The sequence below is a fragment of the Seriola dumerili genome, unplaced genomic scaffold (assembly GCF_002260705.1).
Source record: "Seriola dumerili isolate Sdu_G_001 unplaced genomic scaffold, Sdu_1.0 BDQW01000003.1, whole genome shotgun sequence".
In the NCBI taxonomy this organism is placed as follows: domain Eukaryota; kingdom Metazoa; phylum Chordata; class Actinopteri; order Carangiformes; family Carangidae; genus Seriola; species Seriola dumerili.
This window is the reverse complement of record NW_019174258.1, coordinates 5,272,174-5,344,262: the sequence shown is the minus strand read 5'-3', so window position 1 is coordinate 5,344,262 and position 72,089 is coordinate 5,272,174. Positions and strand designations below refer to the sequence as shown.

At 40.7% G+C, this 72,089-nt stretch overlaps 1 protein-coding gene across 1 annotated transcript; it reads right to left on the bottom strand.

The window, feature by feature from the left end:
• Positions 1–21,145: 21,145 nt before the first annotated feature.
• On the bottom strand, positions 21,146–64,305 carry spata17 (spermatogenesis associated 17). Its single transcript, XM_022744672.1, has 10 exons — positions 64,217–64,305; positions 63,633–63,722; positions 62,384–62,465; positions 60,867–60,917; positions 57,971–58,074; positions 50,192–50,315; positions 45,627–45,866; positions 37,550–37,671; positions 36,563–36,670; positions 21,146–22,059 (listed from the first exon to the last, which is right to left on the bottom strand). Exons 1-9 carry the CDS (start codon positions 64,282–64,284, stop codon positions 36,607–36,609), a joined length of 945 nt encoding a protein of 314 aa, XP_022600393.1. The 5' UTR covers positions 64,285–64,305; the 3' UTR covers positions 21,146–22,059; positions 36,563–36,606.
• Positions 64,306–72,089: the final 7,784 nt, after the last annotated feature.

Below are 72,089 nucleotides of genomic sequence, written 5' to 3'. Positions count from 1 at the left end.
TTGTATAACATTAGCTCTCTTTTAGCAGAAAACAAAAAAAATTACAAGGTGCATATTGGAAAAAAAAAGAAACTGCACTGCTTCCCTACACACACACACACACACACACACACACACACACACACATATTTGCTCTCCCCTTCCCTATTCACCTCCACCCTCCCCTCAGATGTCTTGGGGTTTGGGGTGTGTGTCTGCTGAAATCAGTTGGCTTACAGTATGTTGCACCCTTACCTACCATGTGCAACCAACAGTATGTAGCTGTGTGAGTGTGTGAGTGTGTGAGTGTGTGTGTGTGTGTGTGTGTGTGACAGCACACATAGACAGTTCAAAATTGATATCCCTGCCCGTGTCTTTGTGTCTCAGGCAATATGTTGCCTGTTCAGGGACTTATCAAACTGATGGATGGGAGGGGGGCAGAGCCCTTGGGACCCCTGCCTTAATCAACACACACACACACACACACACATTAACAATTTGAACACTAACAACTTAAGACGAGACAGTGCTATGTGCATGTGATTACCTGAGTATGTTTAGAATCAAAAAGTTTGAATAATGGTCATTAAAGCTTGTGTGCATTTTTCAAAAGCACAGAAACCCACAGCCTGAGACATACGGTACACACACATCCTTAGGCACCCAGAAATAGAGGCATATAGAGTTCTCCGCACACATGCATACAACCTCCGTGTGTGTAGACGTTCTCCTTGGAAGAACCTTTGAGAACCGAGGTCTCGTGTAAGATGAGAGGCACCGATGGACCGAGACAAAAGATGGCAGCAAGGGAACGGGAGAGTGAGAGACGCAGGAACAGTAGGCATATAATAAATAAATAATAAATCATAATACAGGTTTTATTAATGTAGAATTTAGAAAAATAAAATAAAATTAAACCTTGGAAATGATTTTGAATTACATTCAAAGATTTTTCTTTTTACTCGATTTTCCAGCAAATCTATCAACTGTAATGTGTTTAAATCAGCCATCAGCATTAAGATTTAAAATATGTTGTTGGCATTAATATAATAACAGCACACAATTTTTATTTGTAAAGGATTTAAGATTTAAAGAGGTAGTTTTATTAACCAAAATGTCCCAATATCATTTCTGATTAAACCAGTTTTCATGAGCATATTTCTCACAGGATAAAGACTCTTAAGATCCTTAAGTGTGTAGTGTTTTTCATATTCATCTACTAACCCAAAGTGTTCAATAATAGTCATTTAATACCGTCATCATTTCAATATCTGAATAAATCCATTCCTTACTTTAACTTGATATAGAAAATTGAATTTCCACTGTACATTAGGCTGTGATTAAATTTCTATTTGAAACATTTGTCTTTGGTCTTGTGCAGTTTCACCTCTTTGTGTCTGTGTGTGTCCGTGTGTGTCCGTGTGTGTCTGTGTGTGTGCATGCAGGCCTATGTATGCACACACTAACTCTGTTTTAATGACTATGGAAGCTGTTTATCAGTGAAGGGTATACAATGCTCTGTTGTCAGTCTGTCCAAAAAAAAAAAACAAAAACACTGGGACAAAGAACACACACACATACACACTCACATATAGATGATGACGCTCTCTAAATTGTCCTTCACACAGCTCTCCCTGTATATCGACTGTGTGTCTTTTTTCTCAAGCTGACGTTATTGTCAAATTGTTTCTCAAACGGGACACAATTGAAAAGGCGGACAGTTGTTCAATGGCTCGAGTTTTACCATTGATTCCCAATAGGGCCGTCTATTCGTCTGTCGGCTGGAGGAACGGAGGGAAACTCTGCTCTGCACTCGTCCCACGACCGCTCTCTTTTTATTTCAACACACACACACACACACACACACACACACACACACACACACAGGGGCACACATAGACACACGCACAGACACCGGTAGATGTTTGTGTCTATGGATGTGCACACACATCCCCTTTCATTTAAATATTGCCCCTGACTCAATGCATTCTATTACTTGATACAGTATGATACCCACAGATCAATGGAAGCCAAGGAGATACCACACACACACAAACACACACAAACACACACCCACACACACACACACACACACACACACACACACACACACACACACCGTACACAGAGAGACACCAGGCTGTGTGTAGCCTGCAGGCAGATGGTATCTACAGTAGACGCTTGTTATTCTCAACAACTCTGATATGGAGATCATTAGCACAAGGAAAACACTAAAATACGTGAAACACCTGAAGCGTATACACGAGATAAAACTTTAAACTTGGAAATCACCATATTAAAGCAGACGTGTGTGGGATTTTTAACTGTAATATATCACTGTTAAATCATTGAACACACATGCCTCAGCTAAAAACAACACATATGGAGATTATTAGGATGTGAGGAAGATTTTAAAATGGATGGGGATACAGACATGTGGTACTTAGAAAATGTCATTCAAAATGTAGAATGCTGTCATAAATACAAAGAGAAAATGGCCGAGATAGAGCAGCCCCCTTCATGTCCCCCTTGAGACACATATCACTGGTGTTCAGTGCTAAATATATTGCTGTATCCACAAACTTGTAGATTAAGTTGATGTATCATATTTTAGTGAAATTTCTCTCAAAAATAAATTACTAAAATGTGCTAGGATGTCATTGGAGTAGTATAACTCATATGCACCAGTGTATTGTACACTTTCAAAGCAGCAGGAAAACAGCAAGCGTTCAGTTTTGAGTATTTTTAACAACCAATAACATGCTTCACTTTCATTATTGCAGAGATGTGTAAGAAGTAAACAGGCAAGTTAGTGGTTAAATAGTGACAGATTTAGAGCAGTATGTGTTTTTTTTCTAGTTTGAATTACCTGGATTGAAGCTTACCAGCACTTAGACTCATGTCTTTAGATCTTATTGTATTACTGTATTTTTATTGTGTTCACCTTTCAGGTTTTAAGCTGCCGTACTGCGAGAAGTTCCTCTTGTTGGACCATAAAGATTTGAACTGTTGTAGTAGCAGACTAGTTGGACTAGTGTGAATATGTATGAATATTCTTCAGTGCTTTAGAATCAGTCTTTTCCAACAATTATTGTTTGTACAATGTGTGATGTCCAACATAAATATTTACTGAATGATTGCATTTACTGTACAAGAATTTGTACACAAATGTATCAATCAGTGGCACTCAGTAGAAGTTCTTTCAAAGACAGTAAAGCATAACGAGACGAGAAGAGAAGAGGAAAAAAGAGAATGAAAGAAAAGACAACAACAGGGACGATGAAGAGGATGAACATTATTTTTCTCCTTCTCTGTCCCTTTCTCCTTGGTGGCACTTTCCAACAGTAAATAAATTAGATAAAGTAAGTGTGTGTGCGTGTTTGTGTGTGTGAGTGAGAGAAAAACACAAAGCGAGGGAGATAGCGGCAGACACGTTACAAGGCCCATGGTGTGTGTGTGTGTGTGTGTGTGTGTATGTTTGTACTTGTAGAGAAACCTTCACTGCTCTCCTCTATTCCTTCCTCTCTCTCTGTTTGTGTGTGTGTGCGTGAAAGAGACAGTATCTGAGGGAGCGTGCGGTGCTAGATTGATGTGTACCGCCGGCGTGGCCGTTTCTGCTGAGAACGGCCACACTCCTCTGCCTAATGATGCCACATCCATCCTGGAGCGCCGAGTGCTACGCGGGTAGGTGTGTGTGTGTTGTGTGTGTGTCCACAAGGCGTCTATCCTGGGGGCTACAACACAGCACCTTACACAGCCTCTGATCACTCTTTATTTGGCACTGAGCATGTGTGTGTCCATATGTGTGTGTGAGTGTGAGAGTGAAGGGTCCTATGCGCCCATTAATATTAAATATAGATACCCTTGTCAGTGAATTACATCCTCTGATCCCATATCCTCCTCTCAGGGAGGAGAGGTGAGGAGAGAAGAGACACAGGAGGTGAAGGAAGGGAGAGATAAAGTGAGGACGGGAGAGGAGGAGGACAGGAGGTGAAAAGGAGAGAGAGCCAGAGAGAGAGAGAGACAGAGAGAGGAAGGTGGGAAAGGGGTGAGGAATGTTAGGGCATGGGAAGAGAGGGGGAGTAAGGAGAGAGGACAGAAGATGAGGATGGAGAACGTAGGGGCAAGGCAGGAAAGGACGTGATCAGGAAATGAAGAGATGAGTTAGAAAGGAAAGGAAAGGAAAAGGAGGAAGAGAGGACACAGAGAGGATTATGCCAGATGTGTCTTGTTAAAAGTGGCTCATAAATATTTAACTTGACCAAAGAAAAGGGAGAGGAAAGGAAGATCAAGAGAGCGGGGGAAGGAATGATGGTAGAAGAAGAAGAAAAAAAGGTGGAAAATAAGTGCTTAGATGGAGTTGAACCATACAGAAGAAGTGCAGGGAGCTACAGATTAGAAGAGAATAAAGGGGAGGAAGGGGAGGACTGGAAGAAATCTGGGGAAAGAGGGACTACAGAGGGGACTGAGGGGTTTAGGGATGGATGGAGGGAGGAGGGGCCAGCTGATTGATTGTTCGGAGTATTGGAGACTTGAGGAAAGAGGGATGATGAGAAGGGGAAAGGGAAAATAAACCAGAGGACTGAATCCATCACTTGAAGGCAGGAAGAGAGAGGCACGCAAAGACAGAGAAAAGATAGCAGCAGAGAAGATATGAAGATACAGAGGGAAAAGTAAAATACAGAAGAAAAAGAGCAGACGATAGAGATGAAGAAAGGCATCAACAGAAAAAGCGATTTGTTGGATGAAGATGTAGGAGAGCAAGATGTGATTGAGCTATGACGGATGGTGGAAAAACAACGGAGTGAACGGGAGCAGCTTTGACCTGTCATCTGTCTGTAATGAAGGAGAGAAGGGAGGAAGCGAGGAAAGGAGGAGTGACAGTTTGATTTTCCTAGCCAGGCGTTCATTCCCATATTCCCTGGCAAGCTCTCACCTGATGGAAAGATGGCAGAAAATCAATAGTCCATGTGCGTAATGGAGTAATGACTCTGAGTGTATGTGTGTGTGTGGATAATGATAAGTGTGTGTGTATCTGCCCGATCCCTAAGCAATCACACACAGCTTAAGCCAGTCCCAGGGGGTGGGGGCCACTTTAACTAACAACTTCATTACTGTAGCCACACACACAAGCTCACACTCACACACCAAACCATGCCCTAACTCAAACACTATAGATTTGTTTTACTACAAATATCATTGAGTCAGAAAGTTTTACAATGTGACTTATCTAATTTCACTTTTATTTTGAAAAGACCTCACAAGCTCTTAATATTCAAACATTTGATTTAGAGTTTACTCCCCCAGCAGTCAACAGGGATTCACAGCCAGAGACGGCTTGATATCCACTGGTGATATGGACGTACCCACATACGTTGGTGATAACAAAATTACATTAGAGCAATTTAATTTTCTTTAAAGGGCTACAAAAACAAGCTCAGGTGTATCAGCATGAAGTCCCTTTGTGTGTGTGTGTGTGTGTGTGTGTGGTGTGTGTGTTTATCCACACAGCTCTCAAAGTGTTTCCACTCTCTGCCAAGTTTTTCTGAGGCTGTGAAAACATTCCCAGCTCTGGGAATGCTGAGGCCCTGGTGCGCGCGCGCACACACACACACACACACACACACACACACACACACACACACACACACACACACACATGCAGAGATGCACCTCAATCAACCAATTAGGTCATCAAGGGGATCTCTCATCACAAAAACAGGCTCACTGCCATGTCCAAATGATGGGGTGCTGACGTGTACACACACACACACACACACACACACACACAAAACGCCATCCTCCTCTGGCTCCGAACTCAAGAGACACTGATCCACAGAATACACACACATTTGCATACACACACAGTTACATACACACCACTCCCCTGGAAACACACGCACTCACACACACACACACACACACACACACACACACACACACACACACACACACACACAACTCAAACATGCACGTGACCCCTACTCATTATGGGTGCACTGATCAAAATGAATGATGCTGCCTGTAACTATCTACCAGAGGAGGACGGAGAGAAAAGAGGAATTTGGACAAAAGGCGGCCCGTTGCGACTCGGCGGCAGCACAGACCGGCAGCTCATGGCGGCAGCCCCCTCTGTTTACTAGCGGCTAATTAATTCGCCACATATGCTGAGAACATCTGTCGCTAGTGACCTGCCGGGAGAGCAGAGGACGCACTGCTGCGACGGCCCGCTCCCCCCTACTCTCATTAGCACACACACATACAGTTTCACGCACACACAACGAGTGACACACACGTACACACAGACACGGATGGTAATATATGCACTTGTGTGTGCAGAGAAACATAGCTTCACATACGGAGATGTAACTAGACGTATGTTAAGATACAAACTTTGATCTTTCTTTAGTTTAGGATTTGTCTTATTTGTTTTCTGCAAAAACATTAGAGATTCAGAGATGGACAATTAAAGATGTATGCTGATTGTACTGGTACACACAGCAGTCACCATGGATTTGCAGTAGTTTGGTGCAATCATTTACATCAATGTTGACTAAAAATGCAAAAATCTGTACTTTATTTTATATGTAATAACTTTATAATTATTCTATACAAAATCACAGATAATGTGTAAAAGCTCAGTAGCTCAGCTCAACAAGCTGCTCGTTGTTTTTCAGAAATGCTGTTTTTTATGGATGTTTACCTAGAAGGCATAATGGTGCTGAACAGAATATATGAAACATTAACTTTACCCTCCAAAACAAAAGAGTTCTTAGATGACCAGACCAAAATATAATCATGGTACTCTGCATCGGCGCTCATTGAGGTGTAGTCAGTTGAAGGGCAGCCAACTTTAAAAGTTGTCAAAAATCTACCACATGTGGGCAGATGTTAGCATAAAGACCAATCCAAGAACTTGATGCCCAGAATTTTCACTGGTTTTATTTAAATATGTAAGAAAAATATAAATAAAGACAGTGAGAGGTAAAAAGCCACATGCACATTCAAACTGCGTGTGTGTGTGTGTGTGTGTGTGTGTGTGTGTGTGTGTGTGTCAACTTGTAAAACTGTGTTTTATTGCTTTATCAATCCACCCTAAAGACACAGACGAATAGAAAATACCAATCAACATCAGAGACGGATTAAGTCTTACAAAAATGGAGGAGAAAGCAATCTAAAGTGAAAATTACTACTTAAAAAATACCACTCTCATGTCAAAGGTTAAGCAAATGTGTATTTTTTAGTGGTAAAATAAAGCAAATAGTCAAAGCTTCTAACACCATTCTGTTCTTTGCCTTGTATCACTGCAGGTGTTAGTGAATTTGTGTTTATTAGTGTCCACATACATATAAACTGTATCTATTAACATCTGTAACTCAGTGCCCGGACAGTGTTGAATCAAAAGTTTCAGTCTATTTCACACTTAGTAAAATTTAGCACACATTTTTTCTCTGCTATTCCGTCCTTCATGCAGCAGTGTGTCGAAGCCAAACTTGGCAAAATAAAAAAAGTGAAGCTCTGTGAGTGTGCAAACCGCAGCACCAGCAGAAAAACTCCCACCAACCAATCAGATTCATTAACCTCCACTACCCCACAATCCCCTGGGGGGACCTACAGAGACGAAGACAAACTCTCTCCCCCTTGTGTCCTGTATTCCCCCCACCCCCCACGCCCATGTCCTCCTCCCATAACAACCCACCCAGTCCACCTGCCCTCCCTCACACACCACCCAGCAACCAGGTTTCCATACAGAATTTAACTAACAGGAATACAATTAACAAAGTACGCCATAAGAGCTTCTTGCATCAAAATAGAAAAGCCTAAGAACTATGACAACAGGACACTTTTTTAAGGACTTTCCCACTACTAAATTACTGTGACTCTGAGGGTTTGCCTTGTTCTTACAATCAAATATGTATTGTATGGAGATTGACTTGAGTTGGGCTCATATGGAATTTTGATTGTTTTATGCAATTTTTCACCCATATTATAATAGTTACATTTCATAAAATGCATATAAAACCATAAATAAATTAACGCATTTGAATTTACATTAATCAGTAATTACAGAATAATGCAAAATGAAATCAAATGTGTTTTTGTGAATACAAGTTTTGGAAGGGTGGGTAAAAAATACGTTTATAATATGTTAAACTTAAGTTTTCAATCAAAATTCAGGATAATAATGATTATAATAATAAGAATGAACATGCCATACCTACACTGACTGACGGCTATTCATTTTTGGCTGGACCAGAGGGCCCAGCCCTGTAATTGCAAATGGTGAGTGACCGATTGACTGACTGAGTGATCATAGTTGAGTGATCATATTTCCACCATTGGTCAGCTGAATGCCACATGACCATTGGCCATTGCTCTTTAAAATTAATTCGCACAAACAGGTTCTATTAGGGAGCATTTATGGTGTTTCCAACTTAGCACATTTGACGCTAGACTTTTTTTTTCCAAACAAGACTAGGTATATACCTAGTATACAGCTGGACCATGTATGGATGCCAACTACCTGCTTAGGGCTACACTTTTTGTTAAAGGCAGTCACCCAGTCGCCCTGGTTTCCCAGGCTGCTCAGAGCTGCAGGAAAGCGAAGGAGCGTTTTCAATTCACTGAGCCTCACCTCAATTACACCAAATAAAATTTCATTATATGTATCATTATTACTTAAGGAGCCCGGGAAATAACTAAACATAAGACACACCAAGGAGAGGGAGCAGGAGAGAGGGAGGGAGAGAGAGAAGTCATCGGTAAATGCTAAGTTAAAGACACTAACAGATCTGAATAGCATGTAAACAACAGAAACACCACCAACCAGCAATGAGACAATACACTTACTGTTGCATGTCAGCACAGCAATAAAAGCCCTTTTCAGAAATAAAGGATTTCTGTCCACTGAAAAGCTGAAGGGCATTTAATTTGAAATGTTGTGTTGAGTTTGTATTAACACATAACAGTTACTTTAACATGGGCAGCTTTGTACTAAAATACATATCAAACAGAGGGAATTAGAAATAAAGACCTGCCTCTAATACAAGCCTGCCTCAAATAAAGGCCTGTTAGCTTCTGTAGTTCAGGTAAATAAAGGCCTGATCACTTTTTGAGGAAATGCAGTAGTTGAAAACTACGACTCAAGTAAATATAGCTGAAATCACAGCAGTCCTTGTCTTTAATTTATGTGTTTCGTGATATTGTCAGACTACGTTGTGGTTATAAAAATCAGGATTTTAGCAGTACAGAGCAGCAACTTGGAAATGGCATGGAAGCTATAACATGTAGCCTTAATGGGCCACGTTTCATTCACTATTTCATACTTGTTCCATTGTCCGACAACAGGAACAGAAAAACATGTAAATGAGAACAGCTTTATTGGGAATTCAGCTGTTTTAAATACTGTATATGTGACCACAGAGAGTAGGAGAGAACAGATAAACGGCTGTAACCAGCTGCCACAAAATGCAAATACAAAGCACTGATATCAGTAGTTTACAATGGTTCCACAACAGTTTTTAACTATGTCCTCAGTTATATTGACGTAGTATGTGGTGCAGCCACATGCTAGGTTTTGACCTGGTCTTGTTTTTCCAAAAAATTTTGATGTAAGCCAGATACAAGGCTACGTTGTTACTAAACCACCACTTAGTAAAACATGACTAAGTCAGTTTCTCAGTCAGCCATCATGTCAGTCAACTAGCCACCCATCCAACAACCACTCAGTCAGTAGGTCATTAAGGTTGTCACCTCACCTGTCCCTGTTAATGTGATGAGGAATCAATTAAAGCTGTAAAGTTTGCTGAGTTCCCACCTTTAACTCCACTAAAGGCCTCTAATGCAGCCAGCCAGTCAGTAAACAGTCAACTCAGTCAACCGACCGCTGAACAAGTCAACAAGTCAGCCACTCAGTGAAGCACCCGACTAAGCATCCAGTCAGTCAAGCAGCCACCCAGCCAGTGAGCCCCCCACCTGTCCCTGCTAATTTGGTGAGGAATCAATTAAGGCTGTGTTTGCTGAGTTCTCCTTGCCTTCAGCTCATCTGCTCCTCTCTAATGCAATTGTCCTGTGTGCTGCGTGCAGAGCGGCATAATAAAGTGATAAGGCTAATCAGGTTGGCTGCTCCGCTCCTCTCCCCATACGCACACTACACTTATTCTATTAGATGTGTAATGAGATTCTGCACTCCATCAACATGATGCCGCCGTGTGTGTATGTGTGCATGTGAAAGAGTGTGTGTCTTTATGTGAGTGTGTGTGTGAAAGTATGAAAGTGTGTGTGTGTGTGTGTGTGTGTGTGTGTGTGTGTGTGTGTGTGTTGAACGAGAGCGCTTCTGTTCTTGCAGAGGAAATTTGCTCCATTTACATTCTATCATTAGCTTGAAACAAATGTGCCCTTGAGCTTAGCGCCCCTGTCTCTCTCGGCTGCAAACACTTTACTTTGGCAGGCGATCATAGTAACATGCGCGTGCACGCACAGATGCACGCAGACACACACACTCTTGAGAAAGACACTTCAGCATATAATCGAATACAGAAATGCACAAACACACTTAAATGAAACTAACAGCACAAAGTATTAGTCAGATGAGTGTGTAATGCTGCTTGTGCGGGTGTGAGATCATTAGCTTAGGAATCATCTAACTTTTCATTATGTAAACATGCATGTAAGCTAATATGCATGCACACATGTACACATCTCCACTTCTATCCATCTATCCATCCATCCATCCATCCATCTACCACATCTTACCTCTCACATACACACGAACCAGTCCATTCAACCAACCACCAACTGACACACACATACACACACATTGCAGCCCCCATCCAGACAAGTAGAGAGAGTGATGGTCGAGTAGATGTAGAGGACACGGGACTCTATGATGTGTAGAACAGTTCTGGTCAATGGGCCAGATAATGAGTTGCCATAAACAGCAGCAGTCTTCCACTGTCCAGCTCAGCTCATTACCGTAGCTAGCATATGTAATCAGTGTGTTGCTGGGGCGTGTCTTAATGTACTCTACTCTGCTGTTTCTCAAAGACAGGGTTGGGCCCAGAGGGTGGGTCACGAGAAGGTAAGAATGGATCAGTGGATCATCCTAGGGAAACATTGGTGATTGGTATTCAAAGCTGCAAACGCGGTCCGAGTTATGAGTCTTCTCAGCTCCAATGAATGTAATTAAGGCTAAATAGGCCACTAAAGAGGACATTATGTGGTGCAAAATACCCTATTTTAGTATTATTTTTATAAAATTATTTTTATGAAACTGAGCACAATGCTGAAGTGTGAAATCAATATGGCTGCAATATTTTATTTATTTATTTCTATCTCAAGCAATATATAAAGCACAAGCTTATATATTTCCACGTTTGTGATGTACTTCATTAACATAAATCAGTGGGAAGACAAAACAACAGAGGGTATGCAGTATATGGGTATTTTGGAGGCCAGAAAGCTGTCACAGAGACATAATTAGAAAACACGCACACACCCTCACACACATACAAACACAATATCAAGCTGTGCACATCCTCATTAACTCCTCGAGTATGATAAAACACGATTCTCTCTCATCCCACCCAAGATTCCATAAAGAGAAGATAGTATTTCAAGCTGCCGACACTAAATCTCTAATTATAACTTTATTTGAAGAAAACAAGGGCGCACTTAATAAGCAAATGAGAGTGATAATAACTTGGAATATGGATTGGACCTAACAGACTAGATTATAGGGGTGAATGAACCCCTGCCGAGAGAGAGAGAGAGAGAGAGAGAGAGAGACAGAGAGAGAGCGAGAGTTGTAAATAATGTGACAGAACGAGTAAATTATGAGGCTAAATACTCAAAGCTGTAATTATGTCTTTCTTTGAATAGACAGAGATGAGTGGGTCTGAGGATGATCGGATAAAAAAAAGTTAACTACCTCCCTGGTTTTTCCCTTTCTTTCTCATTTGCTCACATTCACTTGCTGTTCTGCCTCTCTTTCTGTAGTGGTCTGAGTTTTCCATTGTCAAGTCCATTAAAATGAGAAGGTGAAGAGTGTAGAATATTCTCCTGCATTATTCAAGCCCATTTAAGGGGCTGTCCATTGATTTTACACATAAGATTTGTTTGTTTAAGTCAACTTTGCCTGTATAATGTCTTCTATAGCTGTTAATAAAGTTAATAAACCCAGTGCCATGAGAGTTATGTTTGCTTGGGATTTGAGACTCAAAATATCTCAAAGAAAGCCTGTGTAAAAATGGTAGGTGTAGAGTTTGACAGATGTGGGTCTAAGGAACGATGCTATTGAGCTGAATAATGGGAAATGTAGGATCCAATATTTTTAGAGATTGGCAGGAAATCTCACCTTCTTCACTTTTTCTTTTTAAAATCTATTTCCAGTAAATATTCCAACTTGGATGTGCAGTAAAATTGCTATTTATTCAGTATTTATTGAAAGGAATAGTTAAGACATTTTTAGAATTACATTTATTCGCTCTCTTTCTGAGAGTTATATGAGAAGAAACTACCCCTCTCATATTCGTAACATAAATATGTAGCTGAAGCTAGCAGATGGTTAGCTGAGCTGAGAAGAAAGACTGAAAACTGGAAGAAACAGCTGGCCTGGCTTGACCAAAAGTAATCAATTCCACTAAGAGCACCTCTAAAGCTGACTAAGTAACATGAATTAAACAAATGAGATATAATGTTTTAGTTAATGTGCTTCTGAGGTGCTGGCAGGTAGATTTTGTTACCTTTGGACAAACCCCTGGCTAGCTGTCTCTCCCTGTTTCCAGTCTTCATACTAAGCTAAGTTAAGGGACGACTGGCTCCAGCTTCATATTAACTGTACAGACATAAGTCTTCTCATTTAATTCCACAAGAAAGCTAATTAGTGCATGTCCAAATATGTCAAACTATGTATTTAAAAATGGTGCGATAATACAGTACTGATACATAAAACAGAAGGTATTTTATTACAATAGCTAATAAGATGTCAATAAAAAATAGACAAAATCTAAAAAAAAATATCTACTTCTTTGCCAATATAAGCAACTTAAGCAATAACAATTTTATATTGATTATATCATATCAAATTGTTGTTGTGTTGAGGCTCAAAATAAGAAGTCAGTGTTGTCTGTCTCTAAATACCACAGGCCGTTTTAAGCCAAATTGTTACTCATTTTGACAGCCTGACAAAAAGGCAAAGACCTCAAACGCACAACATCATTAAGTAATGCCATGTGTTTTAGCCCACTGAGCTGTCGGAAAGAATAACAATCCTATCTAATCTTGTGGTACAACTCCGTGTAGTTGTAGTTATGAATCGATGGTTCTGTTATGACTTTTCAACCCCAATTTAACACACAATACCACCGAGGTCTCCGTTCCCTCTCTGTCTATCACACTCTCTTTCATTTTCTACATTTCTCTCCCTGTAACCCTTTTTATTCCTTTCCCTCTTCCGTCTGCTTCTACATCGCTCCCAAATCTCTTTAGATTTGTCTTGAGCTACAGGATATGAAATTGACTTGTAAAGAGACAAGTACTCACAGAGGGTTTTGCTATTCAAGGTTGATTTCATTTTATTCGCTATCAGGGCTGTCTGTCTGTTTGCATGTTAAAGATATGAGTTGGGTGTGCACGTGTGTCTGCATGTCTGTGTGTGTGTGTGTGTGTGTATGTGTGTTGTTCTGTGCTTTGTGTCTCTGCCATTCAGCCAGCTGTACATATGTCACACAATCTCAATTTCTATACATGGTTATATTTGACATATGCTTAACGGGGCCGGGGGGATAGCTCGCAGCGTTGTGTGCTAGTGTAGGTTTCAGTATGTGTGTGTGTGTGTGTGTGTCCCCCTGAGCAGCAGTCTGTGCTCCTGTACCAATCCAATGAAGTTGTCTGAGAATGACAGCTTCATTATCTTGTATGAAAGTGGGACAAATGGAGGCTTGTCTCTCTATCACTGTGAGTGTAAGTATGGAGAGCTGAAAAGACAAGAACCTTAACACACACACACACACACACACACACACACACACACACACACACACACACACACACACCGGGACAAACAGCAACACTTCCTTTCTCTTTCTTTCTTTCTCCAACTTGTCTCTGGTCTGTGGCTCCGATCCCCCACCTCTCTCATTCTCTTTCTCCTGATGAGTGTGTGTTGGCAGCTGGGACCAGTAAGTGATGACTGTGTCTAAATGTTGATCACTGGGAGATGCTCTGTTGTTCTGAAAAGAGGTGGTAGGGGAGATATGTATATGTATGTGTGTGTGTGTGTGTTTTGGGGGGTTGCTGGCAGATGTCAAACAGTTGAAGCCTCACACAGACGTGCTGACAACTCTCTTAGTAACTGGGCACCTCAGGGGGGCAAGACAGGTGTATGTGTGCATGTGTGTGTGAGAGAGAGAGAGAGAGAGAGAGAAAGAGAGAGAGAGAGAGGCAAACAGACGTGACCTACCCCCCTCCATCCCATCCCATCTGCATCCTGACATCTGACAGGGGCATCACACCAGGCCAATCCACCAATCTGTGTGTGTGTGTGTGCGCTGTGTCTCATATCCATTACAAAAGTAATAGTATGTAAATGACTCCACATATGTCATCCATGAGAAGCTGGGGATGGACACACACACCTTTTTTTCCTCTCTCTCTTTTATACACACTCACACTTCATGCCCTCAGGGTTGGGGGGTCTCGGCCCCTGTCTGATTTCTTTGGGTCAGTTTCTCACACTTCTGACAGGGTCACACACCTCTCCTCTCATTATTAACCTGCAGTAAAACGCAGCACAGCCAAACACTGAGAGTACGTATATTGGTGTGTGACCGTGATTTAGAGAGAGAGGCAGAGTGTGTGTGAGGAGGGAAAATGACAAAGTGTTCATGTGTGTGTGGGAAGGAGATTGAGACAGAGAGAGATGGAGAAAACTGAGGTGTGCGTGGGAGTGTACAGAGAGACAGATAGAAAGAGAGTCACTCTGTTGTCTGTGTGTGTGTGTGTGTGTGTGTGTGTGTGTGTGTGTGTGTGTGTGTGTGTCCTCAGGGCATTACCTATCACATTAGCAATATGACAGACTGCCCAGCCTCCTCTCTCATTTCCTGTCAATCAAGCACAGTACATCACTTTCAGCCAACAATACCTCACTCTAAAGAGCAAAACCACCCAATTACAGTTTTAACATGCTGCTCCTGTGCTTTAGGACAGTTTAATGTGTGTCTGTGAACATTCAGCACGATTTAGTAGCCCTTACCCTCACAGCTCCCATCAACAGCCATTTCCCTGCAGCCATTTCCAGTCCCATATAGGCAGCTTTCATTTTAATTTGGATCTAATATTATGCTAAATTGCCACGAGGGAGTCAAAGAATCATAAATATTTTTGTAAAAACTTATGGAAGCAGTGTATATAGAAATTGTCACCTGTTATAGAGACTTTTGAACAGACTGCAAATGGATTTACTGCAATAGCAGAATAACAGACACAAGAGGGATCAAAGTGACATAAGAAAGAATAGAAAGGAGAAGTGTGTGCGTATATATACGCATGTACAGAACCTTACTTTTTGCTCCCATGATTCACAGTGTGCTGTTAGATTTATAAAAAATTAAATCCCCTCTAAATTCCATCACAGTTACTGACAGGATTATAGTGTGTGTACGTGTGCGTGCATGCGTGAGGTGACAGGTGATGAGCCAGCCCTGTACTGTGGTCACTGCTGATACACAATAGGATTATGACCAACACCTGCCTCTGTGTGTCTGAGTGTGTGTGTGTAAGCAGAGCAGTGACCATCAGGGGAGGTTCCTGAATGATAAACAGCGACTGCAACTGTGTTTGTTTCCTGTTTCTTTCTTTGTTTTTATCTATTACTCCATCTATTTCTACTATCATCAGGACCCTCTGTCCTCACATTCCCTCAGACCTAACACATACATAAGTATACACCAGGGATGTCACCATACCAGAATTTTGGTAGTCAGTACCAATACCATTGAAATTCCATGATTCTCAATACCAAATTCAATACCAAAGCAAACACAGACAACAACACAGAAAACGAGAGAGAGGCTGTTGTACACAGTGTGCTAAAACACATGCATGCATGCATGCACACATACGCACACACCTCCATATAGTCAGTGTGCAACCAGCAATTTACATGGTGACAGACCCATGGCGTGAAAATATTCATTTAAAAAAGTCACTTTTATACCCTGACAGAAAGAACTGTAATGACTATAGCCTGCTCGTGTTGTGAGCACCTAGTTCATGTTGCGAGCTTTTGTTACTTTAGCCTAAACAAGCTAAAGTTAGCCAGTGTGAATTGTGTGTGGAGCGTTTCTACAACAGATGTCAGCTGTCGCAAATCACAAACAATAGCAGTAACATTTCAGGAGTGAACAGTTTGAGGACATGTTGTTGATATAAAGTTAACAGCTGAAACTCACTCACCCTGAATCTTGTGTGCAGATGCGGATGCCTGTCTTTGAGCTGCTTAGATAAGTTTGGCCTTTTCGCTGTCCATGATGATCTGCGTCAAATGCACAATATCTCCATACAACAGTCATGCTGTGTTTTTTTTCCACAAGTTGCCGCCGACCTGTTGCTGCAACTATATTTGCTGCTGTAATTCCACCTGTTGTTAATATTGTTTACTGTGCCTGCCCTCTTCTTTTTCTTCTTCTTCTTTTTCCTTTTCTTCCTCTCTCCAAGTTTGGTGTGACACTAGGACGCTACTGCCCACGTCAGTCCTGGAAGAATCGCATCACATAAAGTGAGCCATCGATATTTCATCCTTCAAGTCACTTTTCTCTTTCTCAATATTTGACCAACCCCACTCTCCATCTCCCAGTTCCTTAATCAAGACTGTGAGTGTCTAAACATGCCTAAACACTAGATATGAACATATATCACACATTTTGCAATGTGGCAGAAACATTCATAAAACTTTTCATAGAATTTGGGTGTAGCTGTACAATAGTGCACATACAGTATAAACATCATCCCCATCATTCCCCCCCTGTTTGTGTGTGGGTGTGTGTCTGTGACCCCCCAGGCTCACTCCATCAACCTCCCTTCACCACCAGCTGTCTCCCCTCATTTACATACTCTCTCCTCCCACTAATGGAATTAGCCACAAGTTTCCTGAGGTGAGGCAACACACACACACACACACACACACACACACACACACACACACACACACACACACACACCTATAGTGTGTGTACTGTATGTGTGTGTATATACAAAATATTATGGTGGTGAGGTGTGTGTGTGTTTTTTAAGGATGGGCTGCGAAGGTCAATAAAAAGACACAAAGATGTCAGCTCAGTCCAAAACTACTCTGCCAGAACAATGAGAAACAACAACAACAAAAGCTTATTAGTCCTTTCCCTCTCAGCAGAGCTATGATGTCTTTTAGATTAAAAACAAAACACAAGCCAATCAGTAAGCAGGAAGTCAGCCAATCAGTGAGTAGAAAGTTTTGTACTCAGACAGGCTCGAAAAAAAAATGTTATATAGCACCTTCCATGCATATACAGTATATGCACAAAAACTACAATTAGAAATAATTAAGTTTTGACTGCATTGGCTTCTAAATGCAGCTCACATGCATTTTCTAACTCCAATCCATGGTCAAATCCTCTGGACAACTGGCCATCCCATCACGCCTCTGCAGTCGCCTATGTTGATTTATGACTGCCCATCTACTGCAACAGGATGAAAAGCCACTTTTTCAGACAACATCTAATCATGCCAGGAAAAAAGAATACATCAAAAAAACAAAAAAACAAAACAAAACATTTGTACCGTAGCACTGAACACACTCTTGGTTATTTGTTTGGAAAGGATGCTCTTACTGTAGGTGGAGAGGCCTTTTTCACTGAAGACCTTTTGGTATGTCACAGTAAGAAAAGTGCAGGTGTAAATAAAAAAGATTAATGATAACTGAATTTGGTTTAGCTGTTTCAGTTTCAGGTGCATGGTATTAGCAACACTAACACTTTCCCTATACTATGACAAGTCAAAAAGCCTAAAGGCCAAAGTCAAAATGATTTTTATTTCAATGATATTAATATAGTATTTCCCACAGTTGACATTAACATGGTCTGTATGGTTTTGATTCAGTGAAAAAAATGTCTTTACTTCGCAGTATGAATCTATATGGCATAAACAGTCTTCGCTATAGAGCATCACCATTACTATAATATATACGTATATATACAGTATATATGCTGCATAAGTGAATCCTTGGTAGACAAACAATTTTCAATGTTGGACTTCATAAAAAAATCGACACCCTCATGATAGAGCAGATAGTAGACTGACCCGGGTTAGACATTTCCCTTCCCACCCCTCTTCTCTGTTCTCTCCTTACCATGACCTTGAGAAACTTTAATAGGTCCCAGTCAGTGTTGTGTTCTGCGCCAGCCTCTTTTCTTCCTCTCCTCCACCAACCCTCCACCAATGGTGTTCTGTTTCCTCTTGTTTTGTCCTCCATCTCTCTGTCAGCAGGTCCCGTCCATCAATACAGAACTGTCAGTCATTGAAGTGACAATTGGCAGCTGTCGATATGGTGTTGTGGGCCACCAGTCTGTATGTAGGCTTCAACTCCTAAAATACTATCAGCTGCCAATACATAAACACACACAAACACATGCACATACACGGTTTGGTATTCTCTCTCTCTCACACACACACACACACACACACACACACACACACACACACACACACACACACACACACACACCTTTTTCTCTTTGCATCCTCATCACACTTGATCATCGCTGACGCAGGAAAATTTGGTAGCAACGAGATCAGATCAGATGGGGAAACAAAGAACCACCTTCTGACTATTCAGTCTTTGGCAGCGCTCTCTCACACACACACACACACACACACACACACACACACACACACACACACACACACACACACACACACACACACACACTATTGTACTGATGAAGGTCTTTGACACAGACTGGAGTCACTGACACATGGCTCCCCCTACTGGAGACCTATAAGACCTTTGGCAATGACATCCCAGTCCCCGGTTACACTGTAGCACATTAACATTCATTAATTGATTCAATCATCCATCTATTCATTTAATCACTCCTCCCTCTCTCTATCTTCATTTTCCCCTTACTTTATCATACTCCTTTATCACATTTCCTTCTTTCCTTCCTGCATCGGTTTATTATGCAAGATTAAAGCATCTTTCTAATTTAGTTGTACCAGCTGAAAAATGTTCAACGAGTCTCTTCTGGACATATACATAGAACTTTTAATAACCAAGAATCTGATCGAAAATCAACTTAAAGAATGATTCTGTATGATTAACAACTTATTTTCATAGTTTAATTTATGTCTGTGTTACATTACAGTAACCAAAGTAATTGCTATTTGGGAAAACATTCACAATGCTACAATGAAGTCAGAGAGAACAGAAAGCCTGGTCAGACAGGTTGTAAACAAAACAGCTGTTTAGCCAGAAAATCTAAAACAATTCATGTGAAAGTAAAACCTAAAGTAAACACATGATGTTGGTTAAAACTATTAAATGTCCCCCTCAGTACACATCTTGGTCATGATTCTTATAAGTAAACTAAATTTAACGGATCCTCATCAAAAATGTTTGTTTATATGTGAAGACATGTTGCTCATGATTCTCAAATATTGATATCATATTGGTCTAAAAAAAAAAATCCAGAATCGGTTGAGCTATAGCAAGTTCAGTAGGTCAGCTGAACCAGGTAGTCGGCTGATAAATTATGTTGTGGATGAAATAATTGTACTATTTGCCAATGTTGTATCTTCAGGAACAAGTCTAACCCTTGGAATTTGTTTCAAACCTGTACATGCCTCGGATGGCTTGTGTTTCTTGCCCTGAGATACATCTTTTTAGCTGGTTTTTCAGATCTTGTGATCACAGTTTAGCTATGGATTTTCATACCACTACATCACTGTAAAAAACAGAAACTAACAAAAGGGACAAAACACAGACCAGAGCAGATGAAAAGAATATACTGACAGGAACTGGGAGGGGACATGCCTGTCTGTCTGCTTTCTCTCCGTTACGCACATGGCGTCCATCCGTATGAGAGATGTGATTACAAATGAGAGCATGAGTGAGAGAGCGGAGTGCCACAGCTGGCATGGCATCTGGCTTGGCATATCGTTGCCCGGCCTCGCCCGCTGTCTGTGCGCTCTAATGTGGCTGTCGACAAGCCCATTAAGAAGCCATTACTAAATGCTCTGTCTCTGCTCCTCTTCCACGCCTTACAGCACAGGCCCAGGGGAATGCCAGCAACATGGAAGAGAGGGAGAGGAGAAGAGTGCAGAGACAGACAGAGAGGGAAGAACGGAAGAACAGGTGTAGGGAAGAGTGAAGACGACGAAGAGGCAGAGAAAGGGTGGAGTTTTTGTAAGAGAATTAAAAAGAAGATTTAATGGTAAAACCCTCGTGTCTGTGCCAGGGACAGAGAATTATAAAGAGCACATACTTTGAACTCACTTAATACTTTGCCATCAAAACAGACAACTTCATGAGGAAGTTCTGCCTCGGGGCCCAGGGGCAGGAGTTGTCATCTGAAGTCTACACTTCCAGACAAAAGTTGAGCGTTAGTCTCAATAATTTACTCTTGAATTTTAAATAAGTTACAAAAAAGATAAAGAAAGAAAGAAGAAAAAAGATGTGGAACAGTTGTGGAAGATATTTTTAGATCTGAAACAATTGACAATCAAATAACTGTTTTTAAACAATAAATGGCAAATTTTCACTGGTTTCAACCTATCAAATGTGAATATTTACTTCTGTGATATTAAACAGAATATATTTGGGTTTTGGACTGTTGGTCAGACAAAGCAAGAAAATTGTCAGCATAGTTCTCTGGAAACTCTTGATGGCTATTTTTCACAGTTTGCATATATTTCATAGACCAATCAAATAATTGTGAAATTAACAGACGGATTAATCAATAATGAAAATTATCATTAATCTCAGGCCTAATTATTTTTACTGTTTGCTATATGAAAACTCCAAATCACAAGACAATGAAAAACAATATCAGTTCACACTTTCTTGATAAATAAAGGTAGAAAAAAGTAGAAAGTAATTCAACTCATCACTCAGTGTTGATCCCATTTTATTTATTATATTACCCAATGTAATTAGACAGTTAAGCTGTTGCTAAATCCCATTTTTTAAAGTTAATTATGGTCATAAATGACCCCCACCAAGCCATCCTTATAATCTAGCACGGGGTAGCTATTCTACAGTTCAACAGTACATTACTAATAACAGATTCATCATAAAATCGTAACATAGACAGTATCATCATTTTCAGCTATGGCGTGATCTAGCATCAATAACCAATAGCATCCCATATTCTATCATTAAAATACTAGACCCCCTCATTAAAGCAATTAAAAATGTTTATAAACTATTTTGGTGACTGCATTGACAAACAACAGTTAACAGCTGTGAAATCATCAAATGTGTCCTCTGAGTACCAGCACTGCTTTGTGTTGACCTGTGACCTACGACACAACAAGCTGTCAGCAATTCAATTTCTGATTCTATGCTGTGCATTGTGATATGGTGATATGTGTATGTTAATATGCAGTATGCAGTGGCCCCAGAAATACATTCTTAACTGTGCAGGCCTGTTGGTATAGTGGTATAATAGTATGAGAGAATTTCTCCTTTGCTGGCACTATCACTACTTGCAGGCACACATGCTATATCTCAGAAACCAGGTTAGATCTGCTTGAGTCGCATATTCCCACTCAGTGACTAACACACACATTCTGGACAATAAAATTAACATAATAGGCAGCAGAACACTGTGAAGTTTGTTTTCTTTAACAAAAAGGCTACATGAGGTGCACATGAACACATCAGGCACTGTAATAAATACAAAATAATAAGGAAAACCTTTCTTTATTTGTACTTCTCTTCATTTTCGCAGGCCAGGGGGAGGTGTATCACACAATGCTGACTGCCTTGGAGTACAGACAAGTGAACTTATCAAAAACGTAGGTGGTGAATGCTGTCTTGAACGGCTGGAGGGGAGGCAAGGCAAGGCAGAGAGGACAAGAGGAGGAGGGATGGAGAGAAAAATGAAAAAATTGGATAAATCAGCATCAATTAAACTGAAATATCAATGTTCTGAATCCACTAAACAGGCAAACAGATTATTAAAACTGAACACCAGTGGTCACCCACTTCAATTTTGTAAACCAATCATAAGTTAAAGACAACTAGGGGATGAACTGTGCAATAGGGAAAGCAGACTGTGTCTTTCAATTTACATGAATACATTTTTTGTGGCTCTGTGCCTCACCTGCTGGATTTGCATCATATATGCTGGATACGTACTGAATCATTGTGAAAATCTAACAGGTGAGTTTGAATTAGTTAGAATTAGTAGAGCTGTCACGATGTAATGTGGTGTAGTTTACGTTTTCTGCATTTGGTAATGGGGATTAAGGTGTACATTCATCCATTATGGTTTCCAAATACACTGACCAAGACTGTGTGCAACTTCCTGCATCTTGTGTGTGTGTGTGTGTGTGTGTGTGTGTGTGTGTGTGTGTGTGTGTGTGTGTGTGTGTGTGTGTGTGTGTGTGTGTGTGAATTGCTCTTTTCATGAGTGACTGTGACAGGTTTCTCATCAGGCCCTGAAGCCTGCTCCCAGTTAGAGACCATGTACAGTACAGCCCCCAAACAACAAACCCACACACACTCGCATGAACGCATGCTGACCTGGGTGATGGTGTAAAAGAGATTTTTTTTTTTATAAAAGTACCAAAGCTGGTAGTTGGTACCACACATATGCGTGTGTTTGTGCGTCTGCACCGGCTGCTGGAACTAAGCGGGGCTCTTAATCACGGCTGTAACGGGCAACATTACCGGCAGCGGCAGCAGGCTAATGATGAATGCCTGAGTCTCCGTGCAAACCCTGACCTCCTTTTCTGCTGTGATGCACAAAAAGCTGTAGCTCTCACCAAAATGCACACATATACACGCATTTATGTATAGCTACACACACACAGGCTTGCATCAACATACATCTTGACAAAAAAAAAAAAAAAAAAACACTGCCTGGATGCTTGGGGAATGCACTGTGCATGTGACTGTGTGTGTCTGAATATAGGTGTAAAATGATATGACCTGTTCTTCAATTTGCCCTATCCACTGATCATTTAGATTACCTGGAAAGTTGTGCGATAACCACAAAAAACCCCCAAAAAATATATCTTAAACTTGGCACTGTAGGTAGACAGTGAGAGAGAGAGAGAGATTAAGAAGTAAATGAGAGAGGGAGAGAGAGCGAGAGAGAGAGTGACAGAGGGAGAGAGAGCAAGCGAGGGAGAGAGAAAGAGAGAGATGAGGAGGGAAAGATGAGTGGAAATACAACAATATTAAATGAAATGTAAATGAGAGAGAAGAGCAGGAGAAACAGAAATAAAAGAGGAAAAGAGAGATCAGAACATGAGAGAGACAGATGGTAAAAAAACCAAGTAAACGAGAGACATTTTGCAGCAGAGGGAGTGAGTAGTTATAAACGAGTGTAAAGTTTTGATGAAGGACAAACTAATGTCAGGGACTGGGGCGGTTCGGGCTTCCTGCTCCCCGGCTACCACATGTGATCCCGCCTGTCACTCACACTCCATCGCCATGACAATCATCGTAATGCCGATGCCTGGGGGCGGGGACAAGCCTGTCCTTGTAACAAACAGAACCCCTCCGCGATCTGACGCCAACAACTGCCGAGAAGATCTCTCACTCTGACACACACACACAGACACACACAGACACACACACACGCACACACTAGAACACAATAGAAGCTCTTGCAAACAAATAAAACAAAAAAACAAATGAAGCAAATCCTGGTTTAAATTGAAAATGAAAGCTCCAATTTTCAATAACAATGATGTGATTTGATGTGTTACTGTCACTGTCCAGCGCAGACTGCATGTTTTGTCACACACATTCACCGTGTAATATGCAGCACATACTTGTCTGTGCATCTGAATAAGCGTGTGTTCTCATGAATTTATTCATTTTATGCATTTAAACAATACATGTGAGTTTGCGATTGGTGCGTTCACATATGATATGTGTGTGTGAGAGAGGAGTAAGACAGTGACAGAGACATAATGTCTGCATGTGTGTGTGCGTGTGTGTTAGCCACAGGGTAGGGAGCAGGGACTTGTCAAGCTGAGGAAGAGATGGCAAACTGGATGGTGATGCCAGCCCTGTGTGACAGCTTCTTCACACACATATGCACAAACTCGCATGCACACACATACACACATGCTGTAGCCCCCCAAACCTACCCTAGCCCGCACTCTAGAGCTGTGAAAGCTGGGACGCAGAAAGAAAACGAGACTGGTGGAACCTCCCTTCAACTGGAGGCTGATTGGTGTGTGTGTGTTTTGAGAGGTGGTGGGCTGGTGGGGTGGGGGTTCAAAGTGTCACATCATTTTGTGGCTGTGCTGCTTCTGAAAGAGGCTAACCCCACTGCCACTTAAGCTTAGCCTAACACTGAAAACCCTATTGACAGACAGGACACATACATACAGTACAAACACACATGCATGCACACACACTTATACACGTATATACCTGCAGAAACACAGAAGTGCAAAAATGCAGTTATACAGTGTCTATAGAAGTCAAATTCATAACCGCTCAAAACAGTTATTTATTTAGAGAAATATGTGTTAATTATGGGTAAACAATTCAGTAGCACATGTCATAATATAACAACACATACTGACAATATTTGTGATAATTTTACAAATCAGATGACGTCAGTGCAGCAAGACACACACACACAACAAAACACAATGTAATCAGTCGCTACAGAGGCCTTTATGCATTTGAAAACTTATTTCAACTTCGCCACATATCTGCACACACACACACACACACACACACACACACACACACACACAGAGTTGAGTTAAATGTCATTTTCTACAAATCTGTCAAAGCGTTTGTCTGAAATTGTATTTCGGTGGGATGCTCCATTGTGCCTCTGAGCCCAGAGCGCAAGCAGCCAACTGAGTGGAGTTGCTGGTTAGAAACCCCCAAGGGTGACCTGGCCAGGGCCCCAGACCACTTTAACCACTCGTCTCCATTAACAGGCTCCTAGATATCATTATGCTCCCTGGGGACCAGGCGTGCTCTAACCAACCATTTACCCTCTCCCTCTCCCCTCTATTTCTCTCTCTCATCTCTCCCTCTCTCTGCCATGATGTTACTCAATGAAAAAAGACAGCGGGGAGAAAAAATATGAGATTGATTTATTTGCTTCAGTGTTCTTTGGGATGGAGTCCTCTCCCTCTCTCTCTCTTTCTCTGCAAACTGAAACCAATTAGTGAGCAGAGCACTTGTAGCGGGGAATGTAGGGCAAGCGAGGAGTAATAAAAAAGTATTGACTTTTCTGTGACTGTACGCGGCGTGAAAGGGGTGCCGCGGCCTTGTCCGACATGAAAGGAGCTCCATTAATTTCACTTATTTCACCCAGGCCGCTGTCAGGAGGCCCTAATGCGTCCCAGGCGCACTTCTCACATGCAGGCACTCAGACGGCGCTACGCAGCTCCAGCCTGGTTACCAAATTAGTTTACATTATATATCAGAGTGAGGGAGAGAGAGGGGAGCAGAAGAGAAAAGAGTAATTTCTAATTCCCTGGTTGAGACACAAAGCGAGGCCTTTCATACGTAGCTAATTTTGCTCCAGCCTCACCTCCTTATCCTCCTCTTGTCTCACTTTCTCTCTCTCTCTCTCTCTCTCTTGTTCTGCATCATGTAAAGGCCACAGAAAAAACTAAGAAAAAGTAGACGACATATATGTTGGTATAAATTTCAGCTGCAAAGGTATAAAAGGCCTATTGTGCATGCTTCTCCTTTTTTGAAAGAACCTTAATTTAAGATATGAAATATTGGTCTTTTTTTATGGTGGATTGTTACTCAGTTTCCTGCATACTGGAATCATGAAATAAAAAATGAGCATTGGAATATTTGGCAGAAATAGCAGAAAATTTCCTGGAACATGGTACACCACACCACAAATGAGCCATTTCAAAATCTTATTTGGTGCCTTTTTCCCAACAGTGTGGCGGCATGAGAACTTTTTTTTTTTCAGCTTGACTGCCTTCTTCTTAAATTGCTTGCAAAACATACTTGATTGTCATTTGTGCTATTCTAAACCTCTAATGTACATTTTTGGGAGAAGTGTTCAGTTCTCCAAGATCCAAGAAGACTCCTGATTAAGTAAAACCAGTTAGCAATGAGAGGAACAGTGAACTTTTCTCATCTGGCTTGGGGTTGGCCCACTGCCACCAATTTACCGATGATTTTAACAGTATTATGGCTATGCATTTGTGAGTGTGTGTGTGTGCATGCTTGTGTTTGCATGTATGTGTATGCCAGAGCTAGACATGAGTGCCTGTGTGTGCGTGTGAGAGAGAAAGAGCGAGGAGTGAGAGGCTATCTGCAGACAGAAACTAATCAGTGTGTGTGAGATAAGAAAGCAGCCTTTATGGTGTATGGTAATCAGCCCCCCCTCGGCCTGCCACCGCCATGCATAATCACCACGACTTATTCACATGATTGATGAAATATGCGTCTGTGAAATCCGAGCTGCTTTTGTTATCATCCTGTTTTTCCCATCTCCCCCCTCTCTTTCCTTTTCTCTCAATCTTTTCCTGTCTTGTTCAACCTCTCTGTCTTTCTCTATATCTCTCCCCTGATCTGCAGTGGCCAAAGATGTTTGGAACCATGTACAAACAAGAAATTACACACACAGCATGGGGTCCCTCTTACATGCACACATACACCTAAACACACACACCTAAACACACACACCTACACACACACAGACACACAGACACACACACACACACACACACACACACACACACACACACACACACACACACACACACACACACACAAACACAAACACATGCTCTATACATAGTTTTCTCCCATAAGGTAGTAATATGATGCACAAGCGATGCAAGACAAGCAACATTGTTTGAAGAGGAATATGAAGGGAAAAAAGAAAACATAAGGGTAAGAGAGCAAGTAAATGAGAGGGCACATTAATTGTTCTGTCCTGCAGAGAGAAGTGTTGGCTGGATTAGAAGGGGATGAGAGGGAAGAGAGAGTGAGATGGAGTGATAGATGGAATTAGACAGATAGATGCTTCAGAGAGCTCTTGTCATTGACACTCAATCGCATTAATCAGGGAACGGATGCAGAATTCACAACTAATGCAACATGAAGAAACAAAGACAGAAACCATTTAAACAAAAAGCGGCAGCAGCAACTCGAGACAAGGACACAAATACCGAAGGAATGAGTGGCTACAGTGGGCAAGTGTCTGGCTAGAGTGACAGGAAAACAGTCATCCATCACCATTCCAAAAACGCAGCCACCATGTGAATCTATTAACATAACTTAACATCTTTATTGACCTCACCTTTCCACAGCACCATGAATGAAGTGGGTCCAAAAACAAGTCCATTTTTACCTACCAAACCCCACTGCTGCTTCATGAATTTTATCCACTGTCTTCCAACATATGCCAGTTTCTGAAGTAGTAGGATATATTGTAAAGCCCCAGCAGTAATGGCACTGCAGGTGCAACAGGGGGAGGATTTGGTTGACAAAATAGAGCTAGTATGCAATGGCAAGGGTGTATGGATGATTGTGATTGTTTGCAAAAGATTGGATTTTCATTTTGTCTTCTTTTTATAAACAATGTCATGCACGGATCGAGTCAGTTTTTGTTTGGGATACACTTCGGGATACATTTTCAGGCCTGAGTTAAGCTTGACATACTAGAGGGTTTTTCAGTTAGTGCTCATACCATTTGCAGTGTAATACATAAAAAACTTGTCCATACACAGCTACTCTGTTCTGTATGATATAAATGTAGATGACTGGTTTGGGAGAAGGTAACTAGAAGCTGACCACTAGAGCTCAGACCTTAACCCTGAGCTCAAACTCTAACCCTGCATGAAAAAACACAACCCTGTCGTTTAGAAAAGAGCCAGTCCATCAACTTTGGCAAACAAACACAGTGTCCTCTGTCAAAAAGGTGAACCAGGTTCAACTGCTACTGCAACTTCATGTGATGTCATCCAATACATTCCTGGTATATGACTGTAATGTGAATGCATTTTTACTGTTTACCTCACAAACTGTTGTGCAGTGTTTTGGTGTCTGTTAAGCCTTCAAACGATTAACGTGTTATTCAGATTCGACTTTCTGCCTCATATTTCTTAGGCTAGGCTGAAGGCTGGGGTATTCTGGAAACAAACACATTTGGAGGCGACAGCGTAGATAGCAGTTCCAAATGGCCATGCTTTAAGACGGGACAAAAAACCATCACTTTGCAAAATATTTCCTTCGAGTGTTGTACAAGTTTTTTACACATGAACAAGTGACACAAATGTGAGGCCAATTTATGTGTAAAGTGGTCATGCTTGTTGGGTTATCGGTTCCGCAAACTTAGATAAATTTGTTAGACCCATCCCTCAGTTCTGACGTCAGAAGTGGAGAGGGGGTTACGAACACTATTTGACCATCTGATAAGCACTTTGGTTGAAGCATACTGGCACCTTAAGGCATACAGTAGGAAAGGACTAGGAGAGACAAAGCTTGGGAAGAGAGCTGAGACTAGGACTTTGATTTGGGTTGACAGTAGACTCTGGGGGAAGGTGGGGGCTGAGACTGAGGGTAAGATTAAGACTGGGGCTAGGGCTGGTGAATTAAGGCCCCTCCCGCCTCAGGGTGCTATTACACATCTATAATGAGAAAGGGAGAAGAGGGGGGCTTGTCTTTGCACCTCAGAACACCTTAGATTAAATATGCACAATTCCCATGCAAAATGGGCCAGGAACAGACGGGACCAGCGTTGCTGTCTAATCCCCTGTGCTGGAGTTGTTTCAGCCAGGGTTAACAGGCTCATCAGTCAACACAGGCTGCTTAGCACAGGACATCAAGGCCATTTGCAGGTTTAAGTGTTTGTGATTGCTTCCCTTTCCAGATCCCATTGCCACCCCAACCACCCACACACACACACACTCCCTGTGCTGACCATATGAGCCTGCAATAAGACACACACAGACATACACACACGCCTATATATCAACCATTTAATAGCATAGGTAAAGGAGTGGCTTTCACATAAACACCAGGCTGCGTACCAAGTGCACAAAACAAAGTATACAAAACACAAACGCACACATTGGAAAGACAAGGTTCCCACACACAGTTGTCTCTTTTAAACAGAGATCCCGCTATATTGCCGTTAAGAAGACCCCATCATTCCATTCCAGTGTGTTATTTTAGACAGTATGCTGGTATTCCAGAATCAGAGGTGTGACATGTAACACAACAGTGTTTGCATCTGTCCTACCATGTCACCTCTCCCATTTACACCAATGTCGATCTGGCTTTGTCCACCACTGCTGCCAGCTTATTGCTGAAAAAACCAACCCCCCCCAATTCAGTTTGTACCTTTCATACAGAACAGCGAGGCAGAATACTGGTGCAATATTCGCGACTTGAACAGGCTGTATAAAAGGGTACAGTGTCAAAATAGATAGACAAATAAAAGAATGAGGTAAAATCCTATTATCAATAATTATAAAATGAGTTCAAAGTAAAACAAGACAGACAAAAATTCCTCAGGACATTCTCACAGGCAACGTAAGAGAATAACCCTACCACATGGACCAGCAATTTGAAAATGTATTCCTTTGCTTTTCTGATGGCAAAACACACATGTAAGCCTATGTATCCTGTCTCCTGTACTCTTTCTTTGTGTCCGTCTGCGCAGAAGCTTCATCACATCCATTTGCATTTCACAGCAAGTGTTGACTTCTATCACCAACACACTGCTGTATGAGAGGGCTGTCATGTTCCTCAAGTAAGTCTGTGTGTGTCTCTGTATGAGTATTGTGCACTCAGCTATTTGATAGCACACACACACACACACACACACACACACACACACACACACACACACACACACACACACACACACACACACACACACACACAATACATAGTTTGAAAAAAACAGGGTGGGGGTCGGGGGGCTGAAAAAAGTTGCAGCTAGGTACTGCAGGTGAAGACAGGGAAAAAGAGAACAAGTGTGCAAATAAACAAGACAGTGAGAGAAAGAAAGAGTGATGGCAGGAGATAGATAGAGATAGAGATAGGCAGTGATTATACCACACTACATACAGTATGGTTCAGTGGAGCATATCCGCACAGGGACAGGCGGTCCATTAAAGCATAGACATCCTTATCCTGCTTGTCTGCCTGCTTTCTCTTACATCCATGTGCACATGGAGAGGAAACTATCTAAATATCTAAATCTTGAATTCACCTCAGAATAACCATGATGACTAAGCATTTTATACAGTATTACCTTAAATCTTGTCTGGGCTTATTGTTGTTTCCCGAAATAAAGCTTTTTCTCAAATGACCGTACATATATGCTAATAATAAAATTAATTTCTGTTTGGAATAGAGAATTCATGTATCAGGCAAGATGCTTTGAGCAATGCAAATATTATGGATCACTACTAACATGCTATCTCTGTATTTTAATGCAACACACTTATATTATATATATTTCCCAGCTGAATTTTAGTAGTTAAGTCTGCCGTACTTCATGTTATAGTTAACGAATTATTACATTTCTCTGGCTAAAATAATTTACTTGTCTAGCTCTACCTCTTAGCTGTGTTCTATCAATGTTCACAACAACATTAAAGACAATTAGAATAAACACTTAAAGATTACATAAAAATTGCTTTAAAAAACACCAGACCTCTTGTGTGTAAAAATAGTTACTTAATTCTCAATTCATTTTTTGTTTGCTTTGTTATTAGTTTATTTTGTTTTCCATCTTATAAATTTGTGTCAGACTTGGAGTGGAGAGGCCTTGACTTTGGCCTTAAGGTGCATTCAAGCCTAAAATCACAAATCTAGACCTTCTACTCAGGGCAGAAGTTGTGAATATTTTTAATGATAATTTGGCATCACCGTTTTTTTATTTATTAGTTTTAAACAGGCACTTGACACAAATTCATACAATTAAGTAAAAAAATTGGTCTGAAGTGACCCAAGTTAATCTGGTCAAGTCGGGTCCAACAGCTTTGAACATAAATAATAAAGTCTAATGTCATTCATTCTCTTAAGTCACACCAAAATATGACTGCTAATCATTTAATTGCGACTGTCCATTTAATATCACACTGTGTGCACTCAGCCCTCATCGTTACTCTGTATGCAGGCCTCACAGTGCAAAATGCCACCGTAATGGAAGCGAAGTGTTGGGTTAATTGATAAATCCGAGGTCCTGAGTAGGAAGGAGTGTGGCAGGGGGAATGTTTTACGGCTGTGCAAATGAAGGGGCTGCAGAGTTTTACACACGCCGTAAAATGGTTATGGAGAATTAGCGTTCTTTCTCTCTCACTGCAGTAACCTGGACACTAATGCAGCAGAGCTGGATAGATGGATGGACATGATAACATATGAAATACATACACAGACACACACATAAAAGGTGGAGACATACGGGTTCACACATTTGCTGCCCCTGCCCCACCTAATTCCATTGTCTCTACTTGTGGCCTATTTCAGTTTAGGTATTAATTGCTAATGAACACTGTTCCCATTAAAAAGATCCCTAATACATCAGTTGTATGCATCACGGTGATACATTACGGCTGAGGCCATTAAGAGTGAGCCAGTATGTGTGTATGTGTGTAGACACACTTTTCCTGTCCCTGTTGCCTGAAGCTTTGTACCCACAACACAATAATGACAATCATAAAGCCACACCAGAGTAGCTGGGAGGAGACTGTGGTGTGAGAAGGGGTGTGTGTTTGAGTGTGTGTTGTGGCGAGAGGAGGTAACAAGGACAATACTGGGGTAACATTAAAGAGTCTATGTGGGTGGGCCATCGTGGTGGTTTGTGTTATATGCATGAATTAATGTGTATGCGTGTGATTGTATGTCTATGTGCATGTGTTCAGGAGAACAGGGATGCCTGTGCAAACGTGCGTTTTGGTGTGTATTCATGTGCGTTAGTTCTGCTCAGATGCTAGCTTTTGAAAGTTGTGATGGGTGTCAGTCTAATACGAGGGGAAGGAAAGGCTTGGAGCATAGACAGACACAGACGTGACCACTCACTGTAGTGTACTTGATTAGCACGTAGCCTCCTAATTAGCTATCCTCTTTGGTTACAGGCAGTACCGCTGGTGACATGGCTAATAACACAACCACAAAATTAGCATGGACAGAGAGGGCTTTCCCATATCTGCATTTGAAATTTGTCATTGCTGGTGCATTTAGCTGGTGCAGAAGCTAAAAACCTTTGAGTATTTTCTCTTACAATGAACATTACAGTTTGGCTGCATTAATTAAACTTTCCAACTTCAAGAGGTTCACACACTGTTCGCTCACAAAACCATTTCATAGCCTTTCCTAAAAACAAACAATTCATATAGTATTTCATATTCTGGCTATTGTTCAGTGAGAAGTTTGATTACCTTAATATAACACTGTCATTTTAGCCATTCAGTACGATTTAAGACAATAACAAAATGATATTGTATAAAGTGGCATAAAGCACACATGATTAGTTTGACCTTGAGAACACAGTTGTTCCAGTGTTTCCTGTTACAATGGTTAATTGATCCTAAAACATAAAAAACAAAGTCTGTGTTTATAAGGAATTGAACATGTTCACTTTGTTTCAACATTTTTGACCTATATATGAGATTGCTGTCATAAGGTTAATCTCTGGTTGTCAGTGGTATCCATTCTACAACAGAAGATCCATATGCATAACCATTATTGTTGAACCATAGAATTACACAGATTAACAGTCAATTATATCAATTCAAGACTGAATGAAGATAATTTTCTCTCTTATACATATTCACTCTCTCTTCCTCACCCACTCCCTCATAATTTCTCTCTATCGCTCCCTAAATTTCACTTTTTTTAAACTAGTCAGTTACATGTCAGTTAACTGTCATAACTTTAAATTGATTTCTCATCCCAGATAGAAACACCCGCTAACAAGAGCTGTGTAGAGTGACACCCACATTACACCCTGGTCCAGAGGATGATTGCAAAGCCAGCTTTGATGACACATGTTCACCCATTTAGGTCAACCACATGCGTAAGCTTAACTAGCATCACTTTGTTGGTATGACAAAAACAGTAAATTTGAGAGGTAAAATTCTTGACGAGAGATTTTAATTTTCAAACTGGTGATGATGAATGTGAATGACTAAAGGAGAGAGCTGCAGAGGAGGTCTGAGGTCTATGAAGCTGATCTTTTGTGGGGAACCTGGGAAGCCAAGGCAAGGCCACATTTGAGCTAGAGAAAGGGCAATAATTACACAGCCTCTCATGGCCTAGGCTGGCGCAACTGGGTTTCTGGAGAGATGGGGAATGTCATGTGATTATGTGTGGATATGTGTGTGTCCTGTCAGGCTGGGCCACATTTGAATTGATAGCCTTTCTTACTGTGACACAGATGGCTAAGGTAAATAAAGGTCCAGGAGTCATGGTTTATTTCTAGGGCTTGGTTTGGACTGGGGATGCTGTGTACATACTGCCAAGAGCTGTGATGGTCAAGCCAGAGAGCTATGGTCTACAACTACAAAAAAACTGGGCTATGTTAATGATGAGGCTTCGGGCTGTGTAGAGGGCTGAAGCACGCTTACGGTGATGATTACAAGCAGGGCTAGGTAATGTGGCAGAGGCTGGGTGAGAGGGCTGTGGCTGGGCTTGAAAATAATTAGGAGCATGGCTGGATAACATAGCTAGATAATGTGGCTGGGGGGAGGCTGGCTGGGCACGGTATGAAGATGATGAGTACCAGGGTTGAGCTGTCCACTCCATTGGCCCTGTGAGCTGTGACAAGAAGCTCTGCTGGCTGCTGCTGTAGCTGGGGGTGATGCCAACGATAGGACTAATGCACTAATTACCACAGCGAGAGAAGAGAGAGAGTAAATAGAGGTAGAGAGGGCTACAGAAAGATGGTGAAACTAACAGAGACGAGAGGGGGGAAATCTGAAGTCTGATGAGCTCTGAGTGACAGCAGCATGACATGACTGAGCTGAGAGCAGGCACCACTATCTTTATTATCTTCTTCAATAACTTCCTACACAGCAGCCGAGTTACCATAGAGAAAAGAAAGGTCACATTAAGCCAGCATAGGGGAGTGAGGCATGGTGGCGTTGTCCGTACATTCATTTGCGATGAGGTGATGCAGAAGAATATTTTGAGAAGCGGATTCCAGTATTGTTTGTATCTGATGCTCTACCAACAAGCATATGCACACCACAAGGGTGAGGGGATGATGTGATGACATAAAACAGTATTTCAAAATCTCCACCGGTAGAAAAAGTCAGATTATCTTATAAAGTACATCATCATACTTTCCAGCAATGACATACTGCGAAGTATATGTTTTGTCTGCTTATTTGTTTAGTTAAAAACAGGGTTCACTGATGGCTGATGCTTTGACTTGCGGCCTGCAATACAATGCAAATGTCTGAACGTAAGTTGAAATGTAGTCTCACCCAACAAGTCCTAAAAGTCTGGACCAGACCAGACTGGACCTTTGTTGTCATAGATACAATAATAAATACACAGAGTGTATTGTCGGCAGCATACCAGGCTTTCATCATCATCATTACAATATAAACATGCAGTTAAATTTATGGATTGTCACAATGTGGTTAGGTTCAGACGCAAAAATTACTTGATTAGGTTTCAGGAAAGATAAGTTCTTCCCTACTTTCATCAATAGACAAAAACAATAAAACTTTGGGTTGTAATGAGCTGCTTGCACAGACGACCTATGGGCTGATTTTTTTACAGGACACTCTCACTCACTCTACATGCAAAATTAAAAAGTGATTTCTAATTTTAATGGAGAGCCAAATTATCCCTGCTGGCTTCAATTTCAGTGGCATAAGTGAAAATTTGAATTTACCACACATGGTCAAACACAAAGACATTACAAGCATTCCATCAATACTGTGTTAAACAAATACAGCATAGATGCATCGAGCAAAACTGATCCTACTCCCCCAACCCCTGTTGTCAGCTGCAGGAGACCCCATTCACCCGCCCACTCACTCCCCATACTTATTTATCTCCAGTTCCTGGGGCCGTGTTAGTTCATTCCCCTGTCGCTGCTCTCTCCTCCTTCCCTTGCTCCTCTCTCTCTCTTGTTTCACTCCTCGTTTCCGGGCAATTGGGTCTGGGTGCTGGTGGTGGGGGGGTAAGAGGTTGGGGTGGAGCTGCTGGGAACTTCGTGTGTGTGTGCGTGCGCATATATGTGTGTATGTGTGTGCTGGGAAGTGAGCTAATAAAGGACGGTGATCCATGAAAGGCCTTGAGCAAAGACACAGTCAATTACCTAATGCCTGGACCAGACTGCAGGGCCCACGCACACACATTCTCTCTCTTACATACGCTCACACACACACCCATGCATATACCTCATTTACGTATACATGGAGAGGGGGCAGTGGAGGGCATAACTGGGAATTGTGTGTATGTGTGTAGGTGGGTGTGCATATGCGTGTGATGGAGAGCGGCGATTTATTAAATTGCTGTCACTTTTGACAAATTTGTGCAACTCAAGTTGAAAGGGTTAGGCTGCACTGCTTCTCCATTTCCTCTTTTCTTTTAGAGGAGAATTATACCTTTCAGACCGAAACCCAGGCTACCCCAGGATAAACCCTTGACTGCCATCAGTCTGCCTTTGGTTGAAAGGTGATGTCTGAGGTGGCCTCATGACCAAGCTCCTGGGTTTAATGTAGGTCTGACATTGAAACAGTGAAACGGTGAGAACGATATCTACAATTTAACAGTATGATCATAATAAATTACACAATAAAGTAGTTACTAGACAGAAGTTCTTTCCCTTTCAACCATTAATTTTGCTTCTCAGTCTCAAAGACTTTTGACTCTTAGTTTAGGGTTTAGGTATAGTTTGGGTTGTTACTGTAACATGAGGTGACCAGTAAAGAAAAAAAACTCTTTTTCCATGCAGTCACATGGAATTCCCAGTAAAAATATTGCAGTAACTCATTTAAATGAAGTGATATACAATAGCTTCGTTATGCAGAAACCAGTCTGTATATGGTCCTGTGTAATTGTGTGTTTTACCTATAATATGTTTTCTTCACTAGGTCTTTGGTTAACAATGTCAACCATATGTGACAGCACTCAGGTATAAATGGGTCTTATGCAGGTTTACATCTATGTTTTTTCACCTTGATGGATTGTGTGTGTGGAGGCCAGGCAGGAAAGGAAGCGTTCATCAGCTATGCATCTCTGCACAGCGTGATGGCTAGTTGGGAGTGTGATTACTAATGATGACTTCACTTAGGTACATATACATATACCCGATAATTAAATGTATAATAATAATAATAATAATAATAATAATAACAAGAATGATGTTTGTGTTTGTAGTTTTCAACCTACCTCCTTTGGAGTCAGTGTGGAATCTACTGTCTGAAGCTCTTGACCTAGGCTAGCTGTGTAAAGGAATTGCTGCTGTGGCTCACATGGTGGAACACACTTCCTGTTCCTCTGGTTGGCAAATGGCAAGACACAACAAAAAAAAGTTGAATGTCATAAAGGTTGAAGTGCAGCTCAGGCTAACTGTTTATTAAAATACCAAATAGTCATTGGATTGAGCATGAATCAAGAATGCAGAAAATGCAGCAAACACAAAAACAACACAAAAGACACTGACAAGACACAGGGTTAAAAGACAGATGTGCAAGGTTCTTTATAAAATGTCTATTTAGTCATTTGATTTTAGTGGGACAAAGGACTGAAAAAGGCTAGAGTGGCAAGAAAACTGGGTGGTCTTTTGCACTGTAATCAGGGAAATTATTGTGTGAGACAGATCAAACAGAGGGTTAGTAACAGTTAATAACAGTACCTCACACACACACATGACTGAGTAGATTATCCTGAATGGTAATGAGATTATAGTGTTTTAGTGAAGATAAACACACCCTACACATGCACAATCATTAATTAAAACTGATACAAGCCTTGAATAAAGCAGGGAGATACTGTGGCACTGTTTATTAAGAAAAATAAAACACAGTATGAAGTGGTCTTAAAACAATCCAATGGCATACACTCATTAGTTTTCATAATAAGGATATGTCCATTAGCTACTTAATGTTGCATGAATTTGCCAGTGACTGTGTTGAGTTCATACAATATACATGTACTCACTTGTGTATGTGTTCACAAGCATGTCACTGCATGCCTTGCTATATATGAAAGAAAAAAAATCTAATAATTACAGAAAAGCTTTTATGAAACACTTATAGTTTATGTTCATGTATGTGTGGGTGTATATGAGAATGCTTTTATAGTCTAATTTTCTGTGTGGGTATTTTTTGTGTGTCTATTTGTGTGTGTACATGTCCACTGTTGAGTTTTACTTACTTGTGCTGTTGTAGCTGATTCTGGGTCTCCTCCAGGTGTGTGTAAGAGTTCTGCAGATGCAATGTCAGGTCAGGACAACGTACACGCTGCTCCCACACTTCGCCTGGCTCTCTGAACAGACCCTGGAATAAACACAACCACCACAACACACACAGAGACAGACAGGAGAATCAGGTAATGATCACTGTATCCTTCTGTTTCAGACCCCACCTCTTTCTCTGTCTTTTTTTTCTCTGTTTCCTCTCTCACAGGTAGTTATGTCTTAGTGCTAAAACCAGAGGCCAATCCATTTCATCTCTCCTCCTGTGACACAGAGGCCAAGAGAGAAGCAGAGAAACAGAGAGAAAATCAGAGTGAAGAAAATTACATCTGAAAAATAAAACCAAACAAGTCAGAGTAAAGGGGAGGGATGAAGAGAGGGAAGAGGAGGAAGAAAGAGAGAGAGAGATGGATAAAATAGCTGCTAATCTATTACCTTGTCTGATTAGCCTCAAAGACAAGTGGCTTAATCAGGCGTTATTCTCCCCTGTTCCCCCTTTTTATGGTTTCGTTTTATTTATCATTTCTTTGGATTTGTCTCATGTGCCAAAGCAACATCATCACAGTATTGATCTCTTGGAAAAGGCACTTTAAAAATAGAAGAAAATTTCACTGTGCCTGCCATCTAACTTTGTGATCACTGTGTGAAACCAGTAATTTGGAACAAAGAAAAATTTTATTAGTATAAAATGAGAATAAGAAAAAGAAAATCATTTTCAAGTATTTCACTTAATGCTCCAAAGATTACAAGCAAGACGACTATCTTTTTATGTGTTTTAACAATTTCTGACAACAATGAAGTGCTATAAAAGGAATGCATAAGTTATAATAGACTCTAAGAGATTTAATATTAATTTCAGGTGATTTGTTAATAGTAAAAATACAAAGATAAAAGACCATCATCATTATCAGTAATTCTTCCTTTGAGTGCTTGAATTGTATTTGCATGAAATGTACAGCCTGTTTCCTCTCTAACTTCCCACTGATGTGCAACTTCCATGTATATTTTTGGGAGCAATCTCAAAAAAGTCAGTTAAACTTGAAAAAGCTGTCTGTCATTTTATTCCTTGTACATCTACTTGACATTGTGGCTCCTTCCCTGGAGTGATATGTTTCTGATGTCTACTGATACATCAAAGTTGCAAAGACAAAGACAAGTCGTTTTTAGGAAGAAGTTTTTGTACCATTCCATACCTAACTTTACTCCCCCCTGCGTCCCCTGAAGACTTCATCGTGATTGTCACACAATTGCATGAAAGACATTGGATACATGTTGAAACATTTTCAATAAAATGGTTACTGCCTTTTAAAAGTAAAGGCAAACATTTTCCAGCTCAATGCTAAATTATGTTTATACTTTCTAGTTTTGGACAAATAGCAGGAATGCTGTTTTCACTATCCACTAGTTGTGTGAAATGCTAATAATCCAACATGCAAGACATTTTTCAGTTAATACCAAATGCATATTGAAACTTTTAGGTGTCTGGAGAAGAACAAGAAACTGCTTCATCTAAACATGCATTACTCTAACTTGTGGTTGTATGTACGCTCTTTTCTGAGAATGATGTATAAACTTTGTGTAGTGCAGATTAACTTAAATGTTGTTGCCTTGTTTGAGGTGACCTTCAGTTGTTGTTTGGTGTTAAAAAAGGAGGGAGGATGAGGGGGGAGAGATAGAGGGAAGGACAGGGACCCTGTCCTTGCTCCTATCGCCATGGGATCGGTGGCCTGGCCTGACCATTTCCACAGCCAGCACCTCAACCTTATCCATCACCACTAGATAGTTATCACACCAGGGAAAGAGGCGGGGGGCTTCCTACACTAATCACACATACACAACAAAGAAACACAGGGAGGCAGAGACAGAGAGAGACAGACATGTATAAATATAGATAAATAATGTATTCTTCTCCATGTCAGGACAAGGAGACTTTCCTGACACCATTAATGAACTCACCCTAACTACAGCCAGCTGTCTGTGTGCATGTGTGTGAAGTACAGCTAATAAAATGAGACAAATCCACGCCTCATTTCTGCTCACTTATGTTTTACATTACTAGAAACTAATAATAGGGAAAGCACTTTGCCATAAAGAGCTACAGAGCGTAAATAACACAAATGCTGAAATGGCTCCTCATCAAATCATTAACATACACACACATATGCATGCACAAAATCACAGACCTACATTGACACATGTGCTATGCAACATGGCGGCGCACGTATGTCCAGCGAGTCAGCACTCCTGGCGCTTTTTCATTAGTATTCTTTTAGTTTATTTATTATTGAGTGCTATGTATGTATCAGTTCACATATCATACACTCGACATGAACTATTAAACATAAGTTCGGTGTGCAGTGGTTGTGGTTTTTAACACTGATAATTTAAACTACTACAACATCCCGACAGAGCTTGTCAGATCGCCGGGATCTCTGTGGATTAACTTCCCACCCTGAAAGCAACTAAGGCAGCGAAGGAAGCAAAAGCAGGGTTGCCAAGAAGAATACATTCTGGGTTAAGGAAACACTCGCAAAAACCTCCACAAACTGCCAAGTGTTTTCATCACAAATGCAAAATCACTGGCCAACAAAATGGAAGAGCTGGAACTTATCATATCTATAGAGAAGAACATACAGGACTGCTGTGTTATTACAGAAACGTGGCTCAACCCAACAATTCGAGAGGAGGACAACCTATCCCTGTTTTGAAGTCCAGTATACAAACCTCTTATCCACATGGTCAAACCCCCTGCCAGGGATATACAAGTATGGCCTGAGGGAGTTTCTGAGCAGCTACAGTACTGTTTTAAGTGCATTGGGACCTCTTTGCAGATGAAGACACTAAGACCTACACTTCCAATATTTTGTTTTACATAGAAAGCTGTGTAGATTGTGTCAGCACTACAAAATGCATCAGTATTTTTTCCAACAACAAACCATGGACCAAAGATGTCCAACTGATGCTAAAGCTGGCAAAATGGCTTTCCAGTCTGACAACATAGAGCTGTACAATGCAGCCAGGTGTGACATGAAAGGTGCATCAGAGATGCCAAAGCAGCCTACAAGCTAAAGACTTAGAGCCAGTTTGACACCTCAGATCCCCGTTGTGCATGGCAAAGTATATGGCCCACTGTTCCAGCTCCAGCTTACAAAAGACAGACACTTATCATACAGACTGCAGAACAGGTCACACACATACTTTGTAATACCAACACACTGAAAGCAGCTACTCTGGAGTTCAGAGACTGTGCTGCTGAGTTAGCTGGAGTCTTCCCAAAACTTTTCAATTCATCCCTGGCACAGTGCATTGTTCCTACATGCCTAAAGTCTTCTACAACAGTGCAAGTCCCGAAGCAGACAGTCATAACCTGCCTCAGTGACTACAGGCCAGTTGCTTTAACACCAATAATCATGAAGTGCCTGCCAAGACTGCTCCTTAAGCACATCAAGACGGCTCTCCCACCCACCCTGGATTCACATCAATATGCATACAGAGCAACAGATCATCAGATGATGCCATTGACATTGCCCTCCACACTGTATTGCAACACCTAGAACAATGGGTAGCACATGCATGGCTGTTGTTTGTGGATTACAGTTCTGCATTCAACACCATCCTACCCAGCAGACTGGTCTCCAAGCTGTGTGACCCAGGCTTTGAACAAAACATCCAGCTTGAACACAACATATCAGTCAGGATGGGTCCCCGCCAGTCCTCCACCTTGTTACTAAACACAAGAGCTCCACAAGGCTGTGTGCTGAGCCCCCTCCTCTACTCTTCATACACCTATGACAGCATACAAAATCACAAACACAATACTTAAATTTGCAGACAACACAACAATGGTGGATCACTGAAGGCGAACAGTCAGGGAGGAGGAACAGAAGCTAACAAGCCGGTGCTCAGAAAACAACTTGGTACTCTACACCAAAAATACAAAGGAGCTTGTCATTGACTTCAGGAGACAAAAAAGATGACCATCCCCCACTGTGCATAGACAGAGAAAGAGTACACAGACAAGAGTCTCCAGTTTCAGGTTCCTAGGCACCCACAGAAAGGCAAACTAGCAAATTTACTTTCTAAGGACACTTAAGAAAGTTAACATGCCACAACGGCTGAGTCCTCCCACTGCTGCTCCATTGAGTGTGTCCTGACACATGGGATGCTTGTGTGGTATGGCAACATTTCCAAGGCTGAAAAGAAGGCTTTGCAGAGAGTCATCAACACAGCCCAGAAGATCACCGACAGACATCTACCAGCGTTGGAAAACATCTACAGCTCCTGTTGCCTGCGGAAAACATCCTGCATTTTAAAAGATCCATCTCAAACTGCCCATCATTTGTTTACCCTTCTACCCTCAGGAAAGTGCTACAGGTCCATCAAACCCCTCACCACAAGATTAATGAACAGTTTCTACCCCAAGGCCATTACCACACTAAACCTTGTGTGGAAAAACCACCCCCCCATAAACAACACTTATCCTGTGCAATAACAACCTCTGTGCAATACATATCCTGTGCAATACCGATGTGCAATATCTATTATATCTAATGTATCTAATATACGCATACGTAAGCATGTGTGTGTATCCATGGTGTGTGTGTGTGTGTGTGTGTGTGTAGGAGTCTTGTATATAAGTTGTATGTATAGTTTAATTTTTTTAAATAATTCTTATTCCTTTTTACTTATTCTTGTACTTTTATGTATTCTTTATAATTCTAAGAGTTCCACTCAGGTATTGCACCTGAATTTCGTTGCATATACCAGGTACAATGACAATAAAGAAATTAAAAGTATTCAAATTCAACACATAGCCACAGACACATGCCTGGACTATGATAGATTGTACGTAGATGAATACTCAGTTGACAGCAACTGAAAGAACTCTTCAATCAGCTCCATTTCAACTGCTGCACTGCTTTACAGCTCCATTAAAAATAAAGCAGATTTGATATAAAGACTGAATTAACAGGTGTTTTTCACAGCAGACATCTTGGCTGGTTATTGTTGGAAAAACACAGATGTTACAAATAATATTAACGATTGCTTGGTTCTATTCAAGAGTCCCAATGAGCTATGACAGTGTGACAGTGAGCCAGCAGGACCCTGAAACTGAAGCAGCTAAACTGAATTCAGTCATCATTAATTTCATTATTTACACCCTTTTTTCACAGTGACAGGTCAAAATGTTCTCCATTAAAAAGGCCTATTCACTCTTCAGCTTTATCTGTCTTTCAGACCCATCCAGTTCACTGCTTTGGTTTTTACATTCATTTTGTTAAATCTCAACAGCACTTTCCAACCACTCACTGTTTTAAAACAAGACTAGCTCAAAACCTAGTATATGACTGGACTGCGCATGGTCAATGTAATTGAGGACGTAGTTAAAAACCGTTGTAGAACCGTCGTAAACAAATGACAACATTGCATTATATTTGTATTCTGCCTGGTGTCAGCTGGTTTCAGTCCTTTACCTGTTTGCTTCTCTCCAACTCTCTGTGCTCACATAGACAGTGTTTTAACATATCCGAATTCCCAATAAAGCTGTTCTCACTTACATGTTTTTCTGTTTCTTTTGTCAGACAATGGAACAAGTATGAAATAGTGAGTGTTACATGGCCCATTAAAATTACATGTTAACTAGCAGTCACACAACTGACTGCTAGCCATTTTCAGCTACTGCTCTGCCCTGCTAAGATCCTGATTTTATAATGACAACGCCATCAGACAAAATCACCATTCACACAAGTTAAAGACAACAGCTTTGCTGTGATTCTCACTCATGGGCTAGTACTGGTGACTGTCTACGTAGCTACGGTTTGTCCAAAAAGTTGCTCGATTTGTCGCTAAGGAAATGACTCTAAATATAGCAACAAATGCACTACACTGGCAACACTGCCGGCTATATATGCCCCCCAATAGAAACTGTTTGTGCCAATACATTTTGAAAGTGCATCGGCTAATCGATAAACTCCAACACTCAGCCAGACGACCAATGGTGCAACTTGATCACACAACTCAACTCATCAATCAGTCAGTCAGTTAGTCAGTCAGTCATAGACATTCGCATTTACAGGGCTGGCCCCACTGTTGCGGTCCAGCCAAAAAGGTGAGTTAATATTGGACTAACATCCAACAGGTAGCAAGAAAGAATACTTCAGTGGGATTCCCATGTTGCTTTTTTCTGTTAAAAGTTGCTTAATGTACCGTAGCTTTAATATAGTAACATGGAGGCCCTTACAAAAGGTTACAAAATAACATAGCTTTCACTTTTTCTTCCATCTATCTCTCTGATGTATATTATACATTGGCTATTCTCTTCCAGTGGTCCAATGCAAACAAAAATGAATTATCCAATACAATCAACTTTCAGAATTCCAGTGAATTTACAAATAAATCCTCGTGTGCCTGTCACAGCACAGATCATACTGGTTGGATAAGTCACATTGAATTGATGAGGAACACAAACAAGAGCTGTGCATGGGACCTAGGACTGGGCAATTAACCAAAAAAGTATGAACACAGACATTTAAATCATCTCACCAACTTAATCATGTTCAAGTCGGTTAATTTAGTTAACACTTTCCCCAATGTATGCGTTCATGAACTGTCCCTTTAAAAAAGTAATACCTTGTGTTCAGTCACCCTAGGCTACATCCACACTAATATTTAATTTAAATAAAGTTTTAATTTTAAAATGCATCACTTTTGCTACTTTTATGAGTTTTTGAGCCCCTAAAACTGAGACTTTTGGAAATGCTGCTGGTCCCATTTTAGTTTGAAATCTACAGGGTTGGGTTGTAGTCTGGATGGGCAGAAACTAAGATTTTGGAAACAATGGCGCAGACACCTATGTGGCTTCCTGATTGGGTCTGATCAGTCATGACTACCAGTAGTGAATGCAACATGGATAGTGACCAAAGGTAACACCACCAACTTGTTAAATCACTTGGAACACAATCACATTGCCAAATAGGAGGCTCAGGTCCTCTGATGTTTGCAGTGAAATGATGCACATGTTTTATCAGTCAGTGGTGGCCGGTGTACTTTTTTATGCTGCAGTCTGCTGGGGCAGCAACATGTCAGACATGAACACAAGGAGACTGGACAAGCTGGTCAAAAAGGCTGGGTCTGTGCTTGGCAGGAGTCTGGACTCACTCAGTACTGTTGTGGAGAGATGCATGCAATGTAAGATGGAGGCTATCTTGGACAATACCAACCATCCTCTCCCCAACATTCTGGCAGGACACAGAAGCAACTACAGCAGCAAACCTCTCATCTTACTGCCCTGCAGAACAGAGAGGTTCAGGAGATCCTTTGTTCCCACTGCCATCAGGCTATACAAAAACTCAGCCAAAGGAAGTGGACTAATTTAATTATTATTGTTTATTTATTATTAACTGTTTTTATTATTATCAACAGTGAGGTAATGGACACATGAAATTCCCCTAGGGGATAAATAAAGTATCTATCTATCTATCTATCTATCTATCTATATGAAGAGTGCATGGTTCAAAAAGAGAGAGACCGATAAGTGCCAAAATAATGGTTCATTAATCATAAACGAGGTAAAAGTTTGAAATAATCGTGATATTGATTTGAAGTCATGTCATTCGGCCCTAATGGGACTCACTAAAACACTGTGGTCCACCAACATTTGATAGCAACCCATAGCCACACAGTCACACGGACTGTACTCACTGAAATATAGACATTAAACGGCTCTGTGCTGTATCCCCCGAGAGAGCTGTCTGCCATGTTTTAATGATGTCATTCTTCTTTGAAAGGAGTTTTAAAGGATCTCTGCTTTCATCAAGAACTATCCCCCCTGGGGAAAGACGGGGTTGTTGTGGGGCTCTAATAATTAGTATGACACTTTGTAAAACTAATACTCTCTTTCACCTCTTGCATGCTCTATTCCTGTCTTTTCTCATTCTCCCCCCTTACATTATGTGTCACTGTAGTTTTTCATTTATATCATTCCCACCTGTCTCTACCTGTTTATGTCTTACATGATCCTAGCTTTGACCATCTCACCTGCTGTTTCTTGCTGACAATGGGGGGCAATATGGGCTTGGAGGAGCGGCAGGTTCTAGTGGTTTTGATCCATGGGGATCCAAGACTCCCAGGGAAACTCGGGGCTGAGTCAGGCATGCCCAAGAGACAAGCCCTGCCCCTGGGGGCCAGTCTGGTAGGGGCCTGGTACTTGACCTGCCTCAGCAGCAGCTCTGTCTCATGGGGGGTTGGCCTGAATGGAGAGTTGAAGACCCCTGGGCACTGAAGTAAGAAAGAGAGCAAGAGAGAGAGAGAGAGTGGGGTTAACCCTGTATAATAGAGAAAGTAAAATTGAGCGAGACACAGAGTATCAGCATGACTTAGATGATATGATTAGGTCAGTACATGTATTTCTGATTGGCTATGAAGATATTACTCTTATTCAATACTTTTTAAAATAACAATGCATTGCAACTGAAATATCAGGGGAAAAGGAAGAGGGCTGAGGGGGTGACATGCTACAGAGGTTCCAGATTTCAACCAAGGATACTGCAGTTATGTGACATGGATTTCGAGGCACCAAGAAGTCCTCCTGGGTGTTTTACTCCCTAGTCACTAAAACGTATTAAAATCCATTTGAAGTTTGGGAAAACCAAACAGTAATTTTGTTTATCAGGGGGACCATCAAATTGTAGAATGGCCACCTCCTGGGACAACTTAAAATGAAACTGTTAGTCATTTAAACTATAACAGACAATATTCAGAGGTAATTTGAAACATAAGTTTTGTTAACAACTTTTTAATACAGTTTTTCATCAAAGTTTTGCCAGTTTTTGCCCTTTTTATTATCATATCATTAACATCATCATATTAACCCAAACTTTGTGAAATTAAACATTATGTGTTCATACTGACATCAGTTATTGATCTTCACTACCTCTAATGCATACACCATGGCTCTTGGCCAACCAAATGCTTTTGCCAGGATAATTATTTGGCTGGAGCAATTCAGTGTATGCACTTCACACAGGACAATGGATAGATAACAAAAAATACTACAGAGATAACTGCTGTCTCAAATGTGGCATCATACATGACTTGAATGTAGTTGTTCAAAAGGACAAATGCAGACATGTACCCACATACAAAACTTTGCCTCCCCTGTTCCGAAGTGAGGTAGAGATTTGCCACAGACAGCTTCAGTAATAATTATTCAAATCACAGTGATCCTTTTGCCTGTGTGTTAATTACCAGACCAAAGCTTTGAGTTGGAGTACTCTGTATCTACTCTATATGCTAATAACACTACTTGCTATTTAGGCCACTCTAAAAGACTGGGACAGCAGAGAGAGAGGAGAGAGAAAGGGCATAAGTGGGAAATTGCTCCAACTGTATCGACCCAAACCTCACTCTTTTTAAAATAACATATTAACAGACTGGTTAATTAGTAAATGTTTCATTATTAGGCCATGAGTACTTTTGATGTAAATGTCAAGTGTTTCAGAATGAGTGGGGAGTAATTAATTCAACTCCGCTGAGCCTGATTTCTTTAACCATGGGTTATAGACACAACTGGATAACAGCTGATTTCTTATCGATGGGTCTCTATGTTAAGAAGCTAATGCCTTATTTTCATTGGGTCACAATGGGTGGACCACCTCTCAAAATTTGAGCACTTTTCCTGACTCTAGTCAGCAGAGACACACATGCAGACTTTTTAATATATTTTGAATTTTGCCTTTTTCAGTTTGATGAATTGACACATTTTCAAATTTTTAAATGTACTCGGGCCAGAGTCACAACATGTTTAGATTAATGTGTGTTTCCAATAATGTCTTCCACAGCAACTTGCAGAATCAATAAGGTCCTTTCTTTCAGGTTATAAAAGTAGGTTATAGAAGAATTGAGGGAAGTTCTCACTTCATATGATCATGAAAGCAGCCAAACCATTACTGTTTTTTCAACACTTGCAGTAGCAACAGTATTGTGTACATGTATATTCCAATATGATATGGAATCACTGCAGAAAATAACAGACAACAGATATTAATATATAAACTGTATTTTTTAAAATAATTTAATTAAGACAAGAGACAGGACTTTCAGTGTTTACTCAAGCATAAACTCAACTTTAAAAATGGGACTTTGTATGTCCTTGAAAGAACATTTTAGGTGCTGTATATTTGTGCCTTGCCAATCTGTCCCTCCAGAGAACCATTACTGAAGCTTGCACCAACTCCACACGCTGATACTGTATTCCTCCTGTATTACATTGCTGCTACAACAGTACTGAACTTGTTCTTTTGCATTCAGTCATTTTTAAGAGCTTCAAATTAAATGAAAAGGTCCCAACCCTTCAAAAAAAGCAAAATGGCACATAAGCAAATGTTTTAAGGCCATACAGTACATGACGATGTACAAGTAATTAAGTGACAGAATAACAAGAATAACAATGTGAACAATCTAAAACACAGCATCTTAAGAACTGCATTGCGCTTTAAATATGAGAAACACTGACCCAAAAATCTTACTATCAGAAATTTCTGTGTTTTCAATGATATTTCTTTAGTGCTCATTATTAGTTTATAAAATGCAATTGGGATGAGTGTACATATCTACCTCAAACAGGGAAGGGACAGAAGGCTGGGGACCACTGGGGACATACACACCCAAACGCATACACACACGTAAATCTCACCACTCCTAAAGACACACACACACACACACACACACACACACACACACACACACACACACACACACACACACACACACACACACACACACACACACACACACACACGCATGCAAGCCCAAACGTACCAACCTAGCTACGGGAAGAGCAATGATGTTGACCCCAGGAACACACCTTCTCTGTCTCTGTCAGAGGGACTTGGGGCCTTTTGGTAAGCTGTGTGTGTGTGTGTGTGTGTGTGTGTGTGTGTGTGTGTGTGTGTGTGTGTGTGTGTGTGTGTGTGTGTTTGTGTGTGTGTGTGTGTGTGTGTGTGTGTGTGTGTGTGTGTGTGTGTGTGGGCTGGGGTCCGAGAAGTGAGGAAGGATGAACTGTGTGGGAGAGCCATCTATTCACTGCTGACAAGGTCAGAGCTACGAAGGGAAAGAGTCCCCTGCCATATGCAGAGAAAGAGAGAGAGAGAGATACATAGAGAGAAAGAGATGGACAGAGGGCAGGGAAGAACAGACAAACTTTTCTACTTGCTTTCTTTCCTTCTTGATTATTCATAAATATCCAACATAATTCTATATAAAATGATAAAAGCAATGAACATTTGGGTACACTATCATTCCAAAGCATCTAGAGTGTCAAACATGATGTGACAAAATGCAAACTCTCCAGCGTACACCATATTCATAATAAAATATTTGGAAGTTGTGTGTATGTGAGCATCTTAGGTGAACATGGACAACTAGGATACCTGCAGGAAGGAAGGCTGTGAGACAGATGATGACGATGCTGGTTGCACAGGCATGAAGGAGAGAGAAAGAGAGGGATAGAAAGAGCAAGAGAAGTGGTGGTGCTGAATCAACAGTGACCAGTGTGCTTTGTCTTCATTATGATCCCAGTGGGGAGTCACAGGGATGCGTGGATGCCACACATGCACGCACGCACGCACGCACACACGCCCACACACACGCACGCCCACGCACGCCCACGCACGCCCACGCACGCCCACGCACGCCCACACACACGCACACACACACACATACACACACACACACACACACACACACACACACACACCTGTGCCAGGGGAAGCACTAAAATAATCCACTCAGCACATCAGAAGAGCCATGAGGACACATACTCACTCATGTGTGCACACACAACTTAACTGCACACAGCCTACCTATGTTAACAAAAGAAAAGACAGAAGATGTTTCTTTCTCTGTAGCCAGTTTTTCCCCTCCCTAGCTGTAATTCATTGCCTGTGTGAGTCCCTGCATGTTTAGCTGCATACATGTGCACGTGTGTATGGGCAAGCATGCACTAACTTTCCTTGGACAAAGTTTAGTGAGTCAGTGATGTTGCCTGTATTTTCTACAACATGCATTTTATACTGACACAGTGACACCAAATAATCTTATCTGACGTATCTATGACAAATGCATACATTTTGTAAAATTATATATATATATATATATATATATATATTTATATAATTGTGTAGACACGGTTCAGGTAGAAGCATGATATCATCATTTGCATCTCCTAAAATACCACTTACTACCCAATCCTTCACATAACAGACTTCAATAACTGCTTTTCACTGGCCAGTAATTGCTGCTTCATTGCAAGCTGAAAACATTATCATGTTGCAGCTACTGTTTTTAGTTATGGCACTCTGCTGATGCAGGCTCCTTGAGGTTTAACACTGCTTTCTGGTTGAATTTCAAAGTTGATTTAAATGGGGTCATCAAGTAAAATGATTTATAATGCTAATTATTTCTGACTGAACCAGTTTTATGTAGCTGTGGTAAAGAAGGAACCACCATTTAAATTTGCCTCTGGTAAAGTATTGGTCTTATCATTGTAATTTCTTCATCAAATATGTGAGGTTTTGTTTATGTTTGAGTTCCTGTAAACCAACCTGCTTTGTACTGAGGAGGTGGTGTAACCTGTGAGCTTGGTAAAGCTTGACTGTCTGCTCTTTTATCATATCCAGACAGTCTCTCTCTCTCTTCTGAAGTTCCTCAAGTTCATCCAACTCCCTCCTGCAGGGAAAGCAAAATCATAAACAAATATTTTTGCAATCCAAATTCCAAAATTCCATTTAATTAATGTATATGATGGGTATCCAAGTCATATATATATATATATATATATATATATATATATAGTGTATTTCTCAAGACATATGTTTTTATATATATATATATATATATAGTGTAATTGTCAAGACAAATGTTGTTATATATAAATATAACATTTTACACTAAAACTAACTGACATACAGTATGTAAATCATTCCTGAGCAATAGATCATTGTATAACGAATGTATGCTTGCTGAATGATCATGATTGATTGGATACTGCTCCTAATTTTTTAATTAACTCTACATCACTAACAATCATATAAGACTAATATTTTAATGACACCTTTTTCAGATCAAACAAACATGTCACATTGCATATTATCTGGAAATTCAGCTGACCTTATAGCTTAAAACTATATAAATGAAAGACTTGTGCACAATTAAACTTGCAAGTGTGTTTGTGCATGTGTTAGTGTGTATTTGGAGCGCAGTCTTTAGTCACAAATTTGACAATTCCCTTAAGTGTCCTTCAGATGGATAAATAACTGCCTAATGATATGAGAGACACTGGGACAGACTTGGAATAGCAGAAGAGCTGTGAGAGAAAAACAAGAGAATGAGACTGCATGGAGGGAAAAAAGCAAAGTGAGAGTGCGAGAGGCTATAAGTGGGAGGATGATGGATATATTTCATCACCGCAGCCAGGACAGGTCTGTCTGTGACATCTGTTAAGTGAAGCTGGCTAAATGGGATGCATTAAAAGCCCATACACAGCAATTTCGTTCCGCAATCACACAGCCTTATTGTTACAAGGGGGTAATAACTTAAAAAGGGAATTGGAAACAATTACTAAAACACACATGCCATGGTAATACACACACACAAGGCAAAGAGTAAAACCAATCTAATTCCACAAGAGCAATACCAATAAGAGTTTAGTCAAAGCTCATCAACAATCCTTTTGTCTTTTCCTATCTCTCCTTTTTTCTCTCCTTCCTCTTTACTGTTTCTCTGTTTCTCTACCCAACTTCTGTTTTCAATTACAAACCTCCACAGAGAAATCAGAATATTCATAGTGTGTCTGTAATGTGAGGTTAACACATTCTGTGGCTACTGACATTTAAAAAGAAATCACAACCCCGTTCTTGTTGCCTTTGCATTCTCATTCCTTCCTCAGCACCAGATTAAATTACAAAATAAATGAAATATGCAGAGCACTGTGCATGTGTGTGTGTGTGTGCTGTGGTGTGGTGTGAGAGTGAGAGCAAGTCTAAATGTGCCTCTGTGTGTTTATGTAATATTAAGCACAGTAAGACTGTGTGTATGGATGTGTGGGTGTATGTCTGTGTGTGCTTGTGTGTGCTTGTGTGTGTGTGTGTGTGTGTGTGTGTGTGTGTGTGTGTGTGTGTGTGTGTGTGTGTGTGTGTGTGTGTGTGTGTGTGTGTGTGTGTGTACACATGTTTGTGTGTATAAATATAGAGGTTCCTTGGCCTCTATTTGTCCACTTGGCTAACTTATTAATGTAAAATATAAAGTTTTGGTTTATTGTGGTACAGTTACCAATTGGTGCATATGTGTGTTTACAATATGTGTGTATTTTTGTTGGTACATGCATTAATACTGCCTTGAAAAAAGATGGCAATGGCTGGTAATGCTTTCAGGGGTCAGGACCAGTGTATTTGTGTGTGGCTGGGCTGCCAGTATTTACTTGTGATAGTATGATCAATGTATGTGTATCAATGCTTTGTGTTCACACACTTTTTCTTGTATGTGTGTCGACATGTCTGTGTCCATATGTGTGTGTGTGTCAGGCTGAATGGGTGACCTTTGCTTCCCTACCCCCATCCCCAGTGTTATTAATTGCTGTGTAGTGGACAAAAGCCAAACAGATTTGTAACGGCTGAAGGCACCTCGATCTGTGTCGACCCAACCAGCCGCCACAACATACAACCCTCATTAGCCCTGTTCGGCACGCGGCACGTGCCCTCTGTGTTTCTGTGTGTGTGTGTGTGTGTGTGTGTGTCTGTGTGTTTGACTGAGTGAAAGAAAGAAAGAAAGAAAGAAAGAAAGAAAGAAAGAAAGAAAGAAAGAAAGAAAGAAAGAAAATAAACATCCTTGAGTGAGAAGCTTGGAAAGCAAAATGTAAATGTGAGTCTATGTATACAATCATGAGAAGCCTTAATTCCTTAAACCTTAAAATACATGTTCCTGCTACTACAACGACTCATTAAAACTTCTCTGCTGTTTAAGCTTATTATTGAATCTCAGCGATGATCAGTACGATTTTTCTCCCTAATGCCGTTTGAGACACGAAGGAAGACAACATTTAAACATTCATTTATATTTATATTTATTAAATTCTTCCAAAAGTATTAAGTCACGCAATTTGTCAAAATCCTTAACACTAGTGGTGAGAGACCAACGATCAAACAGAGCTTCCTTCTCGTGGTCAAATTCAACAAAAGTCTGACTATCTGCGTTTCTGCAATGCCAAAATTTCTGCTGCTATGTCTGGGGCACCAGTTCATAGGCCCTAAGCACAGCAGTTTTAACAGCATCATAGTCAAGAGCGCTATCTGAAGCAAAGGCCAGACATTCTTAGGCCATTTTAATGTATTCGCAACTCGCTCAAACAAAGTTAAGTACTTATCCACATCCTTCCTACTATATAGAGGAATGAGATGAATGCATTTGTTCACGTCAAACTCGTAAGAACGAGAGGTAGGCACAGCAAGAGAGGAAGATTGCTGTAATTCAAGCTCCTCCAAATGAGGCTGACTTTTTGTCTCCTCCTCCATCTTATGCATCTCCAACTCATTACTAAGTTCTTTCTCCTTGATATCTAAGCAGCGCACTTCAATCTCCAGCTCTTTAAGTCGAAACATTTCAGACTCCGAATTGTGTTTAACAACAGGTGAGCCCATCTTTGGCATACAAGGATCGTAAGGCAAAATCCCCTTGTCAGAAAGCGCAGACCACAACTCCAATTTTATCATCTGTTTCCTCAAATACTTAGAAACAGTAATATCATAATGATCAGCAATGACAATCAAGTGCTCTTTTGTGCACCAATGGAATCTATCAAGACTCCGAATTGTTCCACAAAATCGTTAACACTAAACTCCATCATCAAGAGAAAATGTCAAACAATTACCAACCACAAAATATGTGAAAAACACAAAGCCACCAGCAACTTATCCACTTACAAACCAAGCCTACAAACACAACAACAGTGTGGGAAAAAAAAACAAGGATGAATCTATTTTTAGATATAGCAAAAATGTGCTTAATAACGCTAAAGAAAACAAAAGAAGGGGAGGTTGGGCTGTTGCACTCAGCAAAAACACAAACTAATCTAAACCAAAACAAAAACTGATAATTGAACTACCAATGATCTCCAACCCAGTAACTAAAATAAGAAACTAAAATAACAAAACCCCAGCACTTTGGACCGTGCTGAGGAACGAGAAAACATTGGGGGGAGAGTCCACTCCCGAAACATGTGGCAAATGTGACAGCAGCCCTCTCCGCTCCTCAGGTCACTCCTTTTATTGTCAGAAACGTAATTGCCAGAAGATGCTTTACTCCTATTGGAGAAACAGGTATAGAGAGAGTGCACCAGAGAGAGGAAGAGAGAGAAAGAGACAGAGAGAGTGGGGAGAGCGAGGGAAAGAACAAAACAAACCCCCACAAACGGTGCGTAATAGCAAAACCGGAGCCACGCATAAAAATTGAACTGACAGTAGTAACAGTATGCCAGACTCTTAAAACACTGATGCAGATTTGGCTTTTGAAATTTTAGCTATTATATTAAAGTGAACAAGATCTTTAGACCTTAGAGGAATGAATACATACATACAAACATACACACACACACGCACACACATATGTACGTATTGTGTTAAGAATGCCATATAATGCAGTGTGAGCACTTACTTTTGATGGCTGCTGAACTGTTGGACAAGCTAATCAAGCATACTTGAACTACTTTCAAATAACTGAAAACCTAACTGACATTTTCACCCTGGACTGTTAACTTATTTAAATGGCTAATATAGTACAGCTACATTTCTCACTTCTTCGTCAATTATTTACTCCCTGGTTCACAACGGGGCATAAAGGCCTGATGGGATATCAGAGAGTGAGGCATTGTGGGACAGCAGGCCACACCTGCGGTCGTCCAGGCCAGCACCAGAGCAGCTAATTGGCCAGGTTTTAAATATTTAATGGAGACTTGACCTGATTGGCTGTTTAATTGCTCCAATTAAATGATTCAATAGCTGGCAAGGAGGGGTAGTCAGTTGGTCAATTTAGACATTGACCAGCTCAATGTATTGAGCCTTCAGCACCCTCATAACACATCGTTTCCATTTAAGTGACTGACTGATTGATTAACCAGTTCACAAAAGTAGTAAAACCAATGCTGTGAAAACATGTGGAAGCAAACAATGATTCCAGTGTTGAAATGATCCTCAATCAATATTCTTAATACTCTAAGAGAAAAAGACTTTCAATTTCATACATTTTCTATACTTTTCTCCAGTTTCACTCTCAAAAGTAATTTACTAAAGAGGCATGGAGAGCACCCAGATTATACTTCCACCCACACACACACACACACACACACACACACACACACACACACTGAATATACAAATCCAATCAGACTGAAGGAGTGAACTTGTCTCCACCCAAACTGGATCAGAAAGAAAGAGCAGTTAAAGAAAGACTGACGCATAGAAGCGGAGAGTGATCGCAGGGCAGGCGTGCAGGCGTGCAGGCGTGCAGGCAGGCCTCTCTCCACCCTAGCAGCTCTCCTTTCATGAATGTCCTTGAGAGGGACACAAGAGAGGGAGAAATGAAGCAGGCTGGAGTAAAGAGAGACAGGAAAAAGTAGAAAGAGAAAGAGAGACACCATAGCATGAGAAGAGAAGAGAAGAATAAAATAAAAAAAACACTAGTGTCACTCAGCCTAGCAACGCCAAGACTGTATATTCTCCATGAGCTTCCTTTTTTTCTGTTCTCTTTAGGATAAGTTAAAAGATTTTGCCATGTTGTTGCAACATCACAGGGAAAATTATTCATCTGATTATGGCAGTAATAATTACCCAGCTGTTTATTGCAGATAGAGGAATAATTCATGTAGTCAACAGGCCGTGTTGGTGGCGGTAGCGATGACACCAGCACATTTAGTAAATATGCAAAGCGGGCTTGCTCTGCTTTCCTAATTGCCCCCATCTTCCCACTGCATGCCCTTATTAAAGCCCAGGAACTTTAAGTGTCTCCCTGACAAAGTGATAAATTGTTGGGGTATCAAGGAAAACTGTGGCAGAGTGGGGACTGCGCCGGGGTCCTGACTTCATTAGGCTATGCAGAAGGAGAGGAAGGATGGATGACGATGGACACTGAGGCACAGTGAACCAGTGGCAGAGAGAGGGAGGGAAATATATAGAGCAAAATAGATTGAAAAAGAGAAGAAGAAAGAGATAGAAGAGAGGCAGAGATTGAAGGAGAGAGGTGGAGTGAGGGCAGGGGATAGAAGAGGGTAGTATAGGTAGCATGTATTAGCTGGATGCTGTACCTAATGAAATGACACAGATGGTTTTGTGTGGGGGAGATCTGTCACAAGAGAGAAAGAGAGACTGAAACAGAGAGTCAGAGAGAGAGAGAGAGAGAAGAGAGAGAGGTTCGGCAGTCTATGTATTACTCCTATATCATTACCATGCGCAGCCGATCAGCCTGTGCTAAATGGGGACCATTAGTCCAACTTTGAATAATTTATACAGAGGGTTGGACAGACAGACAGACTTACAGAGGAAGGGAGCATGCTGGTGGATTAAAAAGTAGACCTTTGCAAGGTGAGTGATCAGGCAGCGTGTGATCCAAGGGCTCGGTGGCTAACACAGAAAGGATATTTTAAATAAATGCCGGCACGGCGTTAATTGATCGTGACCCCAGCAGCACTAAATAAACATGTGATTAACTGGAGAAGTGAAGTGACCTCAACACCCGAAACCGCTGTGGAGGAGGGGCTGTGTGTGTGTGTGTGTGTGTGTGTGTGTGTGTGTGTGTGTGTGAGGAGAGGGGGTGCTTCAAGAGACTGGGGATGTAACTCAGTTGAAACAATACAACCAAATCAGTAAAATGGCATCATGTCACACTTCACTTCCATGTTTGTCTCATCTAGGTTAACTTTGTATTCAACTGTTTTCAAAATATACTATGTAAGAGGGTGAAAAGAGATAAATGTGAAGGAGAACAGTATTGCAATATTCAATACCTTATTGTTTTTTTAGGCAGGGTCCAAAAAACTGCAAACTACAAAATGGTATTGTTATGGGCTGCAATATGTTAGCGTTTATTTTGAATAAAAATATCATTTGGAATGGTTTTCATGATACAAGATTTCATAAGTTGTGTTACTTTTGGTAAACATAAACTACCAATATATTTTCACTATGGCTTCTGGAAATGCTCATTCTACATACTTTATAGTCAAGTTTGCTTGAGAAATAATGAGCACAATTATCTTTCATCACTAGTGTAGTACTCATATCTGAATATTTGACAAAGTTGTGTGTGTTAGTCTTTGTGTGTTATAAAACTGAAGTGACAACACTTCTTTAATGGACTTCAACAGCCTAGTCTGCCTACCTCTAAAAGGGGCAAGGAGTGTGGAACGCTGGTGGGGAAGTGAGGGGGGAAGTCAGTGATCCAAGGAGCACTTTAACAAATTTACATTTAATTTTAGCTGAGGCCTAAAGATATTTTCTGGTAAAATATATTAGCAACATTAAAAATGTGACTATTAGCTAAACGTGATGTTTTTTTTTTTTTTGTCAAAAATAAAAGATGGCGTATCTCTAGCAGTAAGCCCTGGAGCACAGGATGTTTTATTAATGCATGAGCTGCGGTTCAAATCAGAGGCTAATTTTTAATTTCTTCACATCGTTCACTTCTCTCGCTCTTAGCCTCGAGCATTTTAGAGGACTTCTCTCTTGCTTTCTCTCTCTCTCTCTTCTTTCCACTCCACCTCTTTGTCTCTCACTCTCTTTCATTCCTTCACTTTTCCTTTTCTCTTCTCCTGTCCCTGTTCTGTTCCTCTGAGTTAACAACTATGCAAGTAAAGATCTTATCAACACCTTTCACAGACACACACACACACAGACACACACACACACACACACACACACACACACACACACACACACACACACACACCACCCACACACACACACACACACACACACACACTTTTTAAGGTTATGGGTACACAAGTACACCTTTTAACCAATTGCCTTTACACAAATCAGATCAATTCATCTTGACTGATATGTACTAGCTGACCCGCTTCCTGTTTATAATGTAGACCATAGGCAAAAATATATTTCAACAAAGCACATAAAGGGTAAATGATAGAAAGTGAGACAGAGAGTGAGAGAGGACAGAGGAGCAAAGTGGAGAAAAACAGGAGACATAGTGAAGTACAGTGTTCAACAATTTCCTTTCCTTTCAAAAACTGGGAGCAAGGGAGGAGCAGGCTTTCATTCAGTTGCAATGATGTTAAACTGTCTGCTCTCTAACATTCATAACCATTTGTTTTTCTATTTTACCTGACAAGTTCATTTTTTATGGAAAGTCCTTCCAGATAGCTCTTGCGTGCATAGAAGTTATGGATAGACTTCCTCACAAAGAATCCTCTCCATCTTCGCTGGATCTGTGAAGGATTAAAACATGACAGAGGTTTCATTCACATGGTGGTAGTGTGGTACTTTTTTTGCTTAATTATTTACGAATATGAAAGAAATCAATTATTTAAATAACTAACATTAAACACTGACACTAACAATTTAAATCCTTTCAGTCCTTATTTTTTTTGTTTTGTTTGCTTATCTATTTTTTCTTCTTCCAACATAGAAAAATAAAACAAATACCAGCATAGTACTAAGTCACAGAGACAAAGACATTGTTATACTGTATTTCTTTTCATTTTCTGCCATACTATGTACCATCTTACCAATGCTTCTTCTCATTACTTAACTTTTGAAGGACCCATGAAAAACAATACATATTAACATATGTATATGGGAGAAAACTTTTAAACCATGCATAAACATGCATGCAGTTTTCCCCCTGGAGTGATGGAGGGACAGTCCAAGGTGGAACAGACAGCTGTCACAGCTTCATACGTTTAACTGTATCAGTCCACATTGATTGTGGAGGCTGCTAGCAGCCAGCACACCCACATATACCAGTGGACCATTTTAAAGCAAGGGGGCGGATGTCCTTCAGACTAATTAGGAGATTAAAACAATGGCAGGTAAAAGAATAATCACACTATGAGAAGAGGGAAAAGGAGAGAAGAGAAGGAGTGGAGGATGGGAAAAAACAACAAAGAGCAAAATGAGAATTAGCATTGATCTGCCAGTCAATAGATAATTTTAAATAAAGTAATTGCCGCCTCCCAAGTTCTTGCTGACCTTTGTTGACTAGTGAAATCAATGCTGTTGAATCTAATACAAATCCAGGGTGCGGCATGTAAACACTGGTTTCTATTACGGCCCTAATACATTATCCTCTGTTAGCTACCACGCCGTGATAAAGACAACAGGAGGGAAGAGAAAAAAAAAAAAAAGACCCAAATTGATTCAAAGGAAATGTCACAAGGGGATTCTAAGATGATTGTTTCTCCCTTTGTGTCTCTCTTTCTCTCTATTTACACACTGAATATTTCTTTGGTAAAAGATGGTCTGAGAGTACAGATGTCCCTCATTTATTTTTTATTCTCTCTTTCACTCTTTCTCTCGCTCTCTATTTCATTTTCATACACATGAACAAAGACTATTGCTTTAGTCTCTCCAAAAGGCCAATTATTCAGAAGAGATTCTGAGAGACTGAGATTGCACGGGATTGCTCACAGTTCTGCCAATATTTTGTAGGATATGAGCAATCCTAACATCCTAACATACTCTATCATTAAGTCTTTCAACAGGTGGCATCATAAAAAAGACTGGTCCAGGTTCAGTTATTAAATATATTTTCACTATATCCTTTTATTATTTTTTGTAACTACTCTTAGTTAGAAGTTTAAAGTTACACTTAATTGATCAGCCTGGAGAATTTTTTTCTCTCTATATGTCCCATGGTATGTCTTTAGGAGCTGTGGGCAGTTCACAGTGCAGCATCAAGGGACCAACACCACTTCTGTGGCCAAAGCCTCGGTCAAGGGCAGTGGCAGAAATGTTCCTAATATCCTCATATATGTCTTTTGTGGTGTGAGAAAACTGGAGCACCCAAAGAAAAACCTGGACAAACACACAGAGTAAAATGCACATTTTGCAAAGAAAAGCATAATTTGGCCCTTGTGGGGTTCAAACCCTGTACCTTCTTCCATTGCAAACGACTAAGCCACTTTGTTTCTCCAATCACATACATTTCCTTTTCTATTAAAAGTCCTATTGCTTCCTATAGGAAACTGGTTATTTTATATGAGTAATAAAGGCCTCTAACTTCAGAAACTTCCAATTTGCTCGACATGGTGATATCTACCCTAAACTTTCACCCTGTGACCTAATACAGCTGGGTCAAACACTACTCCTAGATACATGTCACTCCTGTAATGTGACATTTATTGAAACAACAGGGTGGTCAGCTTGATTTGTTTGGGTTTCTATTAACACTAAAACTTGAAGCCCTCAATTTCCTGGCTTTTCCACCAATATGAAAATATTGTAACCAACTGGACAGCACACACACTCTTCAATAAACACTAGTGTTTTTTTGTTGGCCAATAAAACCTTTTAATGGTTTAGGCAGAGTGAAACTGTTAGCCAAAAGAGTAGACTATATGGAATTGTAAAAATATAAGGTTTCTCTGCAATATCCTTGTGTAAAAATTCCAAAGTATCAGTCACAGCCACAGTGCTATGATTTATAAGTTGGACAGTAGTAGCTGCTGAGGGGAATAAGGGGCAACATTTTAATGGGCATGAAGACTGAGGAAAAATAAAAATATAAAATACATATTGCTAAGACTGTGAAACATGTATTTATATTAAAGGAAAGCATTCACCAATAGGCCTCTTACCAAACTTTGTGAGTGAACAAAATAAGGATCAAAATTATATATGAAAAGTGGACAATGTTGTTAGTATACATGGACCAATTAATGTGTAATGTGTGGAGACATAATTATAGTCATTTTGAAATAGCAGAACAGTATAATCAGAATTTTGTGTATTTTAACTGTGTCTAATTGGCTTAAATGTTGATACAAATTAAATTGTGCAGGGATGTCAACATGAAGACAAATGTTAAAAAGCAAGAAAAAATACTGCATTAAATAGGAAGAAGATAAGATTAAAGAAGTTGTTATGATGAAATTGTGTGATTAAGTGCTCACAGGCTGCTATTCATGGGGCCTCCCATTTACAGCACACACAGAGAAACAGAGTGTCCCCCCACCACGACACTCCATTTGCTAAAATAAGACACTGTGGTGATATTTACCCTGACCGCCATCTCGTTGTAGAAATTCATCTTCATGATAAAATATGCCGCCTGTGAACACAAAGGAAAAGATGGCGTTACACCTTGTCTCCCAGCCCTCTGATCTGTCCACAGCAGGCGTCAAAGATAAAGAGCTCTTTATACATAATACATTGCACAGAGGCAGCACAGATAGGGCCACTGTAGAAGGGAGGGAGGAGGGAAAGGGGCAGGAGAGAGGGAAAGCAAGAGAGACAAGAGAAATGAGAAAAAGTCAGGGGAATGGAGAGAAAGAGGGGAGAGAAAGGAGGAAAGAAAGAGAGAGAGAGAGAGAGAGAGAGAGAGAGAGAGAGGGAGAGTGGTTAGTGGGACTTTGTATCAAGGGGAGAACGGTACTCTCTTAATACACCAACGCAGACAAGGGCCAAGAAAATCTATGGTAGTCAAGCAGTGAGCTAATGGAGATGTATGACGGCCAAACGCTCTCCTCTGGATTTCATAATCAATGACAGCACTGCCAGAAGAGACTAACAAAAGGCCAGAGAATATTCAGCAGCGCACCCGACAAGCCGTCGCACACCAAACGTGCCGGCCGACCACTGGGGGCACATTTCAGGAGCAAACTGGAGAGTCGGCCATAAAAGGGATTCATATCTCAACATGTCTTTATTAATAACGACAGGGAAGAGAGGGAAGAGTGGAAGGGGAAGGAAGACAAAGGCTTGAAAGGAGGCCGTAAATTCAGCTTGATGTTTTGAGATGAGGCTTTGTGTACGTCACATTACACATGATAAGGTCCGCAAGAGTAAGAGAGAAAGACAGAGAGAGAGGAACGGAAGAGCAGAATCTTTCAGGACTAATTCAAAATAGTGCACTGTGGCAATTTTGAGTGATTCAAATTAGTGCTCGTCTGTTTCCAAATGAGACCAAACAGCCTCTTTTTAGCCCATATGTGTGTTGTGACACATCCTTCATCGTTTATTTCAACACCCCTCGCCCCCCAACCCATACACCCCCCCCCTTTCCATTTCTTGAACGTCTCCCAAACGGCGGCTGGCAGTTATGCTTTAACAAACAGTCAATTTACAGGCATGATAAATAGCTTGTTGTGATACGTTTACAAAACTCAATCCAGGGGAAAATTATACGTGAGAGCGCTGGGTATTGGATCCGGTATCAACAATCTGTTCAATTAAGAAGCAGTTGCAGGCAATATGCTGAAAATGGGGCCTTGTTTTACTAAAGCACACACATACACATACACACACACACACACACACACCGTACACACTTCTACTCTTTCCTTCTCTCTCTTCCTTTTCCACACTCTTTCTATATGCATCCCAGGAGTTGCAATATAGATGGAATTCCTTATCATATTGCATCATATTTCCTAAGTGCTAATTTCCCAATGTGTAATGAGTGAATTATATTTCTTAAGGTCAGACGCAGGGACTTAGGAATATAGCAATTGAATTCTAATGCATGCTATCATAACATAATCAATATATCTATAGCCTTTCCAGGCGCTTGCTTACCTTCACCATTTGTCTGAAACGTGCCCTTGCTGTGAAGCCCCGCCATATCTTCTGTATAATGATTGCCTTCTCGTGCAGATGCCTGCAATAAAGTCATATTGGGGAGAAGAAGGATGGGTATTTTCCAGTAGTTAAAATGAAGGAAAATACTGAAGAAAGTTATTTAGATACAGATGGAAGTAAATTAAATTCTGTATTTTTTTATTTGATCATTTGTTTGCTTATGCAAAGAAACTGAGTACAAAAAAACCTACAACCCAAAAAGCAAGAAAATTAATCAATCATTACTAGAAATACAAGGGAGCTGCAAAAAAAAAAAAAAAAAAAAAGATAAAAGATTTGGTTTCCATGTATATAGTGCAATGCAAATAATTAATTCACTATACAACCCCAACATTGCTACTGATGTAATATACTATGCTCTCTTTTTTGGTGGAAAACAATAAAGGAAAGAGTGATTTCCTGCATACAAATGATAAGATGTAAAGGACTTCAATTAAAAAGGTCAGGGAAACATTATGCTTACAAACACATGCTCTCACAAAGACACAAAGACACACACACACACACACACACACACACACACACACACCATTTCTGTTCCTCCAGGCTTTTCGATCATGTCCGATGAGCCTTTCACCCCCTTTAAGTCAGCAGCACACATTTGTATTCATCTTCAAACATACTCTAAATGCAAGTCCACTGCAATTCTCTGCTTCCAATGAGGCCATCAATTTCCAAAAGGCCATTTATATGCCCAGAAAATCAATGCTTATAGTGGGTATAGCACAACCCCGGAGTTGCACTTAGGCAGCTAAAATTGTTGCTAATTATCCACTTAACGCATTGATCAATTAACTAAAGTAATCTGAATTAACCTACTGTCTGGAAGTTTGTCTGCTGACCCTGCAGAATGGTGCTGGGGTCACAGCATAGGAACAGGCACAGAGATAGAGACATTCATTTCTCTGCGTGTGAAAGGAGCACAGAGTGCAAGCGACATTTCTTCCTCCAGGCCATTTGCAAAGCTCTAGAAGTGGGATAATTATGGGAGTGAGCTAGTATCAGGGTTTCCCTTGAAATTAACTCTTTGAGTCCTGTCTGAATGTTTTTCAACCCCCAAAGGAAAAAGCAAACCTCAAATTAGTATATGAAATATTAAGGCTTGTATTCTATTTTGCCTGTGGCACACAAAGGAGTACCAAAAGTCTCATTAGACTAACACACACCCACCGCCCATACGTTATACCTGAGGTAAGCCTGCACCTTGCAGGCTCTGAACCAGCATTGAATCCGGGTGGCAGCTTGGTTTTCCTTCTGTCTGTTCTCCTCAGCTTGGCTAAAGCACAGAAGACACAAAAATAAAACAGTGTACTATAGTTACATTATCTCACTGTGTTGTAGCATATTAACGTTCAATATGTCGTAACACTAAAATCGGTACTTGCAAAGCTCACAGACAGACTTTGTTGTGGGTCCCATGTTGTTTGCTCTACAGGTGCTTTAGAGTTTTATTATATATAATACATATAATTTACCTTCCTTATGGCACCACTACCAATGCATACACGTTACAATATGAATATGAAGCCCAAATTCTAATATACACAACCGTGTTTGTAAGGAACAGCTCACAGTAGTACAACAGATAAAAGCGATGGCAGCTAGCTAGCTTACTACAAACATGACAAGCTAGTTAGCAGGTTTCCCAACAAAAGCATAACTGACATTTTAGGTAACGTAATGGTTTGGCTTTTACGGCAAAATTGCTTAACGACAGCCACAATGGTCTTTGATAACTGAATAAAACTTACTCATACATAAGATACATACTTGTTTCTGAAGAAGTATTCCTTTCTTAACTCTTCAGCTTCACTTTTTATTTTCAGCAGCTCCGCCATATCTACTCAGACGTGAGTTTACTTGTTGTCTTGACGACGCAGCTGTTTCCCAGGGTCGGAGAGATGCGTTCAGAATCATCTAGTAAATAGGAACTTTCTTGGGAAACATGATGTTTAATACCTACCTTATGTTGACACATGTCGACATAATCTGTAAGGTTAAGGGCACCTGTCTATATATGTAAAAGGTACCATGGTGCTTAACTGCAAAATCTGCCCTTTGATTGTTGGTTTTAAAAACCTTTCACAACATTTAGGCTTTTAGCATTTTATGTAGATCCTTGGACACTGCTGTTTTCTGTAAGTGTTGTTTTAATTTCTGGGTAATAGTTCCTGATTTACATAAATAACTTTAGACCTCACTTTCTGTGTTCTATATTTCTCATTTGATTTCTAAAAGAAAAACAAAAGAGCAAAACAAAATCTAGTTTTAAAAAAATGAACAAATTGACAATTCCATGAAACAAAAATAACAGTTTACCTCTAGATTTTAATTTACTTTGATGCACTTAAAAGTCTTGACTTTTTTTGGATTTGAACCTCATATTAATTTTGGAAGTGTATGTGATGATTTGTTATCAATTTTGGAAGTGTATGTGATGATTTGTTATGTTGCCATCAAGTTTATGGTTAAGTGTCTTGTAAGCCCATACGGGCTGGGCACCATATAAGGTGCAGGACACTCTAATAAACAATATTCATGCATTCATAAAAGTCTTAATTTGCTTAAGCATAGGGTTAGCATGTATTATTGTACAAAAGGAATGATTTAACAAAAAGAAAGTCCTAGTTCAGATGGACTTGCTTCAACAAATGCCATTTTGTTTATTTCATCCTCTGGTTTTCTCTCCTGACACTGTACTACCTAGTATACTGAAGCAAAGTGTCTACAGTGTAAATTGTATAGCCTAAGGATTGGAGAAAAAAAGAAAAAAAAAGACACTTTAAAAATGGCTGCTCTCTGGATGCAGATTCTGGATCTGTGTATTGATCTGCCAGCTGCCTCACTTCTTCAGTTCATCCCTCCATCTATTTTCCCCCTTACCTGACGTTATCACCCTTCATCATTCAGTTATCAGTTTATTTCTCCCTTCCCTATTTCCCATCATCTTCAGTCCTCCACTCCTCCTCAGCCATATTCACCTGTCAAAATGATCACCTCAGCAGGGTGTGTGTGTGTTTGTATGTGCACTTTTGTATCTGTGCAAGGAAAGATATCTGTCTGGCCAATGGTCATAGGAAAGGACTGTCTGTATTATAGATTACTCCTTAGAGACAGGAAAACGACAAACAGCAAAAGTGAATGAATGTTTCCCGTGTGTGTATATCTGTCTCCATGCTCTTTCATGTCTGTGTGCACACATGCATGTTTCTCTGTAAGCCAGTATGCTTGTTGAGAATCTTATTCTGTCTCTCTGTCTTTCTCTGAGGCCAATTTGCTGTCTGAGGGCCACCACAGTGGTGAAGAGCAGTAGGCAGACGTCCTAGGTAGAGTTATGGCTGGAGGGGTGAACCCATGGTGGCTCAGCCCATCCATCGAGGGGCGGCAGGAGAGAGGCCATCCTGGTAATTACCGGAGAAATGTTGTTGTGACAGACTGTATGTGAGCGTGAGAGAGAGAGAGAGACAGAGAGATTCTTAGGGAAGTGTTGTTTTTGACAAGACTGTAAGGATGGCTGGAAGCCATTCGTCCTGCTACAACACTGATTAGGTGTCACCAGGTGTGTATCTGTGAGACAGCAACGCAGAAAGGAGAGTGAGAGCACTTCATAAAATGGCATGATGTTTACACTCTGTCTAATGACCCACTTCTAGACCCAGCCAGACCATCACCATCTCCACATCCCTCTACACTTGTAATACACTCCTCCATCAAGTCAGTTCCTCCCTTCTCATCTGTTCTGATATCTTCCCCTTCCGTCTCTCTCTCTCTGCACTTTTCCCTGTTCTCTCCACTTTTCTGCTTCTCTTTTTCTTTCTTCATCCCCTAACTCCTCTCAATGAAACCATTTTTGTTGCTCACTGGGGCAATAATTCCTTATCCAGCATAACTAATGTATACGCACTCTCTCTCTCTGTCTCTCTCTCTGTCTCTCTCTCTGTCTCTCTCTCTCTCTCTCTCTCTCTCTCTATCTATCGCTCTATCTCTCATTCTATCTCTCCATACGGGGCATGTCATTTAACATGCCTCCAGTCACCTCTCACAGTCAGGAAGCTCATCCAACGAGTCATTCTCCATGCCCATTGTTCCTAAATGAGGGCCATATGCGCTGTGGCCAGCACTGGTCATAAAGACCCATGCGCACGCCAGTGGTGATACCAGTGTCTGTGAGTGAATGTGTGAGTGCATGTGTGAGACTGTCATACACTGCTCTGCACGGTGCGTGTGTATGAATCATTATTGTGTGTGTCAGTGTATGAGTGATTATATGTTAGTGTCTGTGTATGTGGGCCTGTGTGTGTGTGTGTGTGTGTCTGTCGGTGCTTGTGTGTTCCTAAAGCCACAGTAGGGTGCGGCGGATGGAATGTGTGTTTCTCGGCAGGGCCAGTTCGGCCATTATTATTAAACATCTGTCCGCAGCACATTAATTCCCCCACTCTGATGCATCCCTCTTTGCCCAGGGATCACTTAATTGAAATCCATAATGACTCTTTCTTCTCTTCTTTCCCACACTGAGCAAAGTGAAGCTGGAAAATGTATTTTAGACAAAAAAAGAGGCTTGTACCAGCTACTGTCAAATCTTTTTCTCACCCACTGTCATACTTTTTAACAGCCTTAGACATTTTGAAGGTAACACACAACATTTTGATTTTGTGAAAAACAAAATAAATGATACTCACATTTCATTAATAAACCAAATAAATGTTTTTAATTTTTTGATTATTGATGAATTAGTCCCAATACAGTTTTAAATAAAATAAGGAAATTAGGTAGAAAATAAGAAATAAAGCAAATAATTACGATTAAAAGTAGTTGATAGAAAATTAATGATGACATGTCCATGTGAATCAATTAGATTGAAGTCTAGCACAAAATAACATGTTCATCTCAATTACATGATGGATGGTTTTAAGTTTTTTTTGCCCCATGCCAGAACATCTGCAAACAGCTGAGGCCACATTGTTTCTTTTGTACAAAGCTTTTCTTTTTTCTTCTTTTTTTAAGCTTACTTTATGGTGTCATCTGGTGCAAACACTAGATCAGTATTTAATAGAATCTGTCCCAAATCAATTAATACCCAAACGTTGTATGGGCTGTATGTGCTTACTTTTCATCTTATCATTTAAATGTCAAAATTATGCCCATTTGAATTTCTATACCAATAAATAACTGTCAACATTTTACTGGGGCTGTGGATAATTCTATCATTTCTAAATAGTGGTGAAATGTTAATTAAAAAAGGATACAAAAATACTTGTTGTTATGTATTTTATGTTGTTCATTTTAATCTTTACAACATGGACAAAATACAAAACAGGGTAGCAATGTTTGTTTCTCTAAAATGACTTTAGTGTCTGGTCAAACTGTTTCGACCAAGTTTTATTGAATCTTTTTTATAGGATCATTCAGGGTATTTTCATCCTAGGCCCTGTTTCCCATCTTTTTTTCTTTTAAGATAATTAAAATTCCCCACAACACACACAGTACTAACTCCAAAAATTGATTAAAGCACGTGTAGTTTGAGCTGATGTTATCTGTGTGACACTAAAAATGTTAGTGAAAATATGGAAAGAACCAGATCCCGAAGCTCACCTAGAGCTCAGAAAGGCCTGAGGGAAGCCCCAGTCTTCTAAACCAAAACTATGCAAATTGCTCATTCATATTTTCCACCCGGGGCTGCTGTTACTTTTTACAGTGGCAATGCTTTTAAACCAATTTGAAGCCATCTCTTTTTCCCTCTCCATCCCATCCCCTCCCTCCTTTCCTCATTCCCCATCCTAATATCCTACTAATGGATAAAAACTATGATTGTGCTGGTAGAGGAGAAATATCATACCTTTATTAGCTCACCTATACCCACAGAGAGAGTGAGAGAGAGAGAGAGAGAGAGAGAGGGACAGAGAGAGAGGGAGAGAAGTAATGAATTGAGCATTGTGTAAAATAGTTTAATGCAGGGGTGGTTCATCATTATTTGTGGCGGATTGCGCGCAGACAGGGGTGATCCATTAGTGTGGTCGTTTCCATCTGTGTATGCGTGTCTCAGTGTGTGTGTGTGTGTATGTCCCACCCAGAAGGACATTCGCTGCTGCCGGCCCCACTGTCACAATGAGAGATTCATCACCACACTCACACACACACACACACACACACACACACACACACGCGCACACACATACAAACACACACACACACATACACACATACACACATGGGCTACAGTACACATGTGGCATCATTGTTCCATCATTACTCCTCTCATTCTTCTTTTAAACAATTTGTCATTTTGTTGTCTGTGTTGACACACGCATGCACACACATTTGGCAGTATGTTTTCTGTGTAGATGGTCAAGGCAAGAATTACAAGTATTGAATTGGATTTGAAAAAAAAATCTAAATGTAATGATATGCCAAGATAGAAGTCATTATTATAAAAGTGCAGCGTCTCCAAATCTCCATCTCACTCTCCAAACCTACCTACCTCACAAATTGTGTGACCCTTATCCATTGCAGGTATTAACACTTACTATATCTTTCCCTGTTTTTTGCACAGTGTCCCCTCTAAAGTATATGCAAAATCAGTCCTGAAATGTGCATTTCAAATGGCAGACAAACTACACTCTGGTGCACAAGTTTGCTCAATAACTACATGCACCGTATGCATCACTAGCAAAGGTTTTAGTGAATGTGGCTGAAAAAGTTTGTTTTAAGGCTCTCCTATTTTGAAGTAATGTTTTTTTTAATTATATCATTACACTTTTTCTAGAAAGGAAGGAAAGCAACAGAACAGCAAACAAAGAGGAGAAGAAGAGAATAAAGATAAGAGCAGACATTTTTAAGTTGCATGATTGCTACATCTGATGGCTATTCCTCTACCCCCACACATCCACACCCACAATCACATTCTCCTTTCAAAATAAAACCCTCAGTAGTTTAATGGAATGTAGATTTTTTTTCTCCATGGACTCAATATTGTAGAAGGAAAATAAATCACCCAGTGCATACTCTGATCATGGCGGGGAGTAGGCATGCATCTGAGGATTCTCCGTCTTCTCCATCTCTGTAGCACTTCACCACTTACACTTCACTTGTTCTTTTCATCTACCCACACCCATCCACTAATGCGCTCATCTCTTGCTCTCTTGTTCTGATTCCTGTCTGTCTTTTGTGTGCTCTGTCTGGTTTGCATTGCTTACTAGCTTTATCTTTGTCTGGCCAGGCTTTTTAACATTTTGCACTGTCTCTTTCTCTGTTTCTTTGACATTAACCTCTGTCTCTTTGTTTCTCTCGGGACTGTCTTCTCGTGTAAAACAACCCCATAGGTTGTCTGTGCAAGCGGCTTATTATGACCCATGGTTACGTTTTATTCATGGGCAGCCTCTAGTGACTGCAATACTTATGACAGGAGCAGAGGAGGAAGTTGGGTGACCAAGACTGAAAAAGTGCAATAGGGGTTGTCGTGGATGGATGGGCTGACAAAACACAGGACATTCACACAAGAGTTTATTGTTCATTTCCAAAGTGAAACCAATAATCATCATCATTTCTTTTATTCAATACTGTTATACAACCTGAACTGGATTGTTTTTATTGTAACCTTGGCAACAAATGTCCTTGACAACAAATGTCCTTTAACCCTAACCCTAAGTCTAACCCGTCCTTAAGGATGCACTTAACCCAAACCACGACCTTTTCTTAACATAACCAAGTCATTTTTTTGCCTAAACCTAACCAAACTATGACCACTCCACAACCTTAACTGCATGTTTGTTATCGTTACCGTGATGACGAAGGTCCAGTGTACCTGCCACTGGTACGCTCCTACAGGTCATATTATTGTTTCCAAGATAATGAATGTCTGTTATGCCGGCAGTTGGTATGCTCCTATGGGTTGTATCAGAGCATAGGAACAAGCAACCTATACGGCGATTTAGTTTGGAGAGTTTGTTTTCTCTGCCCTGCATTTAATTATGAATCTTTTCTAAAAGTACTGTAGTCTGAACTTCTGAACTCACAAACACACACACACTCACACACTGTCACACTCTTGCTTTTTTATGAGGTATAACAAACCTCGAGCATGCCTGTGTGTGTACTGTGAATGTGCTATCATCACAAGAGCTAGTCTATTTCTCTTTGCTCCCAGCTAATTGGCCCGTGAGAGAGATCGGCTGGAGAGGTGGCCAGACCTGACAGTGAGTGTGTGAGTGCGCGCATGCGTGTCAGATGTCCTCTGGCATGCCTCAGAGAGCTAATCATAACCACACTGCAGAGATTAATGAAGTCAAGAGCAATCAGCCCTGACACACAAACAGGGACACACACATGCACACACACTCACATACATGCACACACACAGGAACGTATACTGGCTCAGATACATTGGACCTTGTTTAGTTGAGGCAGTGACATGTGGAGTTACTTAATGATTAATTGAACATCTTCTTGTGTGAACATCTGTAGCTACATATGTTGCTATTGTCAAAGTTCCTTTTTGCATGCTTCTTAACTTGTGCTCAGCCCTCTGGAGATGTGTTTTTTTTTCTCCTGTAGAATTAATGCGCATTATGCTGTATGGGGAAAAGCAGAAGATTTCTACCATGTCTACCATAAGCAGTTTAATTCTGGACAGATGCTGGGTTGGGGAACTTCTGATGAAATTTAAAAGGAGGACAAATTGACTTCTGTGTCTGCTGTAATACCTTGCCTAATTCATGATAGATGGAGGATGGGGTACTTCTCTGGAAATAAAAAACGAATGGGACATTAATGTAGTTTTGTGACCTTCAGCATCTGTTTGAAGCCCCTTATGTTGACAAGCATCATTTGTTTTGAAGTAAGTTTGAGCAAGAAATTGAGCAGTCGAAAGAGAGGAAAGCTACAACCTTAATTGGCGAAATGAGCGCTAATTACCAATTCACAGTATCTATAACTTCTACCTTTGGTCCCGCAAGAATACCAAAACCAATGCCATTAAAAACATTAACCCAGTGAATGGTGAAAGCTTTGTTGTTGTTCCCTAGTGTGGGTGGGACAAAAGGGCTCCCATTCGTCTGTCTGTTACACGTCCAGAGACGAAACAAGAGACAAGAGTTAACAATGGTTCACCAGAGGGACACTTTAACCTTCTTAAATGACTGCTGGCTCATCTCTGTTTACTGGACTGGATCTCCCTTCCGAGCAAGATCAGTCAGGGGACTGGTCAACACCAAAAAGTTTAGAATGAAGGACCAACAGCCAGAAGCCACCCAGCCATGTGAGCCACCTCACATCATTTTTAAGTCTGGGCCTCAGGCAGGCGGTAATGGCGATGGACTTATCTTAGCTGGGGGCGCACCTGCCTTTGGGCCAGCAGGTTCCCCAGACACTGAATCTCCCCCTGCCCAATTACACACTTTTTAGGGGTTGGCCATGAGTCCTGCCTTTGGGACCCCAGGACTACAGCCACCATCTGCAGATCCTGCTCCCAGTTGTCACGCACAATGATGACATCATCCACATAGGCTGCAGAAAACGCTGTCTGGTAAAGTGCTCCCTCAAACTGGTTCCATGTGACACAGGGGAGACCGTGCAGGAATCTCTATCAGTGCCCAGAATTAGGATTTCCTGTAGCAGGGCAAGGCAGTCCAGTGTTTGTCCCAGTGGG

Bases quoted from the DNA above. Each gene is read 5' to 3' on its own strand.
- spata17 (XM_022744672.1), bottom strand. From the start codon at position 64,284: ATGGCGGAGCTGCTGAAAATAAAAAGTGAAGCTGAAGAGTTAAGAAAG. The intron at 63,723-64,216 runs GTATGTATCTTA...TCTGTGCTTTAG, and splicing joins GAATACTTCTTCAGAAACAA to CCAAGCTGAGGAGAACAGAC. The intron at 58,075-60,866 runs GTAAATATCACC...AATCCTTCACAG, and splicing joins ACAACGAGATGGCGGTCAGG to ATCCAGCGAAGATGGAGAGG.